General features: G+C 42.1%; 1 protein-coding gene across 1 annotated transcript; it reads left to right on the forward strand.

The window, feature by feature from the left end:
• Positions 1-6,447: 6,447 nt before the first annotated feature.
• Positions 6,448-14,932, forward strand: LOC308608810 (nuclear RNA export factor 3-like; the record flags this gene model as incomplete). Its single annotated transcript, XM_081222143.1, has 16 exons — positions 6,448-6,451; positions 8,750-8,924; positions 9,143-9,296; positions 9,918-10,001; positions 10,109-10,213; positions 10,338-10,418; positions 10,960-11,067; positions 11,232-11,341; positions 12,219-12,255; positions 12,621-12,689; positions 12,775-12,830; positions 12,974-13,081; positions 13,188-13,246; positions 13,355-13,470; positions 13,566-13,608; positions 14,838-14,932. The coding sequence occupies 16 exons, from the start codon at positions 6,448-6,450 to the stop codon at positions 14,930-14,932; spliced, it is 1,404 nt and encodes a 467-aa protein (XP_081078269.1).
• Positions 14,933-63,842: the final 48,910 nt, after the last annotated feature.

Here is a 63,842-nt window from a genome sequence, read left to right on the forward strand (position 1 = left end):
CAAAAACAAACCTTAAATGCATAGAAATAAATTTAATGAGAGCATCTATGCAAGGAAAAATTTTAGACACTCCTGAACGACATAGAAGGAAATTTAAATAAGCACAAAGACATTGGTCAATGTTCTTGGATAGAATAACTCAACATTAAAAAGATGTCGGTTCTCCCTAAACTAATGTATAAATTTAATATAATCTCAAAAATATCAGCGAACGTTTTTATGTTGTAGATCAATGGATAGTAAAATTGATATTTTTTTAAATCATGCAAGAATAGCCAGGATATAAGTGAAAAAGAAAACCTATAAGTGGGGAGTAATGATACCAGGCATTAAAGCACGCTATAAAACCTCGGTAATTATAACACTGTGGTACTGGTACATGAATAGACAAATAGTCCAGTGAAACAGAATAGGAAACCCAGAAAAACAACCATAATATATGGAAATTTCAGTATATGATGAAAGGGCATTTAAAATCACTGAGGCAAAGATGGACGTTCAATAAATGATGCTGGAACAACTGAGACATTTGGGAAAAGAATCAGTGTAGATCCATATCACACACTATACACAAAAATAAACTGTAAACGGGTTAGGAATCTAAACAAATGAAACCATAACAAAATCTTTCAGAAAATATGGCAGGACCTTGCTTTAACCTCAGCATAGGGAAAGACTTTCTAACTGTGACTCAAATTTCCAGAGGCAATGAAAGAAAACAATGATCTGTGTGACTACAAAGGATTTTTTTTAATGTACAGCAAACACATCATAACTAAATCAAAAGGCAATTGACAAATTGAGATAAAGTATTTGCAGCAAGCCTCCCGGACAAATGAATAATAGTCCAAGTATATACAGAACTCTGAAGTACGGAAGGACAAAAGGCTAATATTTCTACAGAAAAATGGGAAAAGATATGAGCAGATAATGCACAAAAAATATATAAAACAGTCCTCAAAATATAGTCAAACTTTCTCATAATTAGACAAATGCATACTAAGACAATGCCGAGATATCATTTCTCACCTACCACATCAACAAAGGTCACAAAAGTAGGGCAACATGTTCTGTTAGTGAGTCTGTGGGGAAACAGTCACAGTAGCTAGTGGGAGTGAAAACCAGTACAAGCCTTCTGGAGAGAAATTTGGAAATACCTAACAGAAATACACATGCACTTCACTTTTGGCCCAACAATACTACTGCTGGGAATAAAACTTGAAGATCCATTTCCACCAACACAAAAGTACTTATGCCTAAGGTTATTCACTGCAGCATTGTTTGTCGTTGCAGAGTGTTGAAAACAAGTTAAATGCCCCTACATATGTCAGCGGAGTCCAATGCAGCTGTAAAAAACACAGACACAAAAACAAAAACAAAAAAGCAATGAAGCCCTCTATGGCATAAAGAGTTTTTTTTATGGAATGCTGCTAACTGAAAAAGGAAAAGTGCAAAGGAGCATTTTAAGGTGCCGTCCTTCATTTAACAAACAAGGGAATATAAGAAAACATATATGGATCAGTTCATTTGTGCAGAGTAAACACAGGAAAGATTAAACCAGAAACTAAAGAGATTGGTTATCTACAGGGGGAGTGTGGGAAATAAGTGGGGAACGGGAAGGGGTTAGAAGGCATGACGAAAGAGTGACACTTGTCTAATAGATGTTTCTGTGCAGCCCTGACTCTTTGAATCACAGTAATATTTCACATACCCCAGAATTAATTAAAAAATCAAAATCAACTAAGATGTGGGGAGGAGGCAAGCTCAAATACAAACACCACAAAATTAACCTAACTATATGACAAGTGAATGTCTTAACCACAGCTGAAGAGGTGAGAAAGAAAATAGCTAAGCTAAGCAATGTGGGGAAATAGTACTTCTTTGATTGCATCCTCTGAGGCCTAAGGCATAAAGAACTGTACACAAACACAAGTTATCAAATCTGTTTCTAACAGGTGTATTGGGTAGCATTTCTGCAAGTACTTCATGTATATATCAGGAATGAACAAGTAAGTAAATATTGAAGATAAGGAGAGCCAGGTCACACAAAGAAGTTACAAACAAGGCTACAATGGATTAACATAAGAAGTATCAGTATGAGCTCCTGGCTTTCAATATCTATACATATAGGTAGAGAAACTGAGAAGTATCTGTAAACATGAGTATATACATACAGTATATTTCCTTCATTTGTGGATGGAGAGGGAGGACTTAGCAGCAATGAAACCGCAATAGCAATGAACACACACTGAGATATTGGTTTCTAAATGTCATTTTCCAAGGAAAGGAAGCTTGGCTCTTTGCAGAAGTGTTTTTTGTTTTTATTTCAGGGCCGTGGTGGGGACAAAAACACAAGATGAACAGGAATACCTTACAGTGTCAGCAAGGAAGTACACAAAAAAGGATCAGGTCTTGCTGAAAGAACACAGACCCCACCAAAAGATGCTTGCAGTCACCAAAGCTGGAACAATTCAAGAAACTAAATAATGATATAATTTGATTATAAGTCACAATGTAACATAGTTATTCATGATTCAATACTGACATAAATAATTTGATTAGTTATTTGATTCAATAATTTGAAATAAAACAATTTTTATAAACAACTTGAAAGTTTATAAATAAATAAATGGGGGAGAAAAGACAGCTCTTCAGAATGCCAATGAACCAATGTAGTAGGAATAAGGAAATAGAAAGTCACCATTAAGTCATAATTGTTGTAGGCAAGATCAACAGATGGATTTTAAAAGTCGTGAATAACAGTCTGAGAAGAAATAGGATATTTTCATAGTCTGAAAGTATTTCCTACACGATATTTATTACTTACAAATAGGAAAACAGTACCATTACAATGGAGGCACACAGTTGTCCCCACCTTAATCAAGTGTTGCAAATGAATAGCATCATTAATACAACATATGGACATCATGTACCCCCACACATGATGCTTGGAGAAGGGAACAGAATCGCTTTTGCAGCGCCGTGGTATAAGACCTAAAATTAAGGCACAGTGACATGTATGCCTTGACATTTGGGGGAAAACCCAGAGGGTCTCAAATGGACTCACCACAAGTTCCCATTCCCCTTTTGTGCCCCCAGGAAGAAGGTCCCCTAGCCAAAGAACCAGCCTTATCAGGGGAACTAGCCACAGTGCCTGCTCGCCCCTGACTATCAGGTTTCAGTTCCCTACCAGCTCACAGAAGTATTCAAACAAGCCAATCACATCCTCCCATGTGAACCAAGGGTCACCTCGTCCTCTTGCTACTACAGACTGTCCCCCACAGCCCCTGCTTGTTCACTCTCTTCCAGAGAATGACTCCTGTGGGGCTCTACCTGGCCAGTAGTGTCCTCCTCCCCAGGCTGTGAGTAAATGTTACTAATAAGCTGCTGTGGGGAGTATCTGTCCAGTGTCAGGTGTCGTGTGTTCAGCCACCCCCATAACACTAGGGTGGAAATTCCTCCATCATCAATGGGATGAAGGGGAGGAGAATAAAACCGGTATTGTTGCCAAAAATTTGTAATTTCAATCAAATCACAAGAATACATCAGAGAAACCCAAGCTGACAGACATTCTATAAAATACCTGACCAGTATCTTCAAAAGCGTCAAGACTGGGAAACACCCAGAAAGCTTAAGGAACTGTCAGCCTGGAGGAGACTAAGAAGTGATGGCCAAATGCAATGTGGTATCCAGAATGGGATGCTGGAATAAAAAATGAGATTACTGGGACAAATGGTGAAATTCAAATAAAGTATGTAAATTAGTTAATCGCACTGCATCAATGTTAATTTCCTAATTTTGATAATTTTTCTATGGCTATATAAGATGTTAACATTAGGGAAAGCTGGGTGAAGGCTTTCTATACTGTTCGCAAAGTTTCTGTGAGCCTAAAATTATTTCAAAATAAAGAACTTTTTAAAAAGTTCAGTGGTTAAAGGAATGGTTATGGTATAAACGACACTGTTTAATAATAGTTTAACTTATTGAAATACGGTTGGGAGGACGGATAAATGCTCGTGCCACATCATCCAGCACAAAACTATTTCAAACTGCTTTAGAGAGCCCATTAAAATAAATGAAAGTGCAGTCATCTCCAAGATGTAGATGAGTATTTATCTGCTCTTCAGAAGATAACCATTTGAAGTATAAACGCAATGAAATACCATATATATATAGATAAGGAGAGACCAGAGAGAGATAGAGGTGGGGGAGGGGGGAGAGAGAGACAAACATTTCAATACTTACAATTTAAAGTCTGAGGTATCAAAACAAACCGCAAACAAAACTGAGGTGCAAAGGAGAAACACAATTTTTTTTTCTTAACAAGCGGGAGGCTGATTGAGGGATTTCAAAGAGAGAGTGCGAAATGATTAGCCACACAACTGAAGCGAATCACAGCTGAGGAAAGAGGAACGCACGGCGCGTGGACAGGACAGTGGACCCAGCAATCCGTTCGACTGCCTTTCTTATTAACCCCCAAACCTTGATCCTGGGTAATTTAATTTAGGTCAATAGAGGCGTAATTTATAGAAAGAATGCTGTTGTAATTTACCTGATTGGAACAAGAGTTGGAAAAAACTTGAGCTGTCCAAGACCCCAGCAGTAGGAGCAGTTTCCTCCCTCTCCGGAAATCACAGCGGACACGCCACAGTGTTGCCCTCCGCCTCAGTGTTGGCGGCACGTGGTGTCTTAATGGCTCCCTCTCAAAGTTAAGCTCACCGGAAAAGGACTTGGATTGGTGCAGCTCAGGTCACGTGACCCCCTATAGCTCAATGTATAAGGTACTGGGAGGCGGGGCCAGATTCCCGACCCCACCCAGAGGGACCGAGGGGAGAGAACCTTATGGGTGAGAGGGTTCTTCTCAAGTGCCAGCCCCACCCTCCTGCATCTCCTTGGCCAAGTGTCTATCCTTGTGGCCTGGGCACCGCCTGGCCAGGGTTTCTGCCAGGCGGCTCTCAGACCTAGAGAAACGACATCCAAATTCATAGGCTACACAACAGAGGGTGTGAACTTAAAAACGAGTGGCGGGCTTCCCTGGTGGCATTTTTAATGTTTTTTAATGATTTTAATGTTTAATATTTTGTGATTAGGCTAATTTATTGAGATGGAACACTTGAAAATATCTAGTAAGCAACTAACAAAAAAAGTTCACATATATTTACCATGTTATCAAAGAGTTCACATGACACTGTTTCATAAAAAATAAAAAATTTCAATTTTAGACTTGACAGTTTATCTGTGTGGTGTGCGCATTTCTGTCTTACACTTCTTTTACCCCCAAATGTTCACACACTTATATGCAGATTTTTCTTCACCTCTCTCAGTGGCTGGACTTTTCTCAGGGCATTGAGATCCAGGAAGGGATTGTAGACATGGTGTGGAAAATTCCAGAAATGTCCAACTAATGCACTGGAGCCCAATCTCCTCTCTCCTTCCCTCTGCCTTGAAACCTCTCTGGTCTGGAACTTTCAGAGCTACAATTCCGGCTCTGACCATAGGGGCATCTATCTACATTGAGGACTTTTTTTTTTTTAAAGGAAAATACATGATTTGTTTTCTTTTACTGTCATTACAGGGACCCACAAAACTCTGACTGCTATTTCGTTTATAGTTTTCAGGTCTGTTCTTTGTTGTTTGGTTTTTGGAAGTGTTTGTTTTTTGGTATTACCTCTCTGAGGTGGGCTGAGGTTAATTCCAGCCATTTGACTATTTTCAGAAAATTCTGTTACTTTGTACAAACTAACTTAAGACAATCTGCCACACTACAGCAATAACTTGGTAAATCTATGCTTGGAGGAGTCATCTTCCATTCCGTGGAGCTCAATTTCAGTCTCTGTTTCTCCAGGTAGCATCTGAATGACCCTAGACAAGCTCCAGCACCTCAGTAAGCCTCAGCAACCTTGGAAAGTTGGTGATTCTGATATCAGAGCCCCTTGTGAGGAATTCATGAAAGAATAGAGGCAATGTAGCAAGTACAGAGCCTGGCGTACAGCTAGCACACAGAGTTCTCTGGGTTTGCCGTACGAAGGAACACAATGTAGTGTAGCTGAACCAGAGTCTGGCATACAGAGCTCCCTGTGTTTGTAGCCAGAAGTACCAAGGTCCCCTAAGCCTCCTGATCCCAGATGCCCTCCTCTGCAAGGGTGGTACAGTTGGAAAGAGTTCCCTGGGTGTTAGGCTGGTAGCAAACTCAGGGGGCAGTAATTACAGGAAGTGAAGTCTCCTCTGGTCCCCAGGGCTGTCCTCCTCTATGCCCTTGGGGAAGGGACTTCCTGTTAGGACTCCATCTTGTTTGTGTGGCTCTGACAAAGTGGTTTGGGGCTTGCACTCTCCTTCTTCGGCAGCCCTTCCTGATATTCTCCAAACCTCCAGCTCCAGACCCACAGATTCTCTTCACGAGCAGCCTGTGAGGAGAGTGGTGACAGATCACTGCCTTCAGGCCACCCCATGGGTGAGTTGGTCAGCATGAGACCTTGTCCTCAGATCCCCACAGGGCAGGAGGGATTCCGGGTTCCCTCCCTAACCTCAACCCACAGGACCCCCAGCAAGCTGACCCCCCTTTAGAGAAGGCAGGCAGAGGGCTCAGGCTCACTATTTCCCACTCTCTTGAGGAAATGGGCCAAGTGGGCTCTGACACACCCATCCTGATTCCATGTGGAAAACCTCCCCTCTTATGGAAATGGCCATGGCTGAGGTGAATTATTTCCCCTGGCTAAGGAAAAGGCAAATGTCATGTGATCTTCTCAGGTCTAGGGTTTGGAGAGTAGGGAGGGTCATCTAGGTGGGGCGTGGGATTGTGTAAACTAATATTCCTTGGATTTATATGAGGTGGGGGAGGGACAGAAAACCCACCATTACCACTGAGTATTACATTAACTAGTCAGGGTAAATTGTATTCGTCCATAGAAGCTTACTGAGGCTTGCTTTGTTGCCCAGTATATGATCTATCCTGGAATGTTCGATGAGTAGTTCTTATGTGCATTGTTCTATGTCAATTAAATACATTTGTTAACTTAAGTAACATTTTGAAACCTTCTCCCTCTAGCTGAGTTTTTGCCTGCCATTTTGTGCATCACTCAGTGAGCTGTGTAAAAATTTCCCACTGTGACTGTGAATTTGTCCATGCTCTATTTCTGTTAGATTTTGCTTTGCATATTTTGGCTCTATTTTAGGACATGCATACAAATTTAGAATTTTATATTAATATCTCCTTATTGCATTGAACCTGTTATCAAAAAGAAATCTCCTTCTTTCTCTAGTGATTCTTTTTTCTTTAAACTGTACCTTTACTTTTACTAATAGGGTTATACCAGCTCTCTGTAGGTTACTGTGGAAAAGGTATACATTTTGCCATTATTTTTTTATTTTAAAATTTCCTAGATGATTAAAATTTGCATGTGTCTCTTTTCAGGAGCATTTGATGGAGGGTTTCTTGTCCAGTCTGATAATAGCTGTCTTTCTATTTGGAATAATAGTCTGAAATTTTTAATGTAAAAGTAGATGTAATTTGGTTTATACATACTATCTTACTGTATATTTATTTTTGTCTCTTCTAAGTTCTTTTTCCTTTCCTTTCCTTTGAAATGATTAACATTTTATAACTATTAAATTGTTACCTCATGTGGCTAGATAAACATTCTTTTGCCATTCTTGTAGTGTTTACCCTTCAGATTACAATGTACATTTTTGCCCTTTCAGTCTAGTGTTAGTTAATTAGTTCTTTAAAACTCCTCAGACAATTAGGGGACCTTGAGACACTTTGATTCCATATACCCTCCAAATTTATTGTCATGCATTTTCATTGTCTATATATTTAAATCCCCAGAAGAAATTACTATCATTGTGTTATATAATCAACACTCATTTAAATTTGCCTACATATTCACAAATGTCATTAGTCTTTCTTTCCTGTATCTATGTGCCTCCACCTGGGAAGATATTTCTTCTGCCCAAGAAAGAGTCTATAATATTTCTTTTAGTTTGAGTCTTCTGGTCACAAATTTTCCGAGTTTTTGTTACAGGATGAAGAAATGAATGCCTTTTTTTAAAGAATGTTTCTCTTTAAAGCTTACTTTTTCTCCTGTTACAATAATACTGTTACACTGAGTTGATATCTTGTTACTTTTGGAAACTTCTCGAGAAAGATCTCTTCAAATACCACTTCTCCACTGTTCCCTCCCCTTCTTTCTGGGACTCCCATTAACCATGTGTTAGCTATGTTCACTGCATCACCTTTAATTATCTCCCCCTCGCTTTTGGTATTCTCCATGCTATGTCTCTCCAGGCTGCATTCTGGATCTTTTCATCGGACTTATCTTTCATATCTCTAATTCTTTCGTCAGGCAGGGAGATCACCTTTGACCCTTGAACCACCACACCAGGCTAGATTTCAGGGTAGGTTTTATTGTGCCCCTAGAGCCGAGCAGAGAAGAGAGAGTTAGAGGTGAAAAGCCACTTGTCCCAGGTCACATAACCTGAACCAAGCAGAGCAGGGACTAACATCACAGACTAAACCCTGGGTCCAGACCCTTTCGTCTGTGCTTGCTTTCTTCTTGGCTGTGAACACTCCCCACCTATCATTTCCTGAGAATTGGAACCACAGTGAAGTCTCTCAGCCTTTTTTTTTCTTCCTAACTATGATAATTTCCTATTTAGATTATAAAGTTGGTGGTATTTCTTCATTAGCTGTGATATTTACCCAGGAATTTTTCTGGTACTGAGACCATTGATGTGATATTCTCAATTTCAGGGTACAATAAGCAAGTAAACTCCTTACAAAGAAGAGCAAGATGCTGTCGTATTTACAGAAGGAGGTATAACAGCTGGTCTGAACAAGTCAGGCCTGGTATTCATCCTTCAGCCCAGCAACAACAAGATGGAGATCAAGCAGAAAGTGATGTTCACAAGGACAATGGAGTAAGATAGTAAGTGACCAGTCAGAATAGCTGAAGTGCACCAGCTAGTGGAACAAAATCATGTAGCTAAATATGTCACTCTTCTCTCTAACCTGGAAGAGTGAGGAATGATGGGATCAGGTTAACGGTTGAGCAATCTTTATTGTAGCTCTGCTATCATTGGGGAAAATGTAGAGAGGACTTCCCAAGACTATACGGACCACTTTCTTCTCTCCACTTCCCCACAGTGCTCCCTATGCCCTTCCATCCTGTCATCGGAGAGGCAATTTTCAGGAACAAGACGAAACCCCTGTTAACAAGGAGACAGAGCAAAAGCCTCCAGAGAGAAGAATGGAGAGAAACAGGCAGGATGAGACCTTGGGGAGCTGGTTCAAGATCAGAGTGAGTGTGCTGGCTAAATGGACCTAACATGTAGAAGAAGATGACAGAGAGGGTCATGTTGGGCGCATGTAGAGATGCTGGGACTTTTCTCTCGTGGCAGTGGAGCTGGTAATCTGTCTTGTTATTACTAGGAGTTAACGTCCTAGATCATGTGAGGGCAGGTTCAGAGAAGCAATATAAAGGGAGCAGACTGACTGCAGGGAGCATGGGAGACGCTGTCTAAAACAAAGGAGGAAACTACTGCCAAGGAGATGGAGCAACTCCACACCAGAAGACGCAGTTTGGCTCAAGCTGAGTGTGGGAGGAGGTTGAGTCTCTGGGATCCTCGTCAGAGGGGCAGGCCAGGTCTGCCTTAGGTAGGATCTCTTAGAACTTTATAAAAGTAAGTACGTGTGAAAGATATGAAGTCGATTATTTCAGGAAAAGTATTTAAATGGAAAGAAAGGGTATATAGGAAGTCCGTGTCTGGTGTAAAAGTTAGCGATAACAGATATTGTCCTATCTTAAGAAATTACCTAAAGCCTGAAAAAAGGTCCTAAAGCAAGACACAGCTGGGTCTTATCTTAACCTTGGATTCCATTGTATCACTTTTCTTTCCCCAATTATTTCTTTGCCTCCTAGGTTCCCTTCGGTATTAAATATGATGAGAAGTGGCTGCTGAATTTGATTCACAAGCAATGCAGTGTCCCCTTCACCCCTGTCGAAGTAAGAGAGGACATTGAGGCTGATGAGAGGAAACGGGGTAGATGGCAGGCCCAGATGAGAAATGGCTCTGGTCTCATATTATGCTTCTCTTGTCACTCTCCCTACAGTTTCACTATGAGAAAATGGAGGCCCAGTTCTTCGTTCAGAATGCCAACATTGCCTCCGCACTGAAGAATGTCAATGGCAAGATTTACAATGAGGCTAATGAAAGGGTGTGTGTCAAGGGCATGAGCAGGGCTAGCTGGGAGCCAGAGGGCAGGGCAGGGGCATGGTCTTGCTTGATCCCAGGGCTCAGATTTCCTGGAGCTTACCCAGCCCCTCTCGTGTTCTCAACAGATATCTATCTTTGTTGATCCCTGTGATGCACCCCACTCTGTGCTGAAGGAGCTGAGGTCAGAAAAGGTGGAGCAGATAAAGGTAATGCAGACTCAACACAACCTGTGCACTCACAGCCAGACCCACCTATTGCCCCCGATCACCACCTCAGACTCAGAGCCCCTGAACCCCATCCCTAACTCAGCAGCTGCCCGTGAAGGAACGATATGATGCCTCCCAGCAATCTCGTGACATCCAGAGAGTCCGCTCCGACCCTGGTACGGCGACAGCAGCAATTGTAGAGCAGGTGAGAGCAGAGCGGTCTAGCTGGGAAGGATACTCAGGAATGGTAACTCGGGGAGGGGTTGGTGCTGGAGCTGTACCAGCCAGGAGCCTCTCAGCCCCCGATTCCCTCCTCCTGGCTTCCTGGAGACTTGATGACCCGTGATACTGGAATGGCGCAAAACCCTAGAAATGGCATGGCTGCCTCCCTGCAGATCCATCCAGGGAATATGCCCAAGATGAGGACCTTAGACCCAATGTTGGGGCTGGTGGTGATGGTGGGAGAGATTACGTAGAAGAGGCAGATTGGTCTCAGGTATCCCCTGCTGGGGTCCTCACTCTAACTCTTTCCTCATCATAGCTTTTGGCCTTGGACCTGAGCGATAAGAAACCCTACCAGCTGCACGGCCTGTCCAACACTATGCCGAATGCTTCCAACACCAAGAACTGGAACCTGTCCAACACTGAGGTGAGGTGTGGTACCCAGATCCGTCTTTGAAGGGAAGGTGGGAAGGCTCATGTGATGGTGACAGAGGAAGGGAAATGGATTTGTAGGAAAAGGAAGGGACTAGGGGTGCACGGCCATCCTGGCTCAGTTTCTCTGGCCCATGTGGTTCCTCCTCATAATCACAGGTGAAGTCTGCAGGGGAGATGGACAAGGGTGAGCGGCTGGAGCCAGAAGGGGTGTGTGCAGAGAGAAACCCCCTGTGCACCACCTTCCCTGATAAGTCAACCAACATAAGGTCAGATGTATCCTCTGTTACCCGCTGGCAGCCTGAGCTACTCCCGAAAGTGCCCGTTTGCAAGGGGCAGCTGATGTGGACCTCAGGGAGGACTATAGACCCTATGCTCTCCTCTCTGCATCACAAAGTGGACAGAGTTTCAACCACAATCCATATGGGCCCCCAGCCCAACGTGTGCATATTTTACATTCTTACCTGCTGTGTCTGAGCCATTCTGGGGCAGGTGAAGAGCTGCAAAAGGGGTGCCATTTCACATTTCCTCTCTCTTCTTCCCTGACCCCCACCACGGGAGAGCTTCTTTCCCTTGCCTTTGTTTTCTCTCTCTCCCTTGTCTCTAGGCCCGTATGTCTCTGTCATCTCACCCCTCGTACCTTCACTCCCTTTCTGTCTTCATCCCCCTCCATCTCCCTCCCTGAGCCCCACCTCACTCACCTCCCTGCCCCAGCATCCTGGGCCACCCATGGGGGGAGTCCAGGTCTTGGTCCAGGTCTTGGCAGAGTGCAGGACCCTAAGTGAGGTGGCAGAGCCTCGGGCACACACCCCAATCCCTCTTCTCCCCACAGCCTTCAGCCGGGCCCTGGAGGAAGGAAGGGAGGGGAAGGAAGCCCTGCAGCATGAGTTTGAAATGCTGGTCATGGTGACACTGGAGAAGGGAGTCCGTGCATTCTGCGGGGAGCTACCCAGGGGAAGGAGAGGAAGGGAGGGAGGGAGGCGGGGAGGGAGGCAGGGCATGCTCTCCCTCTGTGTCAGTCGATGGGGGACGTGTTCAGGGCCCTGGAAGGCTGGGACACTGGGGTGTGGGTGTACTTGCTCCCATGAGGAAGAGGGTCACCTCCACAGTTTCGCTGACTTTTCTGTTTTGTCTTGATTTTGGCAGCTCCATCCTGGAATTGTTCCCCAAGTTACTAACCTTGGTAAGTGTATTCCTTGTTCACAGACTCCTCTAACTGGCACTGACAGCACCCACAAACTACTCTGAACCCCATTAGGTCTTGCCACAGTTACAGTTTTGAAACTGACCCTTAAACGTCCTGGGCGGAGGGGGATGGTACAGCCCCTGTGGGAACCTGACAGAGGCTCTGGATCTTCTTCAGCCATGTTCTTCACAGGCTTTGGGGAACCCACGGTGATGATCCAAACTGTAGTCCTGCCCATGGAATTTCCAGGGCCCTTTCACCCCTGACCTCTGACCCTCACCGTCTCTTGGGCCCATCCTTTTCCCTGATCATCCAACACCACCTCCTGGTCTGCACTGCTGACATCCTCTTCTCTTCCCCAGGATGGCCAGGAGACATCCCCACTGGCTAAGTGTGGTATTGAAGCCTGCAAGCGCTTACCAACCTGCAAGGTGAGGCTGGAGGATCAAGCCGGGTTTTAAGTGGAGCATGAGAAGGGTGTGTCAGCCCTGGTCCTGAGGACTGTTTTGATTCCAGGGAAGCTACTTTGGATCTGATGAGCTGAAGAGCCTAGTCCTGCAATTCCTGAAGCAGTAAGTACCTCTTGGAAGCTGAGCAAGGGGAGGAGGGCTATGAGAGGTGAGGCCACCTAAGCACAGGTCTGCTCAGGGGAGTTTTCAAGTCTCATTTGAGGTCCAGACCACAGAGATAGACTGTCTTCACTGCCCTCCCTTAGGTACTACTTGATCCATGACTACGGAGACCGACAGGTTCTCGCAGGGGCTTATCACGAGGAGGCCTGCTTCTCCCTGACCATTCCCTTCCACCCCGAGGACCCAGCCCCGTGAGTATCACAGCACAGGCTCTGCTCCTAGGCCGTGTGGCTCCCCAGCAGATACAGGCCAGCTCCTGCAAATACGCACCACCCACTGTTGCTCTTTGTCTCCTAGAAGCAGCTTGTGCGAGTACTTCAAGGACAGCAGGAATATGAAGAAGCTCAAGGACCCCCGTGAGTGTGCGATGGGAAGACTGGGTGGGAAAGGGCGGTGAAGGGGTCAATCATAGGGCCCAGGGCGTGGCAGCCCCTGACCTTCGCTCGCTTGCCCTCCCCTCACAGACCTGCGGGTTCAGCTGCTGAAGCACACAAAACGTGTCATTGTGCACACCCTCTGTGGGTTGCCCAAGACTCAGCATGACTTCAGCTCCTTCGTGGTGGACATTTGGTTCCAGATGGTGAGCGCCTGCTTCCTCCCTCGGGCGGTCCCAGGAAGCCATGGGTGGGTAGGAGGTGGAGGTGGTGACTGGGCGCCTGGGCTCTTCCCTTTCAGGAAACGATGCTCTGCTTCTCCGTCAGCGGGTTGTTCGAGGAAGGTAAGTGTGTGTAGACCCCCACCACTGATGTCTCATTGCTGCCTCCCCCTGGCCAGGCTCACTCCCAGAACCACCTAGCTTCCCTGACCCCCTCCCCTCCCCTCCCCCACTATGTTCTCCAGCCCTCAGGCTTCCCACAGACAACCCAGGTCTGAGCTGTGTCCGTGTTTGTCTGCCCTGCACACCCTGGGCGTTGGGGACATAGGCTGTGGAGTTTGGTGCCTCTCATCCCAGATCCTTACTGTGAGAACTTGGGCCGCTATTGAACCTCTCAGTTTCCTCATTTGCACAATGGGGTAGAAGTATCCACCTCTTGGGCGGCTGTGAAGAATGCATCCCGTGAACTTGTGTAGTGGTTGTCAGCGGCCATGTCACTGGGCGCAGACTGCTCCTATAGCTGCCCTCCCCATTCGCGACACCCTGGCCCCCGTTAACAACTGCCCTCTTAGCATGAGTGTCCAGTCACTCCCTGACTGGGGACCGCCGTGTGAGCATGTACAGCACGTGCGGCTCTCAGGGGTACTGTTGTTTGTTTGCTGTTGAAGTGGAAGGAAGTTCTCAGGGCTGTGTGCGTGCCTTCACGCGGACCTTCATCGCTACCCCTGCCAGCTACTGCAGGTGAGAGCCCTGTCGTGGGTGGGAATACCCATCCTCGCCTGGGCTCAGGGGCGTGGGAATGTGGTGGCACAGACCTTAGGTTTACTCGGTATTGTGGAAAGCCAGCAGTGAGATCCCAGGAGCAGTCTAGCCTAGTGGTTAAGAAGAGTATGGGCTCTGGAATCGGCCTATGCATTCACTCCTTCCCCAACACTCACTCGCTGTGTCCTTGGTCAAGTCATATGACCTCTGTGTGGCTCAGTGTCTTCTTCTGAGAATGGGGATCAGAGTGTCCAGCCCTTGGGCTGTGGTAAAGGGTAAATGCGAAATTGCCCGTGGGTTGGGGATAAACCTATAAATCGAGTGAAGGTGGTAGACAGCCTCTCCAAAGGTGGGCTCTGTGGGGAGGGGCAGAGGTACCAGTCAAGGAACCTGGGAGACAGACACAGGAGGGACGTGGAAGGAATCTGGTTGCTGAGTGCCACTGGGAGCAGAGTCAGTATTGGGGGTGAGGGTGTCCATCCATCAGTTGTCTGGGGGTCCATTTTTCCTTCAGTCTGTGCATCCTGAATGACGAGCTGTTTGTGAGGGATGCCAACCCCAGTGAGACCCAGCGGTGTTCTGCCTCCCAGTGCCTACACCCACCTCCAGCTCCATGTATACCATCTCCCAGCTGCAGCAGGACATCATGCAGGCATCCTCCACCCCATCTGAGATGAACCTCTAGTGGTCTCAGAAGTGAGTGCTGAGTTTGCATGGGGATAGGAGGGAGCTGGGAGGAGTAGAGGAGGGATTAATGGGAATTTTCAGGTCATTATTTTAAATCTATTTTTTCTTACAAATGTTTACTTGTGAAAAAGTCCCTAATTTCACACTAATACATTTCCATGTACTATAAAATATAGGTTTCCTATCTTATATACTGTTTTGAAACTTCTTTTATTAGTAGTACCAGCATAGTTTCTTCTCAGTATATGTGAAGCTACATTACTCTTTCTAAGATCAATATATCAAACAATTGAATTCCTGGAAGCCATAAGCTACTATTGATAGCCATTTACCTTTTCAACTCTTTTTCAGCATTACATGCAATGGCATCTGCTCATTCTGGTACATACATGTTGGTAAACTTGAAGGCTTGCTCTTGTAGCATAGATTTAGCAGTGAAGTTGTGTGGTCACGTGTCTCCAGTTTGGTCCTAAGGGAGGTCATCTATCCTCCCGCACTACAGGTGCTTTCAGTACAATGACTAGACTATACCAGAGCTAAACATTTCTTTACTCATCAAAAAGTGAATTCTGAGAATTCAGAGATAAGACGAAATAGACCTCTAGGGTTTCAGGAAGGTGAAGGCGGACAGAAGTCAGGTGCCCTGGGGTTGACACTCACGGCTGCTGGCTCTGCTGACATCCCAATTCTTTGTCTTTACTTTCTTCAGTCCAAGGGCAAAATTCCAGATGAGACCCTCATCCACTGACCTGGGATCTTGAGAACAAAACTCTGCAAATGAGCCTTTAGATGTCATTTTCATCCTCATCATATTTGTTACCTCTCTTCTCTTAACTGAAGCCATATCCATGACTTAGCTTGCAGTCCAGCTAATCACGAAGCCAAAGGTTACCATGTAGGCCTGCCCGTTGCTCTATATTTTTCCCACGCATGATCCTTGTTTATCTTTATATTAAAGAGTAACATTGCACATTATATGTTGTGTGTCTTGGATTGCTTTTCCCCTGACCGAACCATGAGTTAGTGGGGCCAGGACCAAAAGGTCCCATCTCCCGCATCATCCCTGGCAGTCTCTAGCATTTATATCTGACCTACACAGTGCTTGAAAATTATACAGTAACAACTCCATTCCTGGACTACCCTAAAATCCAAGCTTTGCCTCCTGATAACCTTCTCTCCACCACTTCAGTACTCACAAGTTGTGACCGTTCTGATGTTCACTTCTATAAACAAATATAATGGATTTAGCAAGTAAAGTACCATATTTACTCCAATAATTATGGGTTTCTTAATCATTTAACAGGTCTAAAGCTTTGTTAACATTTTTATTAGGTTCTTAGGCTCTGTACCAAAGACTGTATTCCCCACAAATCCTGTGTTGTTTTTTTAACTTTTTAAATTTGAAATAATTATAGATTTACCAAAAGTTGCAAAAAAATGTGTAGAGAGGTCATGTATACCCATCACTCACCTTCTCCTAATGATAACACCTTGTATTACTTTAGTACAGTATCGAAACTAAGAAATGGACATTCGTACATTCCACTGAGTTTACCACAATTTTGCCATTTTACATGCACTCATTTATGTGTTAGAACACTTGTGTATAATACTTATATATATAATTCCATGCACTTTTACCAGCTGTGTAAGTGTTCTAACTATCACCACAAACAAGATAAAAAACTGTTTCATCACCACACGTTTCCCTCATGTTAGCCTTTATAGCCACACCCACGTTCTTCCTGATCCCACATTCCTGAACTCTGTCAAAGAGTAGTATAATTTCCTAAATGTCATAGAAATGGAATCCTATAGTACATTACCTGTAGGAATGGATTTCTTTCACTCAGCATAACTCTCCTGAGATCCATCCAAGTTGTAAGGTGTGTCTATCGTCTGTTCCTTTTTATTGCTGAATAGGATTCCATGGTGTGAATGTACCACAGTTTGTTTAGCCATTCCCCCATTGAAAGCCATCGGGGCTATTTCCCCTTTTTAACTATTGTGAGTAAAACTGTGATGAACTTCATGTAAAGGTTGTTGTGTAAACATAAATTTTCATTTCTCTGGGTAAATTGCCCAGAGTGCAACTGCTGTACCGTATGGTAATTGCATGTTTGGAAAAACCTGCCAAATTGTTTTCCAGACGGCCTGTACCATTTTGCATTCCCTTTGGCAATGTATGAGTGACTCAGTTTATCCAGTGTCGCCTGCATTTGGTTTTGTCACTTTTTTTCAGCCATTTGGATAGGTGGGTTTAACATTTCATTGTGCTTTTAATTTGCATTTGCATGAGGGCTAAAGATGTTGAATAGCTTTTCCTAAGCCTATTTGCCCTCTGTTCATGTCTTTCATCGATTTTATAATTGGATTAAGAGGCAAGAAGTTACCTCTAGAGAGCTGCCCTGGCTCTGGCTAACAGGCAGAGTAAGAGAGTGTGAGGCCCCTCGAGACTCACTTTTCTTGACAGGGAGGGCAGAAGTGGGGCTGAAGCTATTAAATGTTCCTCAAATTAGGACTGAACTTGGATATGGAACAGGATTAAGAGGTGGGGGCATCTCTGGGTCCATCTGTGGAGATCTGGATAGGGCGGGAAAAGAAGGGGGATATGGGGGAGAGGAAGAACAGTGGAAGGAGGGAGATACGGGGGGATGCCTTCTAAATGATGCTGGATTCATCACTCTCAGCCTGCTCAATGGAGTGCACAAAACTAGTCTCCTAGACATGTGGTTTTCAACTCTGGATATCCATTAGGATCCCCTCTAATGCTCAGATTCAACCAACTGAATCCGAGCCTCTAGGGATAAGCCCAGTCATCAGTATCTTCAAGGTTCACCTCCGTTGATTCTAATGAGCTGTCAAAATTGAAAACCTTATCTGATGGTGTATTAGTTTGCTATGGCTGCCATAACAAGATACCACAGGCTGAGTAGCTTAAACAACACAAATTGATTTCTCACATTTTAAAGGATGGAAGTCCAAGATCCAGGTGTCCACAGGTTTGGTTTCTTCTGAGGCCTTTCTCCTTGGCTTGCAAATGGCCTCCTTCTTAGTCCTTCTTCACATGGTTGTCCCTCTGTGCATACACACCCTGGTATCTCTTTATGTGTCCTAAACTCCTCTTATAAGGAAACCAATCATATTGGATTAGTGTCTACACTAACGGGCTCATTTTAATTTAATCACCTCTTTAAAGGCCCTATCTTCAAACACAGCCACATTCTGAGGTACTGGTGGTTAAAGCTTCAACATATGAATTTGAGTAGGACACAGTTCAGTCCACAACAGATGGTATGAGAAATACCTTGGTCTGAGAAATTCGTCTCCCTTTTCGCTACCTTCCTGGAACTACTATACAACACTTCTGCCATCACCTCATTAGGTAGGAGTTGGTCATATGACCATGCTTGCCTGCAAAGCAGGCTATAAATATGTTCTTTTACTGGAAACATTACTGTACCAAATAAATGTGGGATTCTTTTTTTAAGAAAGAAGGAGAATTGGTATAGAACACATGCTACACTTTCATACCCAAGGCAGCTAGAAGCACTACCTCAATTATCATGTCCTTTCTACCCAGTTTTCCAACCACAGATTTCATGGGTTCAAACCAAACTGCTGCTTCAGAGACACCTGAGGTCCCTCTCCCATCCCCCCAAACCCCATGTCCCAGACCATGCCTGAGTCCTCACAACTTAGCGTGCTTAATCTACGTCATTCACTCACTCATTCATTCATTCAAAAAATATTTATTGGTTACCAATGATATGTGAAGCACTGTGATAGGCACTGGAGATAAACCAGAGAACCTGACAGACAGGGTCATTGTTCTCATGGAGCTCACATTCTACAGGGGTTGATTCACTCAAGATTTAAAAGCCATTAAGAAAATAATATGGGAAAATGTGACAGAGAATGACTAGGGTGGGGAAGGCAAGGAAGGATTTTCTGAAGGCGTAACTTAGATTTAATATTCAAATAACAAGAAGTACACAGTCAGCAGTGGGAAGATTTCGGAGCTGAGCCCTCGAGGCAGAGGGAAGAGCAAGACGAACGGCCCTAAGATATGGGCAAGCTTGGCAGTTTTAGGGAACAGCTTGTATGCCAGTGTGTATTGGGAGGACAGCGTTAGAAAATGAGGTGAGAATGGTAGGAGGGGCCCAATAACAGAAGGTCCTGTGGGCCATGGTAAGGACTCTGGCTTTTGATCTTATTATGATGGAGCCATTGGGTGCTTTCTGAAAGGAAGGGAAATTATTTTTATAATGTACTTTATTAAAGCTCATTCTAAATGTTCCTTGGAGGACAGACTGAACTAGAGCAACTGTAAGATCAAGACACAAGATTAGGAGGCTACGACACACATGAGAGTGAGAGGTTACAGTCTCGTAGACCACAGTCGTAGCAATGGAAGGGGTGAGATGGGGTTTGAAATGATATGTATCTTGGAAGTACTGAACTTGTTGATGAAGTCCACGTTTGTGGTAAGGGATAGAGAGGAAGTAAGTGTGTCTCTTGCAATGTGGATTTTGGCAGCTGGGTTAGGGCGGTTTTCTTCGATGGGGAAATGAACGGAGGACCAGCTTCAGTGCAATGCCAGGAAACTGACAGTTCTGTTTTGACCATGTCGTTTGTGGAGCCTATGAAAAATCTGGGTGGGGAGCATGTGGTTGGATGTATAAGTCAGGAGATCCTGAGAATATTTTTGGTTGTGGCAAAAAAAAAAGAAAAACCCAAAACAAAACAAAAAAACAAGCATGCAAGCAAACAAATGAAAAACCCAACTGTACAGTTCAATCTGAAAATACAGGTTGATTTCACATATGAGCATGACGCAGGTCTAGATTCTGGAAGGGATACAACGACATATTAAAAACCAACTTCACTGAGCTATAATTTATGTTCAACATAATGCATCCATCTTTTTTTTTTTTTTTCTGTGCTGCGCGGCTTGAGGGATCTTAGTTCCCAAACCGGGGATTGAACCTGGGCCCAATGCAGTGAGAGTGCCGAGTCGTAACCACTGGACTTAGCTATAAGGCTAAGGCTCTGGCCTGCCAGGGGCTACTAAGTGTCAGAGAAGAAAGATGTATGTCTGGAATATAACTATCATTCACCCACCTATTCATTCATTCATGCACCTAGCGCATGTCAAGCTCTGTGCTAAGAAGGGAAGATAGGACCATGAAGAAATTCAATGTCTCTGTCTTCCTGAAGATTAGGAGGCGAAATAGAGAACTGCAAGTGGCTCTGGTTGCTAAATAGTAAGGGAGGTATTTGGTGAGATAATTGGGCCCCCAAAAGGTCTAACCCCAGTGTACAGATGCAACTCTTCCCCTTCTGCATGTCTCATGGACAATGCTGTGGCATGACCTAGAATATAGAGCTGTTAGAATAGAATGAGCCTGAACATGCTGTGCATAAATGGCTGAGGAAACAGCTTTCCAAACCTTCCACCCAGCAAACAGCCCTGATGATGTGCAGAAGTAGATCTCAATTTCATTTAATTCTCACAGTTGGAGTTGTATGACTAATTATTTTGTCTCTGTGTCTAATTAATAAGCTGAGGTTAAGAAGGGTCAAGTATCTTGGAAGAAAACAGCAGATCTACTGATAATAGGAAAGTGTTAGATTTTAAGCTGTGAGCTCTTAACTAGTGTGGATGACTAGTTCCCATCCTTTAGGTCCAGGCTGAGGTAGTAGCAATGCAAGTTTCCCAGTCAAAGGCCTGGGATTCATTGGCCATTAGAGAATTGTAGGAACTGGAGAAGCTACAGGAAAATGAAAGCCTAACATGCCATCCTCCTGCCTGCTCCGCATCATTGCTCCTGCCTCTGCTCTCTTGTTTTCTATGGTAACGTCATCTTAACATTAGGTTTTGTTATTGACTGAAGTGTGTTCTTCCAAAATTCATATCCTGAAGCCCTAATTACCAGTGCCTCAGAACGTGACTGGATTTGGAGATAGGGCCTTTAAAAGGGGATTAAGTTAATTTAAGGCTGTTAGGGGATACCTTAATCCCATCTGACTGGTGTGCTTATAAGAAGAGGAGTTTAGGACACACAGAGAGACAGCAGAAGTGTGTATACACAGAGGGACAACCACGTGAAAAAGAAGCAAGAAGATGGCCATCTTCAAGCCAAGGAGAGAGGCCTTAGAAGAAATCACCCTGCTCACACCTTGATCTTGTACTTCCAGCCTCCAGAACTGTGAGAAACAAATTTCTGTTGTTAAGCCACTTAGTCTGTGGTATGTTTGTTGTGGCAGTCTGAACAGTCTAATACAGGCATTATGAACGTGTTTCAGTAGGTCATGCAGCAGGTAGAGTAGACTGTCAGAAAGGATGAAAATAAAGTGATGGTAAAAAATACCAATGATCAGTAAAACTGAAAGAGACGTGGTTAATTTGTATTACTATCAGGCAAAATAGACATCAGGCAATTGCAACAAAGAAGGCTACTCTGAAATCATAAAAGAAAATGAATTAAGAAGATTACAAATTCTGAACTTACATTCACCTGATAACGTATCTTCAAAAACAGATATAGCAGTAAGTAACAAAGTTACAAGTAACAGAAAGTAAAATCCACTTTTGTGTATATCATAAGGAAATATACTTGCTTATATAACTGAGAGCCCAGAGGTAGAGGAGACTTTAGGTTAGTTGATCCAGTGGCTCAAAGATATAAAGACTCAGGCCCAATCTTGAACCAATGACTCTGGCTAGGGACATAGGATTATTGCGTGAGATCTAGAGTAACTCTGGTCTCACCCTTGGAACTAGCAGTCCAATTCCCCCCAAACATGTGACTGTATGAGGGAGGAAATGCACTAATGAAAATCTGAGACCAGTTAGGAAGATGAGGAATGTATATTGCGTAGGTAAACAAAAATGTCACCTTCAGGCCCCATTTGAAAGCACAATTATCAATATGAGCATAATACCCACAGTACTCAAACTCAAATGGTTTTCAACTACTATGTCTTTCCAGGTAACAAATACTTCTATTCAGGAAATACCTACATTGAATTAGTGAATGGGTAGTTACAAAGCACTAGAGCTCTCACCCCTGCAGTAAATTTAGGAAGAACCACAAAGGCATCCATGGTAGGGTACTTGAATCTCATTTTCTTTCTCAAATTTTTGGCAAAGCTTTTTCTTTACTATCGTACTTTGATATTACTGTGTCAGGATAGTTTGACTACAAGGGAATGGATTCTTCATAGTTACAATTTTATCAGTATTACCATTCTGTAAACATACAACACAGAGTTCATAAAGATATGAAAGATGAGAAGCAAGAAAATTTTCAACATTTATGATCAGCAACAATTTTCTTTAAAGAGCACCATTAAATTTCAATATGGAATATCTTTAAAAGCTTCAAGCTTTTAGAAGAAATTCAGTCTCATGCAAATGTAATAAAATTAAAGAACATCTTCTGTTAATGTCCATATTTGTAAATATGTTAAAAGGAATATTCCTCTGGGAACACTAGCCCAAGAAACACCACAGCCCTGCCGCCTGGCATACCAGGACCCATCCCATATACCAACAGGCTGGCACCAGCTCTGGGACACATTGGGCCCCTCAACTAACTGCTCCTGGATCTGGCCCCACTCACCAGTGGGATGACGCCAGCTTTGGGACACCCCAGACCCCATACTCAGCCATGTCAGGAACTGGCCCCACACACCAGCAAACCGACACTAGCTTCAGGACTCCAAGGCCCTGCAGCCAGAGACACAGGAACCTGGCTCTGCCCACCAGCGAGCCAGCACTAGCTCCAGGACTCCCTGGGCCACAGCCGCCCCCACCAGCAGGCCAATACCAGTTCCAAGACACCTTGGACCCCTCAGCCAGCTGCCCTAGGATCCAGCCCCACTCAACAGTGGCCCAACACCAGCTTCTGGACACCCCCATACCCGGCAGCCAGCCATGTGGAACTGACCCTGCCCACCAGCAGGCTGACACTAGATACAGGACTTCTAACCCCAACACCACCTTCTGCAGAGCCTAGCACCACCCACCAGTGGGCCAGTGCTAAACCCGGGACTTCCTGGGGCACTGCAGCCAGCAGCCTCATGACCCAGCCTCACTCACCAGTGGCCACAAGCCTCTGCACAAGGCAGGGCCTGACAGCCCACTGGACCAGGGGCCAGCCACACCTACCACACCATCCACAGTAGTGTGCCGGTCACAGCAGAAGGATACACGCAGCCCTAACAGGGACACCCTTAGAGCATATAGCTCTGCTGACCAGAGGGGAGAGCTCGGCTGGGACACACAGGACGTCTCCTACAAAAAGCCACTTCTGTACAGTGGGGAAATGGAACCAACCTAGAGATACAGAGAAATAAGATAGCAAACTGGACAAAATGAGGCAACAGAGGAATCTATTGCAAACAAAGGAACACGATAAAACCCCAGAAGAAGAACAAAGTGAAGTGCAGATAGGAGATCTACCTGATAAAGAGTTCAGGGTAATGAACATAAAGATGTTCAAAGAACTCAGGAGAAGATTGGATGAACAGAGTGAGAAGTTTTTAACAAAGGTTTTGAAAATATGAGGAAGAACCACACAGAGAAGAACACTATCGGAAATGAAAAATGCACTACATGGAATCAACAGTAAATGAAATGATGCAGAGGAATGGACGAGCAAGCTGGAAGATGGAGTAGTAGAAATAACTGAAGCAGAATAGAAAAAAAGAAAAAAGAGAAAAAGAAATAGGGCAGTTTAAGAGACCTCTGGGACAACAGCAAGTGTACTAACATTTGCATTACAGGGGGCTGAGAAGGACAAGAGAAAGAGAAAGAGAAAGGGGCAGAGAACATATGTGAAGACACGATAGCTGAAAACATCCCTAACCTGGGAAAGGAAAGAGATATCCAGGTTTAGTAAGCACAGAGAGTCCCAAACAGGGTCAAGCCAAAGGAGACCACACCAAGACACACTGGAGTTAGAATGGCAAAAATTAAAGATAAAGAGAGAATATTAAAAGCAGCGAGGGAAAAGCAACAAATACCATACAGGGGAACTCCCATAAGGCTATCAGGGCAACTGGAATGAATCCAGCTGGATCACGGTGTATGATCCTGTTTAATGTAGCGTTGGATTCGGTTTGCTAATATGTGGTTGAGGATTTTTGCATCTATATTCTTCACAGACATTGGCCTGTAATTATCTTTCTTGATAGTGTCTTTGTCTGCTTTTGGGAGCAAGGTGATGGTGGCTTCATAGAATGAATTTGGGACTGTTCCCTCCTCTTCAACCTTTTGGGAGAGTTTGAGAAGTATAGGTATAAGTTATATGTATGTTTGGTACAATTCACTGGTAGAGCTGTCTGGTACTGGACTTTTGTTTGCAGGGAGGTTTTTTGTTTTGTTTTAATTACAGATTCTATTTCACTTCTAGTGATTGGTCTGTTCAAATTATCTGTTTCTTCTTGACTCAAATTTGGCAGGCTGTTTATTTCTAGGAACTTGTCCATTTCTTCTTGGTTGTCTAATTTGTTGGCATATAACTGTTCATAGTATTCTCTTATGTGTTTTGGTTTTTCTGAGTTTATTTTTTTTGTATTTTTGTGGTATTAGTTCTTGCTTCTGTTTCATTTCTTATTTTGTTTATTTGGGCCCTTTCTCTTTTCTTCTTGGTGAGCCTGGCTAGAAGTTTGTCGATTTTGTTTGTCTTTTCAAAAATCTAGCCCTTGGTTTCATTGATCTTTTCTATTTTTATCTCTATTTTAATTCTTGCCCTCTGATCTTTCCCAAAGAACTGACTTTGGGAATTTTTTGGTTCTTCTTCTTTGAATTCTTTTTCTCTTTTTGTTTATTTGAGATTTTTCTTGTTCCTTGAGGAAGGCCTGAATCACTATGTACTTCCCTCTGAGAACTGCTTTTGCTGCATCACATAGAGTTTGGAAGGTTGTGTTTTCATTGTCATTTGTCTTGAGGTATTTCCTGATTTCTTCTTTGATTTCATCATTGACCCACTGGTTTTTTGGTAGCATGTTGTTCAGCCTCCATGTATTCGTTCTTTTCCCACTTTTCTTTCTGTGGTTGATTTCTAGTTTTATAATATTGTGGGAATAAATGATGCTTGAAGTCATTTTACCCTCTTAAATGTGTTGAGGTTTGTTTTCTGTCCTAGTATGTGGCCTCTCCTACAGAACGTGCCTTGCACGCTTGAAAAGAATGTGTATTCTGTTTATTTGGGGGATGTAGTGTCCTGTAGATATAAATTAAGTCCAAGTGGTCTATTGTATCATTTAGGGCCTCTGTTGCCGTATTGATTTTCTGTCTGGAAGATGTGTCCATTGATGTCAGTGAGGTGTTAAAGTCTCCTAGTATTAGAGTATCCCTGTTAATTTCTCCCTTTATGTCTGTAACTATTTTCTTTATATATTTAGGTGCTCCTATATTGGGTGTATATACGCTAACAAGTGTAATATCCTCTTCTTTATTGATCCCTTTATCGTTATATAATGTCCTTCTTTGTCTTTATGGACTTTAAGTCTATTTTGTCTGATATGTGTATTGCTAACCCCGCTTTCTTGTTGTTTCCATTTGCATGAAATAGCTTTCCATCTCCTCACTTTCAATCTGTCTGTGTCTTGTGCCCTGAAGTGAGTCTCTTATAGGCAGCATATTGTAGGTTCTTGGGGTTTTTTTTTAATCCATTCAGCCACTCTGTCTTTTGATGGGACCATTTAGTCCACTGATATTTACAGTAATTATTGATAAGTATGAACTTACTGCCATTTTAAACCCTGTTTTCCATTTGACTTTGTAGTTCTCTATATCTTTCACTTTTGCCATTTTAATTATGCTATGTCTTGCTGTCACTCTATTTGGGTTCTTCTTGGGTGGGACCCTCTGTGCTTCCTGTATCTGGATATCAGTTTTCTTCTTTAGGTTTGGGAAGTTTTCAGCCATAATTTCTTCAAATACATTTTCTATCCCCTTGCCTCTCTTCTCTTCTTCTGGTACCCCTATTATGAATATGACTGTGCACATTATGCATATGATTATTTATATTACGCATGCTGTATATTATCCTATAGATGTCATATGTTTTCTTCATTTTTAAAATTTATCTTTCTGTCTGCTGTTCTGATGTGCTGATTTCCATTATTCTATCTTCCAGATCACTTATTTATTCTTCTGCTTTGGTTAGTCTGCTATTTATTGCTTTTAATTTGCTTTTTATCTCAGCAATTGAATTGTCTAGTTTTGATTGATTTCTCTTTATAGCTTCTACTTCTTTGTTGCAGTGATCTGCATTTCTATCAATAATCTTCCTTAATTTCTTTAGCCTTTTTCTTACCTCCTTTCTGAATCTGGGGTCTAGTAGCCTGGTGAGGTCTCTTTCATTATTTGTCCCTTCAGGGGACTTCTCTTGTTCTTTTCATTGGGATGGGTTCCTCTGTTTTTCATTCTACTTAACTTTCTTCATTTCTGAATTTAGGACAGGCATGAATCTACTGTGTTCCTGAAGGGGGTTTTTTTAGGTTGGAGGATCCCGGTGTAGACGGCATGAGTTCAATATTTAAGGTGCAAGGGCTGGTTATGGTGTGGTGCTTGCCACGTATTTCCTTAAAGTGGGCTGGCCCTTGTTCCCTTGATACGGGGTGTGTTTGAATTTGTATTGACCAGAGCCTGCATTGCTTGTTGGTTCGGGCCTCCTCTTTGCTCTATGGCTGTCACAGCCCTGTTGGGGCTGGGGTCTGCTTCCCAGCTGTTGGAGTAGAAGCACTGAGGTCAGGTTCAGTCACGTTCCACTGCCCCTGAGCACAAGCCCTGATGCAAAGGAGGTGATCACTGAAGGTAATGAGGCCCGTGTGGTCACCACAAACCTATGTGCCTCCAGTGCAGGCATCCATGGTTCTGCCCAGAAGCAGCCCAAGGTTGCATCCCTTTCTCTGTTGTGTTCACCCCAGACCTAGTGCTGGGATGTGGTGTGGAGTAGGCTGGTGCTGGGGGCCGTGGCCCTGTGGCTACAGGAATTGAGGTGGTTGTGCCGCTGCCTGGAACCTGGGCTGCCTCTGTGTCAGACCTCTCCCAGGACCTGTCAGCTCCAGATCTGGCACCAAGCTATGGTGTAGAGTGAGCGGGGCCAGTGTGCTCCCACCGTGAAATGAACGGCTCCATACTCCTGTCCAGAGCCCGTCCAACCGAGATGCAGTGCCCAGCTGCTGTGCCCTCCGTGGTGCCATCTGGCGCACGTGTTGGCAAAGTCCACCATGGCCAGACCTGACCCCACTGTGTGCACACTGACAATGGGCACTGTGGCAGGACCTGCCCCCACTATGTGCGGGCTGACAATGGGATCCTTGGTTTTGCCCAGATCATACCCCAGGTCCTCCGGGCTGTCTCCACACATCTAGATCAAGTCCTCTCCCTGGACCTGTCTAGCTAAGATTCAATGCTCAGTTGCTGTGTACATCTGTGGCCCCACCACCTTGTGTGTGCTTTGGATTGGGAAGTGCAGCAAGGCAGCAGCCGCTAGTGCCAGTCTCTCTCTGCCCTGATTGTTAGCAAGCCAGCATGCATGCATTCCTTGTGAGTAGAATTTAGGCTTTTCCAGCCCCTCCATCTATCCCAGTGGCTTTTCCAGCAGGCAAAGGGGCTCCCTGGGGCAATGGTCTGCCAATGTGTACCTTTCCTCCTTTACAGATCTCCCCCAGGGGGGCCAGGACCGTCCTCATGTCTTTAAAATTTTTTTCTGTCCTTCCTGGATATGTAGAGATATTCCTTGCAGCTTTGGTTGTGTAGGAGATCTTCTGCCAGTTTCCAGTTGATTTTCTGTGAGAACTGCCTCACATGTAGGGGTATTTTTAATATGTTTGTGGGGAGAGGTGAGCTCCACATACTTCTACTCCACCATCTTGATCCCCCTCCCTATTTGGGAAACTTTGAATTGCATCAACGTGTCCCATATAAAAACAGAAACACTAGACTAAATTAGAGTTTCAGAATCCAGTGATAGTCAACTGTTGCTAGTGCATGTCAGTTTTTAGAGAGCACAGGATATGCCAGGTTTTTCCAGATTTTGTGGGGAAAAAAAGGTAGAGCATCATGTACATTTTAGATTATCTTTGGACCCAAATGGGCTACATGAAGTAAATAATTAAAACATCATCTGCTGATGTTACGGAAATACAGAGTTCATTGATATAACTTAGTCTTCAAAGCCTGCTTTTATTCTAAAGAAAACTGGCAAATGTCACTCCTTTACATCATATGGGAACATATCCACCAGCAGTAGATGGCAGTGTGATATCATAACAAGAAAACAATGTGGCTGTTTACGTAAAAACCCATCTCACAATACTTTCAAAGACTATAGTTAGAATTATTTGGGGGGTGTGGCAAAAAAACTAGTTACAATGAGTGGATAACCAGAGGCACGCTAGGACCACTTCAATTCTCCCTAATAATTTTTAAAGCCTTGAAACACACTTATTTGATTTTTAAATGGTCTTCACCCGGAAGGGATTTTCAAACTGTGCCAGAGAATCATACCATCACAAATGACATAGTTTATGAGCAAAAAGCATGTAAGGAATCCCTGCCTTCTCGCCCCTTTCCATCCTTTGCCCTCAAAAGAAGTTTTCATTTTTCTGTAATTTTCTGTTTCCACCCTGTGGTAGTCCCCAGGAATGAGCTCATCACCTACAGCTGTGAAAATTTACACTGTGCTGGGGGAAGGGAGCACACTGAGTACTCTGACAGGGAGCATTATCTACAATTCATTCTCTTCTTTCCCATTGCTTGACACGGACAGTAAAGTCACTTCTAGTTAACTAACAAGGTTCTTAAAGGAACAAAGAAAAACATGTTTCGATTACCATTTCTATAAATGTACAGCAATATCTGATAAGTTCTCTCGGATAATGGTACCAGATTAAGTCAATTTTCCTTTCTGAAAGTAAATTCACATAGGACCTCTACTTGAGTTGTACATATTTGTGTTTGAACCAAAAGCATTTGAGTATTTGTGTTTAATTTAGCAGCATCACAAATGTCTGCTCTTCTCCTTTCCCATTTCTCTGTGTTAAACAAAGCCACTAGCACTGACCTCCAAAACGTCCACCCCAAAACAGAAATATAAAAGAAGTAAAAGTTGTTCCCAGTAAACCTTGCCAAACAACATTCAAGAAGAATAGCTTATCAGCCTGCCTCACCTAAACAGACACAGCACCTGATACGTGCAGTGCCTAAGCTGCCTAGCTCACATAAGCTGTGTTCATATAGGGGTTTATCCATAGCCTTAGCGTCCCTTCCCCAATGTATGTAAGGAAGATCTGACAGGCACCCACTGGTGTAACTAAATATATTTTTTAATCCTAAAATAGCTCCTGGTAATCATCGCAGGGCAAGAATAAATGATACGACCATTAGTTCTGACAGGAGAATATCTGACCCTTCCCAAGAAAAGTTATAATTAGAACTCCAGGGTTTGCCTTTTGGTGAAAGAAGTTGACCTCAATCACCATTAGTGGATTTGTCCATCACAGAAGCTACAGTTGGGACAGACATCAGGTCTTGATGGCGGATTCCATCCAGTGATTGTATACAGATGCTTCCTAAATCCATCTTGAGGTTTCATAACAGGCTCCATTGTAAACACGTGGCTACATTTTCATTCCATGCATTTACATGTGTCCCATAAATAATTTACCAAAATTATCTAAGTAACACCAATGTGCCCAAACAGAGTCACTCCCAAAAATCACTACTTCATTCAATAGGCTTAGAACTACAAACAGTCTGTTATCCTTGGTAGTATATTCAAATTTAACCATGGTGCAAAATTTGGTCTGTTGTATTTTCTTCAGGTTATTTATGTAGCCATGCCACGTTGCAGGGTGCCAGCAAAATAATACCACTGCTTGTATAGCATTAAGTTTGCCTAAGCCAGCAAACGGGAAAGATCACATCAAACCTCTTTTGGCTATACACACAGATCTTCCGTTTTCCACACAAATCAGCAAAAGAGGTGTTTGTAAAACTGCAATTAAAAAAACCCCGAAAACTCTATTGTATATTCTCCTTTCCCTTTCTCTGTCCTTTCTAGGAAGATGCAAACAAAATATAAGTGCAGTGATATCTAATTCAGATTCTGCTCACATTTAACTTTTGGAATTCCGTAAAGAGGCATAAAGTCTGCAATATTTCTCTTTGGAGAAAAAGAGCCATAAAGTCTGCAATATTTATCTTTAGAGTGTTTAAAAATAAAAGAAGGAAATGTTTTCAACTAATGTCTAGCATTTTATACCACCTTTTATATACACATGTACTTCACTTATGAAGGATAAGTTTATATTTATACCTTAAAATGAATCCAAGGGCCTTAACTGGCTTCAGCTTTGATTAGTTCTAATTACTGGTAGTACTGGAAATTATTTAAATGGCACTTTAAAGAGGTCCTCTATGACCTCAACTTTTCAGTAACTGCGGATGGATTTCCAGTTCGTCAGAATAAGGAAGACTGATTTATTCTCAATTTTCTTTGGAGACTCTTGTGGGTGATCCAAACACAAAGTCTGGAGCCAGGGTGCCTGGGAGTAAACCCTGGTTTGGCACCTATTGGTTCAGTTACCTCTTAGGCAAGTGACTTAACACATCTGTGCTTCCACTTTCTCATCTGTGAAAACTCGAATAATAATCATAGTACCTAGTTTATAGAATTGCCACTATTAAAGGAGTTGATGTTTTAAAGTGCCTGACACATAGTAATCATTATATACATATTTTTTTCAAATTAACAGCTAAAATTCACTTACTGAGTTTGCTTTAATTTCTCTTAGACTTGCATGAAATTATGGCAACAGAGCTTACCTGTACTCACCACTTAGGTTTTTGAAGTAGTCCCTAAAATATGGCAATTGTTATGGATTTAGGGAGGACCTAGTCCATTGCTATGTGTTAATTTATGTGTTAAATTTCACGTGTTATTAGGAAAAAAAATTAGCACACGAACGAAGCACATTAGCACATTAAAAGGGGTTGGGGCAGGTGAAGCCAGCTTGTGTTGTGAGGAAGATCATCCGGAGGCACCACCATCAATGGGGAAGCCCAGGAATGTGGGCAATCTCAGATCTCCAGCTCTCGTGAAGAGAACAGCCTCCTGAAACACGCAGCCGGGAGAACCCTACTGTCACTATGCTACACTCAGGAGGCTGACGCAGCTTTTGAGCACCGTGGGCTCCTATGGCTATGTTCACGTGGATGCGGCCATCAAGTGCCAGGCCCAGACAGTTATGTGGCAGGCCCAGACCTACTGGCCATGTCAGCACCATGAGCCCTTAAACCCTGAGCTCGTGTAGTCTCTCTGGACCTATTGCCACTATGATCATGTGGTGGATCCAGCTTTTCAAGGCGCTAGAGCATGGCAGACTCCTAAACCCTGCCCATCATGTGGATTCATCCTGTCATGTGGCCCTCAGGAGCTAGTGGCATGTGGAAGCCTCAGCCCTCCAAGTCACAAAGGTGACCTGCTTCTGAGAGTTGTATGGATGCTGTGGTCGATCACATATCCCCCTTGGTCACACATCAGGCTCAGCGATCTCTAATCTCCTGAAGATTGCTGGCTACCAGGATCTTCAGATCCCTGAGTCAACATGGATGTGGCCGCTACCATCACATGGCAGGCAAAGCACCTGCCGTCATGTGAACACCGCACCTTCCCTTCGGCTGTTGTTCGTGCATATTCTTCGGTCATGGGACATGCTGTGATCTTCTGAGGCTCAGTTCTCTCGGTCACAGTTCACAACTGAGGGCTCCTGAATCCTGATGTCACACGCATCCTTCTACTCTGTGGCCTCCGCCAGCCAAGCCCCTGGAAGTCAGGTAGGGCCCCACAGTGGCGCGTTACGTTACGTAGATCCCGCAGTCACGTGACGCTGTAAGGTCGCGATCGACGGGGGGCGCCCTTTCAGCGTGCAGGAGAGCCTGCCGAACGGTGGGTAGCTCGGCTTAGCCTTCTGAGGAGTCAGACCGAGAGGTGAAGAAGACCTTTAGAATTAAGGTACTTGTCCTGGCTGAGGGGGAACTTTGATGAGGCTCTGGCTCCAATGCCAAGCTTTCCACCGACTTTCATATTCTGCCACGGTAGGCGGTGGGCGGTTGTCGGGTAGGAGGGTCGCCCGCAGGTACTAGAGGTTCACTCAGAATTGGCGGGACAGCGGGCGGCAGGCGTTCATGGGCTGCTCTCGGCAGCTAGGCTCGGGAAAACTGGGTGGACCCCTCCCTTCCCCCTTCCTTCCCAACCCCCACATTAAAGCCCTACTCTTGCTTATCTCTGTTTCGTATCCGTATTCACTACCTGCCATGTGATGGCGTCCTCTGCGCTCCTCTGACCACGTTTGTTATTAGGAACAGCAGAGAACTCCTAGATGCCAGTTCCTATTGATGATTTCAAATCTGATCTGAATTTCTGTCTCTTAATTTGTTCTGCAGAGAGAGGCAAGGAGAGAGACTTTTTTTAATTTGATATTTTTTCAGTAAAAGTGTGAAAGTAGCCAGCACGTTAAGGTTCAGAATTTGTTTTCTGTATTTGCTTTGCCGATTAGTAGTTTTTCAAAGTGTGTGTGCGGTGGGATGCCATAATCTTTTTCTGCTTGGACTCTCTAAACGGCTTAAATTAGTCCAGCCAGACACTATTGGCTTCTGATTTTCCTCCTGATTTTCTAACCATTCCTTGTTACATTCCTTGAAAACTCTCCCCTTTCCTTCAGGTGGGAAAAAACAGTGAATTTATTTAAGAAAACCATATTAAGTAAAATTATAGATGATACATTTCATAAAAATCACGTAGATGGTACTTAATGAGTAAAATGTAGCAAGTAAAATAAGGTGTTCACATTTGTGAGGGATTTAAATATTGTTTGAGAGACGGTTAAAGGGGTGATATATTTATTAAATTATATAATAGCCATTTCTTTCCTCTCATTTCAGCACTTTCTGGTTTGTTCTATAAGACAGTATGAGAGACAGCAACAACAAAAATGTTTTTATCCATTGAAGAAATATGGGACATACAAAAATGAAGGTAAAAAGAATTTCTGTATTGTCATATTTTTTAGATAATATGCCACTTGAATCTCAAAGAGAAGGGTAGTGTCTTAGCTTGTTCAGGCTGCTGTAGTAGAACACCATGGACCGGGTGGCTTATAAATTACAAAAATTTATTTTTCATGGTTCTGGAGTCTGTGAAGTCCAAAATCAAGGCACCAGCAGCTTCAGTGTCTGGTGAGAGCCTGCTTCCTGGTTCCTAAAGGCCTGTCTTCACGCTGTATCCTCACATGGCAGAAAGGGCAAGGGAGCTCTCTGGGTCCTCTTTTATAAAGGCACTAATCCCATACATCACAGCACCTCCCTCATGACCTAATCACCTACCAAAGACTCGACCTGCAAATACTGTCACCTTGGAGCCTAGGTTGGTACATAAATATTCAGTCTGTAGCAGGTAGTTTCCTCAAGCTATATGGGAATGGAACATTTTCCCACAGTCCACTGGAAGTACTAGTGTTCCTCAGAAAACATTTTGGGAAAGCCTGTTCAAACTAACTCTCTTCTGCCACATTAATACCTTGTACCTTTGTTTACTAAGTAGAATGTATGCTTACTAATAATTATAATCTGTTCTTCTCATTAAGAAACTACTTATTGCCAACTCATTTTATCTTATGCCATTAGTCATTCTCTCTTTTGCTTAATCTTTCCACTTTTTCATTCTTTTATATATAACCTCAATTTATGTTTCTGTTATCATGATGGCAAGAAATAAGTGCATAAGTGCTAGTCATCAGGAAGTCTTAAAAATCAAATAAAATGCCCCACTCTTGAAACGATGATACAACTTACTGTAATGATGAGTGGATGAAATAGCTCTCATTTTATACCAATTTTCCACACTTTTTCAAAACTAGTTTGTTATTATTATTTAATCATTATAGCTGCCATTTTTTGACTTCCTGTTATACATCAAGGACTGTGGAAACCTTGTCATACCATTTTTCTCATTTAATCCTCAGAAAAATCCTGAGAGGATGTTATTTTAATTTACAGATAAGATACAAGAATCAAGATAGGCTAGATTATGCTGTGGTAATAGACAGTCCCCGTATCTCAGGGGCTTATTCCTCACTTTGACTACATGTCCATGGCAGGTGCATGCCCCTCACAGGATGGTGGACTTTGGGGGTCTGAGCCATTCTTACTGGAATGACTTGGAGACCCAAACTGACAGAGCAGCCATCATCTAGGAAATTGTCAGTCCCTGTGCCTGAGGAGAAGAGGACCCTGCAAGGTCTCAATCCAACAACCATATGTTCTGGCCCAGAAATAGCACATGTCACTCACAACGCATTAGCCAGAACCAGTCACATACACAGCCCTGCCCAAACCAAGGAGGTCAAGAACTACAGCTCTTCCAGGTCCCCGGAACAGGGACAAATGGAAACACATGGCAAACAGCACTACCGCATGATGGAACTGAGGCTCAGAGAGGTAAAATACTCGCCTAAAATCACATACGCAGTAAGGGACAGTGCACATTCTGGATATATGATTTCAAAGTCCGTGTTCTTTCTGTTCCTACTCCTTTCTATATTGTATGCTGTCCTCTTCAGTGAAGTTCATATGTACTTATCATAGAAGTTCCTTTGCTTCAATGCTGCAGTTCCATCTCCCTTAATCATCTGATATTCCAACAATGGATTTAGTTAAGCCCCCCTCATCGGTAAGCCACAGGTCTTTTCCAAGTAATGAAATGTACTGGATATTTGGATATCCATGCTATTCGAGGACAGCAATTATAAAAGAAAACGTGATGGTAGATGAAAAGACTGTGGATTTGTCACATACTTGATAAAAATCATCTCATACATTTCCATATTGGCAAGAAAAAAATAATAAAAATAAGAGCAAAAATTAATGAAATTGATAACAGACATGGAAGAGTTGAATAAAAATGCTAGATGTTAGTGCTTTGAAAATATAAAAAAATAAGGAAACCTTTGGCAATATGGGTCAAGAGAATTAGAAGGCACAGATAAGCCACTTTTGAAGAAGGTGTCTTGCTTGTATTTACGGTAAAGATTTAAAAGGTAATATTATGAAAAAGATATGCTGATAATTTGAAAATTAATACTAAATGGGTAAGTTTTAGAAAAAAGAACATTATATTGGGGAAACAAAATATTCAGCTTATTCTTGACATTGCATGCATGAGAAGGCAAAATTACTGGTCAATCTTAATTAGTTATAAAAATGCAAAAACTACAAATAAGATAAAGGCAAACTTAATCCAGCAATGGCTAAAACAGATAATACAGCAGGGCAAAGTTGTGTTTATACCAAACTTGCAATGTTGGTTTAACATTAGGAGATTCATAATGTAGTTCAACACATTAATAGTATAAAGGAGCAAGAAAAGGATGATTGTCACAAAGATTCCAGAAAAACATGCATGCAATAAAATTCAACAACCAATCAAGTTTAAACAACAACAAAAATAACTCTTAGCTAATTGGGAATAGAAAGATATTTCTTGAAAATGATAATGTGTGCTTTAAGAAATCTATAACAAACACTGTACGTAATAATGAGACATTAAATCATTCCATTCTAAATCAGAAGAGGCAAAGATGATTCATATAATCACTTCTGTTCAACATCTTACTGAGTCTCCTAGGCATTGCAGTAAGCCAAATTACATACATACATTAATTAATACATGTGCAAAAGTGAAAAGGAACAAAACTGTGAGTATAATTGTCTTCATATAAAACTCAAGAGGATCTATGGAAAATTATAATAATAGTGATTAACCAGTTTACTGGATGAAAGACTAATATACACAAAATAATTGCACAAAATAGAAAATAATATTTTCAAAGTGAATATACCATTTACGATAGCAAAAAAATTAGTCCTGTGGAATATACCTCAAGTTGGCTCAGCTGGCAAGTATTCCAACACTCATAAACACTCTTACATGTTTTCTTGTACTGTAGAGAACTGGAAAGCTAAAAACAAGAATGGAGCCCTACATTAGTATGTGTGTGTTTGTGTGTGTGTGTGTGTGTGTTTCCTAGACCCCCTTTTGTCTGGGGTCCCAAAGAAGACCTCTGTGTATCAAGCCTATGCACCATAGTGAATCTTGGAGGTAGAACTGAGTAATGTGGGAGCCACAAGCAGGATCAGCTACATATGATGGGAGAGATCTCTGATTTTTATGGGCAGCCACAGCAGAGTGCCTGGAATTCAGTCTCTGTCATACATGTTGGTTAGCTCATAGGCAGCAGGGGTGTTTCAGCTATACCAGTCCCACGGCGTGAGGGGGCTTCCCCTGGCTGTGCAGCATCCAAGCCCACTTTTCTGGCCCTCACAGAATTTTTGTAAGCTGTGTGATATGTTTTATTAAAGATGTCTTATTTTTATAAAATAACCAGAATGAATATCTGGCATAAGGAAGTGGGGACTTTGATTAATAGAGTACTTGACACCAAAATTGTTTGCAAGCAAAGGGCCCTGAAGGCAGTGGGGATCGGGGATAGGTTATCCGGTCTAGGTGGATCTGAAGATAGTAAGGACCCAGTTGGTAACAGAGGATGAATCATAGTGTTCCATGGCACACAATGGTGAAAGAGTTGCAGTTGCGAGACTGGACAGAAGTTGGGTCCACTCGCCTGCTGCACAGCAAAGCCAATCTACTGACGCTGGGTTGTCGGTGAAGGAAAGTACAGTGTTTGTTTTCTGGGTGCCAAGCAAGGAGAACTGGCTGCTTGTGTTCAGAAGACTCTAACCCCCTGCTGACTTTCAGGGAAGTGCATGACTTTCCACTGATTGTTTGTTGGTGAGGAAACAGGGTGCTGTTTCAGGGATCTTAATCATCAGCATTCTGGTTCTAACCTGTCTGGGTTCAGTGTGCTGTGGTCAGCATGCAGTCACCATCCTCCACCTGGGAAGGGGATCTTAGTTTCTGCGTAACAGCTCAAAGATATGTATGAAGTTGTTATCCCTTGCAGAGAAACTAGGACTCTGCTTTATCACTGCACTATTGTTTCTTGACTACTTTTCTTTCTTTCTTTTCTTTTAACATCATTATTGGAGTATAATTGCTTTACAATGGTGTGTTAGTTTCTGCTTTCTAACAAAGTGAATCAGTTATACATACACATATGTCCCCATATCTCTTCCCTCTTGCATCTTACTCCCTCCCACCCTCCCTATCCCACCCCTGTAGGTGGTCACCAGGAACTGAGCTGATCTCCCTGTGGTATGCAGATGCTTCCCACTAGCTATCTATTTTATGTTTGGTAGTGTATACATGTCCATGCCACTCTCTCACTTCATCCCAGCTTACCCTTCCCCGTCCCCGTATCCTCAAGTCCATTCTCTAGTAGGTCGGTGTCTTTATTCCCGTCTTGCCCCTCGGTCCTTCATGACCAATTTTTTTTAGATTCCCTATATATGTGTTAGCATACAGTATTTCTTTTTCTCTTTCTGACTTACTTCATGCTGTATGACAGACTCTAGGTCCATCCACCTCTCTACAAATAGCTCAATTTTGTTTCTTTGACTGCTTTTCCTTTGTTTCTGCATTTCCTCACTTCCCTAACTAGTAAGTGCTTGAGTCTGTTCTTTGGAACTCAGGGAAGGCCTAGGGGGCCAAAGCCTTTTTCTACAGACAAGAAACAAGGCACACAGTGGGGCTTTTGTACCCAGGAGGGCCCTGAAGGGTTCTGTTCAGTGTCAGTTCCCCATTTTCTTTGATAGTCCTCAATCCTGAGGGGATCACGAGGGGGACAAGAGAGGGAATCAAGTTTGGGATAGAGAAGTTAATCAGAAACTTGGCAAGGGAACTCGGTTTTAGGGGGACTCAGTTTCAAGCGTTACCAGCTGTACCCCTGGTCACTTGAATTGAAATGCCTTTGAAGTCAATGTGTTGGTGGGACAGGCAGCTGCTGTTTGGAACCCAGAGGACACTCCTTTCCCCCACAGCACTGAGAAACACATTAGTGCGGAGGGCATCTTCATCTTTGAAGTGTTCTGAAGTGGCTGACTTGTGTAGGCCACAGATGAGATGGGAGATTCTGCCACTGACATGGTCACCCTCATTTGAGTGGGGATGTTGGGGTTCTGGAGTTGCAGGCCCAGTAGGAGCACTTAATCTCCTGCCTCAAGGTGAGTGCTGTTTACCTAATAAACAGCAAGGATGGAAGGGTAGTCACACTGGTTTGACCTGTAGCAACCTCTGAAGGTGGCTAATTGATCAACAGATCCCTTGGATCTGAAATATCTGAACATACTCCAAAGTTGCATTTGATCAGTGTAAAAATAAATAAAATATAAACAAATATTTGTAATAAAATATAAGAACATAAAAATAAATAAATCAAGCTCTAGATCTGGTGACTTGACCTCTCTTGATGGCAAATGGTAGTCCCGTACTCAATTCCCACACTTGACCCAGAACACCATGAATGAGTGGACTACTGAGGAAGGACCCTACGGTGGAGTCGCAAGTTACTGCAGTAAATCTTCTTCCCAGGCTTAGCCAAAGGGACCATCAGCCATTTACCACAGTTACTGTGCATTTGCTCTACGGACCCTTGCTCTAAGCCAGAGCTCAACAGACTCCATGGAAAGGGCCAGGTGACAAATATTTGAGGCTTTGTGGGCCATTTTGTCTCTTTCGTAACTACTCAGCTCTGCTGTTGTAGAGCAGAAGCCTCCACAGACAAGTATGGCTGTGTTCCACTAAAACTCTGCGTATGGACATTGGTGTGTGGATTTCAAATAATTTTCACATGTCAAGAAATATTATTGTTTTAACCATTGAAATATGTAAAAACCATTCTTACCTTGCAGGCCCTAGAGAAACAGGCCCCAGGCCAGGTTTGGCCCATGGGCTGTAGTCTGCCAGTCTCTAATTTAAGCTAATGGAATCACTAGGTCCCTAAAACAACAGAGTGGAAAGCCAGCAAAATGAGGTGGCATCCATTGCTACGGTCTCTGGCAAGCATAAACCAAAAGCTGATACTTTAATACAGTAGCTTTCAACAGTGGTTGCACACTGCAGTCACGTGGAGAATTTAGAAAATGTGGGTGTCTGGGTCTCAACCCAATTCTACTTTAATTATTGTCGATATAGCTTGGAGCCGGTGATATTCTCAAACTCCCCAAGTGGCTCTACTGTGTAAGCAAGGTGGAGAACTACAACCCGCACTGTGGGATATTACTCAGAAGTAAAAAAGGCAGGAACATAAAAGGATTTCAAAAACATGATGCTGACTTTAAGAAGTCACACACAAAAGTGTGCAGCATGTATGATTCCATTTACAAGAAATTCTACAGCAGGCAAAACGAATATATGGGAACTGTGACCAGATCAAGGTTTGTATGGAGCAGGGAGGTGGAAAGATTAACCAGGAACCATTTGGAGTGTGGTATACGCTTTATATCTTTTTTTGGAGTATAATTGCTTCACAATGGTGTGTTAGTTTCTGTTTCTAACAAAGTGAATCACTTATACATATACATCTGTTCCCATATCCCTTCCCTCTTGCGTCTCCGTCGCTCCCACCCTCCCTATCCCACACCTCCAGGCGGTCACAAAGCACCGAGCTGGTCTCCCTGTGCTATGCGGCTGCTTCCCACTAGCTATCTACCTTACGTTTGGTAGTGTATATATGTCCATGCCTCTCTCTTGCTTTGTCACAGCTTACCCTTCCCCCTCCCCATATCCTCAAGTCCATTCTCAAGTAGGTCTGTGTCTTTATTCCTGATTTACCCCTAGGTTCTTCATGACATTTTTTTCTTAAATTCCATATATACGTGTTAGCATACGGTATTTGTCTTTCTCTTTCTGACTTACTTCACTCTGTATGACAAACTCTAGGTCTATCCACCTCATTACAAATAGCTCAATTTCGTTTCTTTTTATGGCTATATGGTTTATATCTTGATTGAGGTGGTGGTTAGCTCTAATCCCTGCTTGGGGTGTGGGGTTGTCCATCTGTCCAGTTGTCTGAGTGCCCATATTTCCTCCAGGCTATGCACTGTGAATGACGAACTGTTTGTGAGGGACGCCAGCCCCAGTGAGACTCAGAGTGCGTTCTCCATCCCAATGCCTACACCCTCCTCCCTCTCCCAGGAGCAGCAGGAAATGGTGCAGGCTTTCTCCACCCTGTCTGGGATGAAACTCGAGTGGTCTCAGAAGTGAGTGCTTGCTGTGCATGGGAATGAGGTTGGGTTGGAACGGCGGGGGAGTGAATCATGGAAACTTGAAAGCAATTTGGAAAAATAGCTTTTTGAATATTTTGCTTCCAAAAAATAAAAGTGAGCCCATGAGAAAGTTATCATACTAATATATGTGTAAAGGGTTTTCAAGATAGTATAATGCTCAGTGACATTATCTTGTATATGGAAAATCGAGGACAATCCACACACGCACCAACCAACAAAAAAACAAAACACCCTACTAGAACTGATAACCAAGTTAACCAAACTTGCAGGATACAAGACCGATATACAAAACTTTTTTGTATTTCCGTGTACTTGCAATGAACAACCCAAAAATGAAATTATGAAAGCAAGCCCAGCTACCATGGCATCAAAATAGTACAACGCTTTGAAACAAATGTAACAAAAGAAGTGCAAATGTCATACTCCAGAGTCTGTAAAACGCTGTTGAAAAAAATAAAGAAGACCTAAATAAATGGAAAGACACTCCATTTTCATGGGTTGGAAGGCAATATTATTATGATGGCAGTACTACCCAGAGCAAACTAGATTCAATGCAGTCCCTATCAGAATCCTTCTTTGCAACAGTTGACAGGGTTATCCTAAACTTCGTATGGAAGTGCACCAAAACAATCTCGAAAGAGAAGAACAAAGTTAGAAGACTCACACGTCCCAATTTCAAAACTTGCTACGAAGCCACAGTAATAAAGACTACGTGGTACTGGCCTGTGGACAGTGTATGAATCAGTGGAATAGAACTGAGAGTCCACAGATAAACCCTCACATTTATGGTCAACTGATGATCAACCAGACAGAGTGCTGAAAAAATCTGATGGGAAAATAATATTGTTTTCAAAAAATGGTGCTGGGACAAGTGGGTATCCGCGTGCAAACCAAAGAATTTTGACCCCTGACTCCCACACCATGTACAAACCTAGCCTGAAAATGAATCAAAAATCTAAAAGTAAGAGCTAAGACTATAAAAATCTGGGAAGGAAACATAGGTGTAAGTCTTCACGAATTAGGCAATCATTTCTTACATATGACACAAAAAGCACAAGCGACCAAAGAAAAAAAGTAGATAAATTGTTGACTTCGTCAAAATTAAAACCTCTTGAGCATCAAAGCACAGCATCCAAAAGGTGAAAAGCCCACCAACAGAATGGGAGAAAATATTTGCATATCACATATCTGGCAAGAATATGTGAAGAACCCTTGCAACTCAACAATAAAAAGGCAAACACCCCAAATTTTTTTAACTGGGGAAAGGCTCTGAATGGACATTTCTCCAAAGAAGACATATAAATGGCCAAGAAGGAAATGAGAAACTTCTCAACATCGTTAGTCATCAAGGAAATGCAAATTGAAACCACAGTGAGTTACCAGGTCACACCCACTAAGATGGCTTTAATTAGTGTAACGAATGATGACAAGTGTTGGTGAGGATGTGGAGACATTGGAATTCTCATGTGTTACGATGGGAATCTAAAAGGGAGCAGTGGTTTGGGCAAACATTTTGGCACTTCCCCAAAATGTTAAACACGGAGTTACCATAAGACCCAGTAATCCCACTCCTAAGTATCCTACCAGGAGAAATGAAAACATGTATACACTCTAAAACTTGTTCAGGAACGTTCATAGCAGCATTATTGATAATAGACAAAAAGTGGAAACAACCCAAATGTCCTGTAGCTGATGAATGGATGAATAAATCTTGGTACATCCATATAGTAGAATATTATTCAGTCATAAAAAAGAATACTGTTCTGATACACGTCATGACATGGATGACCCTTGAAAACAGGATGCTAGGTGAAAGAAGCCAGTCACAAAAAGTCAAATATTGTATGAAATGTCCAGAATTGGCAAATTCACAGGGACCAAAAGCAGATTAGTGGTTGCCAGGGTCTGGGGGAAGGGGAGGAATAGGGAGTGATCACTAATGGTTAAGGAGCTTCTTTTTGAGGTGGTAAAATTACTCTGGAATTAGATAGTTATGGTGGTTGCACAATCATGTGAATGTACGAAAAAGCACTGATTTGTATACTTTAAAGTGGTGTGTGCATTATATCTCAATAAAAGATGGTTGGAGACTTGTACTTTAGAATTTTTCATTTGCTATTTCCTTGAACATCTTTCTTGATCAGTATATATTGAATTCCCTTGTTCTTTTGCCCAGCTCTCCTTTTCTGTTTTGAATTCTAGTGGATATGAATGCTAGTGATACATGGTTTGCTTTTCACTGGGTCTTTCTTCGTCATTACACATAGTGTTCATACTGGTACATGTGTCCCAGCCAGAAAGTGGCATACATATAGCGGTGGCATTGCATGGTCAGCGTGACTGTACTGTGGTACTAATGGAGATCACCTGTTGTTCTCCCACTGCAGGTGCCTTCAGGACAACGAATGGAACTACACCAGAGCTTGTCAGGTCTGCAGTATGCTCAAGGTGAGGTGTGGGAATCAAGTGGGGTAAAGATGAACATTTCTGGGCCTTCAGGGAGGCCAAGAAGGTGGAGGCCAGTGTCCTGGGAATGGAACTCGGGGAGCGGGCTCTTCTCACATTCCGACTCCTTCTCTCCAGACCGAGGACAAGATCCCAGAGGAGGCCTTCAAAGAAATCCCCTAAAAGGAGCCCTTGGATGCCATCCTTGTCTTCATCCACATCATCTTTTATCTCCAGCCTCAGGCCACGCCCATGCCTGGGGTTGGAGGCCTGGCTGACCAAGAATCCCAAGTTACGTTGTAGGCCAGGTAACATAGCCACCTGAAGGGTCAGCTGTTCTGTGTCTTTTCCCCACTCACGATTGCTGTTTGTTTTCATAATAAAGAGTGCTGTTGCAAGTTGTATGTCATGTGTCCTCCATTGCTATTCCCTTCCCCAATCACGAGCCAGTAGGTCCAGGCCTGAACGTCCCTGCCTTCCTCCCCGAGGACGAGGCACCTTCTAACACAAATAAGTGGGGTTTTTATACACTTTTTTTCCATTTATAAAACATGAAGATTCTACACAAAAATGGGATAGCAATGGGATTTAAAGTGCATGCGTCAAAACTCCTTTATGTCCCAGCTAGATGGGTTTACATATATCATGCATCAAGTAGGGAACTTTAAAAATACATTTAGACAATTGAAAATGGAAACACCGCATACCAAAACTTGTGTGACAGAGCAAAAGCAATGATCAGAGGAAAATCTGTTGGTCGTTAAGTAAACGCAAATCAAAGCCACAATAGGATGCCACTTCACACCTACTACATTGCCTGTAGCTTTTTTTTAAAAGGAACATAACAAGATGAACTTTGGTGAGGATGTGGAGAAATTGGAACTTCTGTACATTGTTGGTGGGGATAAAAATGGTTTTGCTGCTGTGGAGAACAGTTTGTTGGTTCCTCACAAAATTAAACACAGAAGTACCACATGACCCAGCTACTGCACTCCTAGCTGTATACCGGAAAGAAATGAAAGAGGTGCCAAAACAAATTATTGTACGTGAATGCTCACAGCAGCATTACTCATTATATTCAAAAGGTTGAAACAACCCATCTGTCCATCAAGGGATGAGTGGATAAACAAATTGTAGTATATACACACCTTGGAACATGCATTTTTGCAAAGATTGAAATCCTTGTCATATATGGTCATGGGAGTTGTCCTTCTATTTCGTCAGTGGTCAGATAGTGACTTGACAGAGATTTCCTGAAGGGCCTGGAGCCAAAAAGGAAAGGAAAACAATATTGTCTAGTCGTTGCAGATTGGCTTCTGATCTGGGACACTCCACTAATGCTTAGCCAGGCTGCCTCCAACTCTGACTTAGCCTTCACCTCTGGCTTTTGAGGAGCCCAAAGGTCAGCCACATGTGCAAGCTTGGCTTCCTGTCAGACCTTTGCTGAGCCTGTGTCCTACCCTGTACATATGCATTGCACTCTGGAATCTCTGCGATGCCTTTCAAAACTCTTATTCCCCCAAGAACTTTCCTCATCACCCTCACCCTTCCCAGGCTTTGGGGGTTCTCTGCTGCTTGCCTTTTCTTTACCTTGCCCCAGGCAGCTATGGGTATGATACGTTTTTAGATGTTTTTGAGAGACACAACCGAGAAAGCCACTCCATGCCTGGGAGAGGCCATGGGAAACAAAACTCATCCTCTGTGCCATACCTTCAGGGGTCCTCCATAGAGGTCAGAAGGCACAATCACAATTTGGGGGGAGAACAAGATCCATATTATGACCCCTGGGACCAGCAAGAAGCACCATGAATGTGGCTGCCAGTCTCATGGGAGATGCAAGAGGGAAGAGATATGGGAACATATGTATATGTATAACTGACTCACATTGTTATAAAGCAGAAACTAACACACCATTGTAAAGCAAGCAATTATACTCCATTAAAGATATTAAAAAAAAGGAAACAGATTGGGTTTAAGTGGTAGTTTGCAAAATGCAAGACAGAATATTCCTGACACCACATGACACAATGTGAAAAAAAAAAAAAAACTCAGGGTATAAAACTATATTAGAGTATGGATCCTCAGAAGAAAATATTAATGAATGTTAATGATTTTGTGGTTCCTCAGAAGAAGATATTAATGAATGCTTCTGGTTTTTTTGGTTTTATTTTTTTGTGGTACGCGAGCCTCCCACTGTTGTGGCCTCTCCCGTTGCGGAGCACAGGCTCCGGACACACAGGCTCATCGTCCATGGCTCACGGGCCCAGCCGCTCCGTGGCATGTGGGATCTTCCCAGACAGGGGCACGAACCCGTGTCACCTGCATCGGCAGGCGGAGTCTCAACCACTGCACCACCAGGGAAGTCCTAGGTTTTTATGTGTAATTATAAACATTAAGAAGTCAAGGCAAAGGAACGCGTGAGAGTGTCAACTGTGTTTATAAATGGGTGATTGGAATGCAAAATAGTTATTCATTCAGATCTATGGTTTGCTTGTATAAAAGGATGTTTGTGTCTGGGTCAGCGTCTTCCCAGTTGCTTAGGTTGAAGCACTATACCTGTTGGCTCCTTGCGCAGCATAACAAGGACAAGTTATCATTGATAAGCAGATATGAGTATCTCCTCGCTGATTAATAAGCTGCAACACTTTACATGACTCACCCAACATTTCCTGATGCCCGGTTACTTACATGTAAAAATCAAGGGTTAGGGTTAACCACCAGCTTAATCAATATATAGAGCACATACCACACTCCCTAAAGGCTCCCAGTTAATCTCCTCTTCTTCCTCTGGCCCCATGCAAACTTTGATCTGCTTTCCATTTCCATATATTAGCTTTTCCTGCTCTAGAATTTCGTATAAATGGAATCACTCATCCTGTACTCCTTTGTGTCTGGCTTCTTTAACCTAGCATAATTTTTTTTCTTCAGATCCACCCGTGTTCTTGCCTTTTTATTGCTAGGTAATATACCATTGTATTGATAAGTTTACCTTTCATGTTGTTTTAATGAAGTTTCAGGAGGAAGTGAAACTCCACCCTTGTGTTCAATCAGCCATCTTCCTGGTCAGTGTTCTCTTCTTACACAATGGATATAATTTCAAACTTTACCACTCCTTTATCTCTCTAGGGAAATACTCTCTTTAGGTCTTTTCCAGGCTTTTCTCTTTTTCCTTTTTCCCTCAGTGCCAATCACTCCATGTGTTGTGTTTGCTCTGTCCCTTCCACGCTTACCCTGGGTTGTGACCGTCTCCTGAAGAGAAGACTTCACTGTCGAGTCAGCCCTGGGCTCCTGGGTGCTTGGCTTTAACCCATACCTGGCTCTGGGCTCGTCAGTGGTTTAGCCTTCCTCCCTGACCCTACCACTGGTGGCCCCTGCCTTACCACTGTGCTTTCTCATTCCCTCCCTCCCTCGCTCGCTCGCTCCCTCCCTCCCTCGCTCCTTCCCTTCCTTCTTTCCTTCCTTGAAGAAGAGCATTCTCCGTTTATTACATGGGAATTCTTATTTCATACTTTCGAACACGGTTATGTATTTATTATGATTGGAATATTCTATGTATTCATTATTGGAATATTATTATTCCAAAACCACAACTATAAGATTTTTAAACTAAATATTGTAAAATACTTGCACTCTCATCATTTAAATTGTTTAGTCAGTTCTCAACCTTGTTTACACACTAGAGTCACTTGGGAAGATTGAAAAAATCACTAGCGCCAGCCTACACCCATAACAATTAAAACAGATTTGGGGGCAGACCCAAGCAATCACATTTTTAAAAGTCTTCATGTGATTGCAGTGTGCAACCAAGGTTGAAAACCACTATGTTAAAAGGCATCAGCTTTGGGGTTATGCTTGGCAGAAGACCTTAGGAATGCCTGCCACCTCACTTTGCTGACTTTCCACTCAGTGTTCTTTTTGGGGACCTAGTGATTCCATTAGCTTACACTGGGGGTTGGGGAACTATAGTCCAGGAGCCTGTTTCTGTATGACCTGCAAGCTAAGAATGTTTTTACATAGTCGAATGGTTAAAATAATCCAAAGAAGAATCATATTTCCTGGCATGTGAAAATTATTTGAAATTCACATGTCCCTGTCCGTATATAAAGTTTTATTGGAAGACAGCCATGCTGTGTCAGTGGCAGCTTTTGCTCTACAATGCAGATCTGAGTAGCTCCATCAGAAACTGAAAGGCCTGCAAAGCCTCAAATATTTGTCATCTGGCCCTTTCCAGGAAAAGTTTGTTGAGCTCTGGCTTAGAGCAAGTGTCCTTAAAGCAAATGCACAGTAATAGCGGTAAATGGCTGACGGTCCCTTTGGCTAAGCCTGGGAAGAAGATTTACTGCAGTAACTTGCAACTTAACCTTAGGGTCCTTCCTCAGTAGTCCACTCATGCATCGTGTTCTGGGTCAAGTGTGGGAATTGAGTAAGGGCCTACCATTCACCATCACGAGAGCTCAAGTCACCAGATCTAGAGCTTGATTTATTTATTTTTATGTTCTTATATTTTATTATACATCAACACTTATTTATATTTTATTTATTTTTACACTGATCAAATGCAACTTTGGAATATGTTCAGATATTTCAAGATCCAAGGGATCTGTTGATCAATTAGCCACATTCAAAGATTGCTGTAGGTCAAACCAATGTGACTACCCTTCCAGCCTTGCTGCTTATTAAGGTAAACAGCACTCACCTTGAGGCAGGAGGTTAAGTGCTCCTACTAGGCCTGCAACTCCAGGACCACAACATCCCCAGTGAAATGAGGGGATCTCCCATCTCATCTGTGACCTACACAAGTCAGCCACTTCAGAACACTTCGAAGATGAAGATGCCCTCCGCACTAATGTGTTTCTCTGTGCTGTGGGGAAGGGAGCCTCCTCTGAGTCCCTAACAGCATCTGTTTGGTCCACGGACACATTGACTTCAAAGGCATTTCATTCAAGTGACCACAGGCGACAACTCCTGCAACTCTTTCACCATTGTGTGCCATGGGACACCAATATTTCATCCTCTAACGTCAGTTGGATCCTTACCGTCTTCAGAGGCACCTAAGCCAAATACTTCTCTCAGATTCCCACTTCCTCCAGGGCTCTTGGCTTGAACCAATTTTGGTGTCAAGGACTCTATCAATCAAAGTTCCCACTTGCCTATGCCAGCTATTCATTCTATAGCTATTTCATAAAAATAAGATGTTGTTAATAAAATATATTACATAGCTGACAAAAGCTCTGTGAGGGCCAGAAAAGCCGGCTTGGATGCTATGCAGCCAGGGGAAGTCCACTCACGCTTTGGGACTGCTATAGCTGAAACACCACTGCTGCCTGTGTGCTAACTGACATGTATGCATTCCAGGCACTCTGCTGTGACTTCTCCATAAGAACCAGAGACCCCTCCCATCATACACAGTTGACCATGTCACTGAGCCATACGTGGCTCCCTTGTCATTCAGTTATGCCTCCAAGTCTCAGGATGGTGCCTATGCTTGATACAACAGAAATCCCATTTAGTACCCGAGCTGTAAGGGGTTCTGGTTAATGTGTACACACACATACACACACACACACACATGCACACACACACACTGGTTTCATGTTTTTTGCTCTTTGGTCACTAAAGAACAGGAAAGCATAGGAGTGTTCATGTATGGCAGAAGAGTTGACAGTGGAATCCGATTCGTAGTTGATTTTATAGAACGTTATAATTTTTCCCTCTCTCAATGGTATATTCAGAATGAAAACGGGACTTTGTATTTGTTACAATTATTTTGTGCATATTAGTCTTATACTCAACAAACTTATTAATCTCTATCATTAATTTAATTTCCTTAGCCTCTCTTGAATTTACATGAAGGTAACTGTGTTATCTTGACAGCTTTATTTTCCCTTGTACACATTTATTAATTCACATGTGTATAGATGCCTATATACATTCTGGCTCACTGTACTGCCTAGGAGATGTAGTATGATGCTAAAACGAAGTGGTCATGTAAGTCATCTTTGTCTCTCTTCTGTTTTTAAAGGGAATGCTTCCAACGTTTCGCTCTTAAGTATGATGTTTGATGTAGTTTACACTTTTTTTAATATATGTTGTCATTCTAAAGAAACATCTTTCTATTTATGAATTGCTGAGAATTCCTGTTATTGTCAGTTTTACTGCTGATTGGTTGTTCCAATTTTTGTAGGCCTTTGTTTACTGAATATTTTGTGATAATCCTCCTTTCCTCCTTCCTTTATTTCACTAATGGGCTAAATTAAGGTCACAGATCTCCTAATGTTAAACCAACGTGGCGTGCTTGGGGTTAAACACGACTTTGTCATACTGTTTCCTGTCTGAGCTGTGGCAGGATTTAGCTTGCTATTCATTTATGTATACTTTTTGCATTTGTGTAACTATCTGAGGTTGGCTAATAATTTTGCCTTCTCGTGTATGCTTTGTCAAGAATGCTTTTAATAACATTAAAATTTTCTGTTTCTTTAGCATGGAAAATCATGTTTTTCTCTGGGATTAGTCTGTTTTCTCTAAATTTTAAATTTATCAGCATATCTTTTCCATTACACCATTGTATCTTTTGAATCTTTGCTGAAACTGAAAGTGTGACAGCTTTTCTCATTTCAGAGTGGCTTCTCCGTGCCTTATCTCTAATTTTCTTTTTTTTTTTTTTTTTCTTTTTGCGGTATGCGGGCCTCTCACTGTTGTGGCCTCTCCCGTTGCGGAGCACAGGCTCCGGATGCGCAGGCCCAGCGGCCATGGCTCACGGGCCCAGCCACTCCGCGGCATATGGGATCCTCCCAGACCGGGGCACGAACCCGTATCCCATGCATCGGCAGGCGGACTCTCAACCACTGCGCCACCAGGGAGGCCCTCTCTAATTTTCTTGACCCTTGTTTCCAGATGTATCCTTCTTTTCTTCTCTCTCTAAAATGTTTGCAGCTAGCATTTTGTTGTTGTTGTTGAACTCTGTCATATCTGTTATCCGTTGCATTAATTTCTGTTCTTATTTTTATTATTTTTCCTTGACAAGAGTGGAAAGACATGAGATTAATTTTTATAAAGTAAATGATCCATGAACACGCTTTCCATCTACCACCAAGTTTTATTTTCTAATTTTTATGTTTGAATATAATGAACACACAAATATCCAATCCATTCATCTGTTTGGAGGAGCCCCAAAGCTTTGCAGTGCTGCCACTGCCACCACGTGTATTCAGTTCCACTCTTGGCACATCAGATGATTAAGGAAGAGGGAACTGGAGCACTGAAGTAATAGGATCTCTACTATAAGTACAGCTGACCCTGGAACAACAGGGTTTGAACTGCGTGGGTCTTCTTATACATGCATTTTTTTTCAACAAATGTATAAAAAATACATGTGTAGAACACCGTGTACAAGACAGGTATTGAAGTGGATAGCCTATCCTTACACAGGCAGAAGATGTGTGATATTTAATAAAAAATTAATGATGTGTTAGTTTTCTTACTATTTTACAACTTTGCTTTCAAGGACTTACATACCCGTACCAGTACAGTACGTCTTTCTCTCTCTCTGTCTCTCTCTGTCTCTGTCTCTCTCATAATCGGAGAAACTGCACATCAGACTATCATCACCACAGGTATGTGTTTTTTTTAGTATAACAATGTTTCCAATGCTGTATTATGAATATGACTCTGATACTGTATGCCATAAAAGTTTTATAATGATTCATTCATTAGTATATGGTCTAGGCTACCATGAAGCAATGGTATCCATCACACTAGACAACCATAAAGCAATCATATGGCTGCTTCTTCGTTATCAATGCACAAATCCCTATACCTGTTAAAAATATGAATTTCTTTTTCACACAATCTTTCTACTTTCGGTGTCTAGTGTTAGTAGTACATATAACATCTACCATGCTTTGTATCATATAAGACAGTATTGATGTAGGTACTGACGGACAGATGATTCATTTTGTAAGCAGATGATGCAAACTTTCGGTATCAATAAATACAGTACAGTACTGGAAATGTATTTTCTCTTCCTTATGATTTTCTTAATAACATTTTCTTTCCTCTGGCTTACTTTATTGCAAGAATACACTATATAACACATATAACACACAGAATATGTGTTAATCCACTGTTTGTGTTATTGGGAAGGCTTCCAGTCAAGAGTAGGCTATTAGTAGTTATGTTTTGGGGGGACTCAAAAGTTATCTGAACAGTTTTGACTGTGCAGGGGGTCGGCGTCCCCAACTCCCGCATTGTTCAGGGGTCAAGAATATATATGTATTTCATTTAAGAGAATAGCATACAATATAGAAAAGAGTATGTAAACAACCTCGACTTTGAAAACATACCTGTCTGGATTCAAATCCTGCTCTGTCCCTTACTGCCCATGTGACTTTACACAAGTACTCAATCTCTCTGCATTTCAGTTGTATCATGCAGCAGTCAGTGGTCCTATTTGCCAAGTGTTTCCATTTCTCCCCTGTTCCAGGCCCCTGGCAGAACTGCACTTCTTGCTTTATCCCCTTTGTTTGGGCGGGGCCATAAATGTGACTAGCTCTGGCTAATGGGTTTGAGTGATATGTGAAATAATTCTGGGCCACAACATATGGTTGTTGGTGTGAGACCTCCCTCCAGGCACAGGGCCCTCTTTCCCTCAGGCACAGCGATCAACAACGTTCTACATGGTGGCTGCTCTGTCGGGTTCAGTCTCCACATCATTCCAGTAAGAAGAGATCAGATCTCTGACATCCACCATCCTGTGATGGACGTGCACCTGCCATGGACATGTAGTGAGAGTGAGGAATAAGCCAGTGAGATTTGGGGATTGTCTATGACCTAGCATAGCTCAGCGTCTGCTGACTCACGTATCTCGTCTGCCAACTGAAATAACACCCTCTCAGGATTTTTCTGAGGGTGAAATGACTTAACTTACATGATGAGGTTATCACAGTGCTTGACACATAATAGGGACTCAAAACATGACAGTTTTAATTATTACATCATAATAAAACTGTTTTGGAGAAGTGTGTGATATTTGTATAAAATGAGAGGTATTGTGTCTGCTCATCCTGACAGGTAAGTTGTACTTTGCTTTCCAGAGTACGGCACTATGTTTGTTGCTATAGATAAGACTGCTTAATGAATTGCACTTATGCCCTTGTCTTTGCCACCACGCTATCCGACATATGTATAGAAATTGAAGTTACCTCTGAAGATTAAAAAGTGAATAGATTTAAGCAGGAGAGAGCCTGGCTGATGAGATAAGATAAAATGCATTTCAGCGCAATAAGTAATTTCTTAAAGAGAAGAATAATAGATTATAATAATTATAAGCATACATTCTCTTGCTCTTAGTACGCAAAGGCACAAGCTTTTAAAGTGGTAGGAGATTTAGTGTGGACAGGTCCAAACAGAATATTTTCTGGGAATACTCGTTTCTCAGATGCTCTGTGGAAAAATGTATCATCCCCACATAAGTTGGGAAAACGATCCCTCTCTTTGACATTCATATTGTATATTAGCATATTATCTAAAAAACATCCTACGGTATGGAAATTCATTTACCTCTAGTCCTGTATGTTCCACACGTCTCTGAAGTAGAGTCCAATTTCGCTGTTGCTGTTTTTTTGTGGCCTTAGTGTTTTGCAGAACAAGCTTGGAAATGCTGAAGTGAGAGAAAAATAAAGTGGATTATTTAAGCATCATGTAATATAAATTATCACAAGTGACAATATTCTTGAGCCATGTATCAAGAAGTATTTCTCCCCCTTAAATGTATACACAATGTCGCTATCTGCTCAACTTGACTCATTCAATACCATTTTCATGACGGACCAGGACCCAGCTGATGAGAGATGACATCCAAGTCCATGAATCCCAGCCACCCCGTCCACGGCCACCCCACCCACCCAGGCCAGGCCATCCTCCTTCTCCACTTCACTCTCTACCAGCAGCTTCTCCCGTAAGTCCAGGTTCAGGTCGCATACACCCAGAGGCTTTCTCTGCCAGCTCTACAACAGTTAGGCCGTAGCCAGAAGCCCCCTCACGCCCCCCACCTCCGTCCAACCTCTCTCTCAGGCCCTCGGCTCTTTGCCGGACTTCGGTCTGACGTTGCTTGGGTGCCTCTAAAAGCCCAGTTCCCTGAGTAAACTTCTACCACTGGCGGGGGCACCTCCTTCCTGAGTACCACCCACCGCAGCAGGATATAAAGGTTGGTGGAAAGGTTGGGATGTGAGCCAGAGTCCCCTCAAAGTCCCCCCTCAGCCAGAGCACCCACCAGAGGTCTAAAGGTCTTCTGCACCTATGGGACTGACACTTCTGGAGGTTAAGCCGAACTGCAGTTCAATAGACCCTCCCCACTCTTAAAGGCCAGACCCTCTTGCACGACTGTAGGTGATCACATGACTTCCGGGACCACCTGAACCACCGAACTGAGGAGCCCTCAATCTTCACGTGACTGAGGGGGCTGAGTCTCACATGATCACATGCTGGCACATGACCATAAGGTCCACTTGACCAACAGTGGTCCAGAAGCTTCAGAGCCCACATGAGTGGAAGAACCTTAGGTGCCACGTGTGGTAGGAGCCACACTGTTGCCCATACATGGATCTACAGCGTGTAGTAGCCCACAACCTTCACATGATGGAGATTGCTGAATGTGACATGTACCATACTGGGAAGGGTACCAGACCATAGCATCCACATAACCCTAAGCAGTAGGTCACATCAAGGGCTGAGGCTACCACATGCTGGTAGCTAGTCAGGGTCACATGAGAGAAGGAGCCACGTGACACACAGGGTTTAGGAGTCCACCATTCTCTAGTGACTTGTAGGGCTGGATCTACCACAGGGTCATGGTGACAACAGAGCCAAAGAGACCATATACCCTTTGGGTTTAAGAGCCCAGGATTCTGACCGGACAAGAAGGGCTGGGCCTCTCAGGTAAATATTGTCCACAGGATGGCAGCATCTACATGACCCTCACCCTTAGCAACCCACAGAGCTCATGTGCCTGGGAGGGTTGAGTCAGATTTCTGACAGTAGAGTCCAATGACATTAAGGTTCTACTTGATCTGCATGTTTCAGAGGAACATTACCTTCGGGAGAACAGGAGATCTGAGATTGCCCACATTCCTCATCTCCTCCATGATGTTGGTGCCTCCAAGTGACACTCTAAGTGCACAAGCTTGAGATTTACCTACACCCACCCCTCTCTAATGTATTAATTTTATGTGCTTCACCCCCCCCCCGATAGCACATGAAATTTAACACATAACTAATTAACACATAAGGATGAAATAAGTCTTCCCCCAAAACCACAGTCCTGGGCATGCTATAGAAACTACTGTTAAGAGCCTAAGCAGTGGGTACAGGAGAGCGCTGTTGACTTAAGTTTCATGCAGGTCTAAAGGGAATTAAAGCAAATCTAATGAGTTGTAGTTTTTAATTTCGGAGGAAAAGTGTATAGTGATGAATTCGGGCCACACACTTGAGAAGGATAACTCATTTAAGAGAGGTAACTCTATGGATTACGTACTGTTACAGAACTTTACAGATGTGAACACTGAAGGCCAGAGGTATTAAATCAATCACTTAAGAGGTCACGGATATTGCAGGTGGCACACCAAGAGTGGCCCACAGGCCGTCTGGCTCCAGACTCTGTGTTCTGCTCACCCACCAGGTTCCTCACTGGAAGGTAACATTGGGTTCAGCCTTACTAATTCAAAAAATCTGGGAAATCAGCCCCAGTTACTGAAAAGTTGAGATCATGAGAGATCTCTTTGGAATGCCACACTAATTAGACCCAGTCAAATTTGAGTCTATTTCATGGTCTCTATTTAAGGTTTGTGTATAAATATAAATGTATCTCTAATATGTGAAATATGTGTATATGAGTGGTTTATGAATTGCTTGATGATAGCTGAAAACATTTCCTTCTTTTAAATAAACACTGAGAAGAAGGTATCTTAGTCACCATACTCCCTGTGCCTGAATTACAACTATTACAAATGAGTGGAATCTGAATTCATTAGATTTTACAGTGTATATTCTGTCTGTGTCTCCCCAGAAAGAACAGAGAAAGGAGTAGTTGAATATATATTGTAGGGGTTTTTTTATTGCAAATCCAGAAACACCTATTTTGCTGATTTGTGTGGGAAACTGCAGGATCATCAGTATGTCCAAAATAAGTGTGATCTGATCTTTCTGGTTTGTTGGCTTCGGTAAACCATGTTATACGTTGTTCGGATTATTTTACTAGGTTCCTGCAGTGAGGCATGGCTGCATACATGAGCTGAAGAAAATGCAACAGATCAAATTTTCCCCTGTGATTAAACTTGAGGTATTTAGAAAAGGCAAGAGACTCTGTGGTTCTAGGCCTACTGAAAAATGTCCTAGTTTGGGGTAAAGAATTGTAAGAGAAGACAGTTATTCGTGCAGGTCACTGTGTCTCATGTAACTGTGGAGAATTATTTGTGGGACACATAAATTCAGGAGACAAAAAAGGAGGCATATCTTTATTTAAAATAGAGCCTATTATGAACCTTTAGGCTGGATTTAGGAAACATCTCCATGTAGTCATAGGATGGAATCTGACACCAAGACCTGATATAGTTGTTATAATTAGATACAGATGAGCAGATCAACAGTGCAAGCTGCAGAACAATTTTATCGAGCCTAACTATGGTCACCTGATGGTGATTGGGGTCAACTTTTTTCACCAAAAGACCAATTCTGGCCACCTCATTAACCCTCTTAAGTCAGATTTTGCTCCTGTCAGACCTGATAACTCAAATCAATCATTCTTTCTCTGAGATGACGATCAGGAGTTCCTCAGGACCTTCTAAAAACATTTAGTTACATCAGTGGGGCCCTGTCACCACCCTCTACTATATATCGTGGGGGCAGGGAAGAAACTCTATGGTTAAAGATCTGTGTATCTGGGGCCCAGTTTAGGCATTACATTTATCAGGCACTGTGTTTAGGCAGCATGATAAACCATTTCTCATGCATGTGATTTGGCAGGATTTCACGGGAACAAATTTTCCTTCTTTTATCATTTTGCTTTGAGGTGGCCACTTTGGAAGTTGGTGCCAGAGGTTTTAGGAGGAGGATTGGCTTTATCTAACACAGAGAAGTGGGAAAGGGGAGAAAGAGAACAGTTGTGATGTTGTTTCCCTAAAGGTAAATACTCAAATTCTTCTGGTTCTAACATACATATGTACAACTGAACTAGATGTCCCATGTGACTTTACTTTCAGAAAGCAAAGTTGACTTACCTAGCAACAGTACACCGGAGATAGCATCAGATGGGGCTGTATCATTATGGAAGTTGCATTCAGTACCTGTTTCACTTTGTTCCTCTGTGAAATTCGTTAAGATATATGGAAGTAAGTTTATTGTCACTGTTTTTTTTTCTTTTTTTTAACATCTTCTTTGGAGCACAGTTGCTTTACAATGGTGTGCCAGCCTCTTCCCTACAACAAAGTGAACCAGACACACATACACACACGTTCCCATATCTCCTCCCTCTTTTGTCTCCCTCCCTCCCACTCTCCCTATCCCACCCCTCCAGCTGGTCACAAACACCGAGCTGATCTCCCTGTGCTATGTGCCTGCTTCCCACTAGCTATCTATTTTACGTTTGGTAGTGTATATATGTCCATGCCACTCTCTCACTTTTTCACAGCATACCCTTCCCCCTCCCCATATCTTCAAGTCCATTCTCTGGTAGGTTTGTGTCTTTATTCCTGTCTTACCCTTAGGTTCTTCATGACCTTTTCATTTTTTCCTTAGATTCCATATATATTTTTTAGCATGTGGTATTTGCTTTCCTCTTTCTGACTTACTTCACTCTGTATGACAGACTCTGGGTCCATCCACCTCGAAAGAAGAGAAACAGTTGCAGTTACTGTCCTGGGGCGTAGAGTTGAGTATCCCTACCCACCAACCATCACAATGTAAAACTCAACAGCCCTAGGTTGAATATAATAGGGCGAATAAGAGGCTCATCCTGTGAGGATTACCATAGCATGGAAATAGGAGATTACATCCACAATTAAAATTTCTTCCAGGCAGAAGATGGAGAGAAGTGAGAAGATAGGGAATCTGTACAGGGTTTTTATTCGTGATCTGTGTCGTTTGTCATGATATGCCTCTCCAGTACCATTTGGAAACCCCTTCCATGTGAAAACCATTGAAAATAAAATTGTGGTTCATAGACTTTCATAGTACTAGTCGAGAAGGAACTTTTTCCTGGGCTGCTTCGTTTTATCCACTCAAATATTTTTCCATTCAAAACATAGTTCTAGAGTGTGATGTCAGGAAGTTGGCATAACAGGAGTCTCCAAATAAATATTTTGCCTAATCAGCCATGGGCGAGAGTGTTTTTGTGGGAGCCCCAGTATCCAGTGATGAAGCCCCAACACCCTGATCCATTAGAAAAAAAAAATCCAAGAACAGACACGTTGAAGAGAGTAGGAAGAATAGCTTCACGCTACCAATATCAAACTTCCCCCAAGGCTACACATATCAATGCCTAGATAGATGCACTAGGCCTGCAATTCCTCCCATGGGGGAAAGTGAGAGTGTGGTGAGCACCTGAATACCCAGTGGTGCTAGACACTGCCCAGGAATACCACTTCTTTCTTGCCCAAACCCAGAACTCAGAGGTAATGAGCATGGCTGAATAGTCTTGGGATAGCAAGGAGAAGGGGAAAGGACAAGGGCTCACAGCAAACAGGGCACCAAGCTCAACAAATGGCTGCAGTTCTACTAACTGCCTCACAGACTGTACCTTACAAACCTCATAAGGACATCACCTACAGAAGCCTCAATTTGCCCATGAGCACATCCAGCACTCCATGTTCCTGTCCCCCTCAGAACCGACATTCCATGGACACCCCTGCAGAAGGTGCACTCATGCCTCCACAGATCATGCACATGTGCATAAAGAGGACACGCACCACTCTGCTGGATGGTGAGAACAGACATACCTTAAACACTTCAGGGTACCGAAATGGTGAAAATAAACAGGAGGCTGTCAGCATGTGTCCTGCTTTGTGCAATTGAGAAAAGGCGTGTATCATCCAAACACTTCCTTCCCAAGATGAAACAAGAGGGGCAGAGCAGGTGAATCCACAGAAGAGGCCTCAGAGACCCCCCAGTATCCTTAGCTTGGCTCAGTGGTGCAGGAGTTTCTCTCCTGAAAAAGTTCAGTAAAGACTGATGGAGGAGATTGCTTCCTTAAATGTGAAGACACCAACACGAGATTTTCAGGGGCAGGAAAAATCTAGGAAGCCCAACACCCCACCAATGAAACAAGATAAGTTCCCAGTAACTGACCCCATAGAAATGGAGGTCCATGAATTGCCTGACAAGGAATTCAACACGATTGTTTCAAAGATGCCCAGCCAGCTGCAAGGCAACTCAATGAAATCAGAAAAGCAATACCTGTACAGAATGAAAAAGTCAACAAGGAGATAGAAATCATATAAAGGAGCCAAAGAGAAATGATGGAGCTGAAGAATACAATGGATGAATTTAGAAATATAATAGAGAGCTATAACAACAGACTTCATCAAGCAGAAGAAAGAACTTATGAACTCAAAAAGAAGTAATTTGAATTTACCTAATCAGAGGAGAAGAAAAAAGAATGAAAACGAGTGGGGGAAATCTATGGGATTTTTAAAACACCATTAAATGGACTCATATACGGATGATGGGAGACCCTGGAGGAGGAGGAGTGGAGAGAGATAGAGAGAAAGAGAGAGAGAGAGAGAGAAAGAGAGAGAGTGAGAGAGAGAGAGAGAGAGAGAGTGAGAGAGAGAGAGGCGGGGGGTGGGGATTATATTTATAGAAATAATGGCTGAAAACCACCCAAATTGTGGGAGCAACATGGACCCCTAAGTTCACGAAACTCAAAAGTCCTCGAACAGTATCAACTCATAGGAGGTTATATGAAGACACATTAGAATAAAAATACCAAAAGTCAAAGACAAGGAAATAATTGTTTTTCTTCTCTTAACTCTCTTTATATTTTACTTATTTATTTTGAATACTTACAACAATCTAGAATTTTTGTCAACTCTATTAAAAATTAATTTTATTGGAGTATACTTGCTTTGCAATGTGGTGTTAGTTTCTGCTCTACAGCAAAGTGAATCAGCTATATACATATATATATATATATATATATATATATATATATATATATATATATATATATCCCCTCTCTTGTGGATGTCCTTCCCGTTTGGTTCACCACAGAGCATTGATTAGAGTTCCCTGCGCTATACAGTAGGTTCACATTCGTTATCTATTTTATATATAGTAGTGTATATATGTCAACCCCAATCTCCCAATTCAACCCACCCCCCCTTCCCGCCCTGGTATCCATATGTCTGTCATCTACATCCGTGTCTCTAATTCTGCTTTGCAAATAAGTTCATCTGTATCATTTTTCTGGATTCCACATATAAGGTATATGATATGATATTTTTCTCTTTCTGAATTACTTCACTCTGTATGACAGTCTCTAGGTCCATCCACGTCTGTGCAAATGGCACAGTTTCCTTCCTTTTTATGTCTGAGTAATGTTCCATTGTATATGTGTACCACACCTTCTTTATCCATTCCTCTGTTGATGGATATTTAGGTTGCTTCCATGTCCTGGCTATACAATGAACATTGGGGTGCATGTATTTTTTTGAATTATGGTTTTCTCAGTGTATATGCCCAGGTGTGGGGTTGCTGGGTCATATAGTAGTTCTATTTTTAGTTTTTTAAGGAACCTCCATACTTTTCTCCATAGTGGCTGTATCAAATTAAATTCCCACCAACAGTGTAAGAGGGTTCCCTTTGCAAGGAAAGAATTGTTAAGTCTGTGAGAGAAATGCCACTTGTCATATACAAGGGAACAGCATAAGGCTATCAGGAGATTTCTGAAAAGAAACCTTGCAGTCCAGGAGAGAGTGGGATGATATATTCAAAGTGCTGAAAGAAAACAACCAACAACCAAGAATACTCTATTCACAAAAGCCGTCCTCCAGAAATGAAAGATAGATGATGACATTCCCAGACAAACAAAAGCTGAGGGAGTTATTCACCACTCGACCTGCCTTACAAAAAATGCTAAAGGGAGTTCTTTGAGTGGAAACAAAAAATTAACAACATGAAAACCTATGAAAGCATATAACTCATACGTAAAAGTAAGCATATAGTCAAATTCAAACACTCCAACATTGTAATGGTGGTGGGTAAAACACTTTTAACTTTAGTATAAAAATGGAAAGACCAAAGCATTAATAATAAATACAGTTGCAGTAATTCATTAGTGCTCACAATATAAAAGATACAAACTGGGACATCAATAACATGTAATGAGGTGGGAAGAGGTACAAGTATACAGATTTTGCATATGATCAAAGTTAAGCTGTTATCATCTTAAAGCAGACTGGCATAACTAAAGATGTTTTATGTAAGCATGGTGCTAACCACCATGGTTAATTAATTTTAGTTTTCTTTTTTTTTTGGTAAGTCTTTGAAATGCAGTGCATTTTCTCGATATGTAAGCAATATGAACAGATTATTAAATAATTTTGCATCCTTTCTCTTCTTTTAATTGAAATATAGTTGATTTACAAAATTATATTAGTTTAGGTGTACAGCAGAGTGATCCAGCATTTTTACAGATCATACTCCACTACAAGTTATTATCAGATAATGCCTATAATTCCCTGTACTATACAGTACCTCATTGCTGCTTTCCCATTTTATACATAGTAGTTGTATCTCTTAATCCCATGCCCCTGATTTGTCCCTCCTACCTTCCCTCTCCCTTTTGGTAACCAAAAATTTGTTTTCTGTATCTGTGAGTCTGTTTCCATCGTGCATATGCGCTCATTTGTATTATTTTTTAGATTCCACATATAAGTGGTATCATACAGTATTTGTCTTTCTATATCTGATATTTCACTAAGCATATTATTGTCTAGGTCCATCCATGTTGCAGCAAATAGCAGAATTTCATTCTTTTTATGGCTGAGTAATATTCCATTGTGTGTGTATATATGCCACATTTTTCTATCAGTTCGTCTGTTGATGGCCACTTGGGTTGCTTCCATATCTTTGTTATTGTAAATAGTGCTGCTATGAACCTTGGGGTGCGTGTATCTTTTCAAATCAATGCTTTTGTTATTTTTCTGTATATGTATCCAGGAGTGGAATTGCTGGATCATATGGTAGTTTTATTTTTAGTTTTTGAGGGAGCTCCATATTGTTTTCTATAGTGGCTGCACCAATTTACATTCCCACCAACAGCATACAAGGATTCCCTTTTCTCCACATCCTCTCCAATATTTGTTATTTGTAGACTTTTTGATGATACCCATTCTGACAGGTGCGAGATGATATGTGATTGTTGTTGTGATTTGCATTTCTCTAAATATTAGCGATGCTGAGCATCTTTTCATGTGCCTGTTGGCCGTGTGTACATCTTCTTTGGAAAAATGTCTATTCAGGTCTTCTGCCCATTTATCATTGGGGTGTTTGTTGTTTTGATATTCAGTTCTATGAGCTGTTTATATATTTTGCATATTAACCCCTTGTCAGTCACATCATTTGCAAATATTTTATCCCAATACTTAGGTTTTATTTTCATTTTTCTTGATGGTTTCCTTTCCTGTGCAAAAGCTTTTAAGTTTAATGAGGTCTCGTTAGATTATTTTTGTTTTTATTCCTTTCGCTTTAGGAGATTTATCCAAAGGAATATTGGTGTGACTTTTGTCAAAGAGTGTTCTGCTTATGTTCTCTTCTAGGACTTTTATGTTTTGAGGTCTTGCATTTAGGTCTTTAAACCATTTTATTTTTGTATATGGTGTGAGGGAATTTTCTAATCTTTTACATGTAGATGACCAGTTTTCCCAACACCACTGATTGAGGAAACTGCCTTTTCTCCATTGTATATTCTTGCCTCCTTTTCTGTAGATTAATTTACCATGCGTGCATGGGTTTATTTCTTGACTGTCTATTCTATTCCATTGACTGATGTGTCTGTTTTTGTGCCAGGCCCATGCTGTTTTGATTAGCTTTGTTGCATAGTCCGAAGTCTGGGAGGGATATACCTCCAACTTCATTCCTTTTTTTCCTCAAGATTGCTTTGGCAATTTGGGGTCTTTTGTGGTTCCATATGAATTTTTGGATTCTTGGTTCTAGTTCTGTGAAAAATAGCATAGGTATATGATAGAGATTGCATTGAATCTGTAGATTACTCTGGGAAGTATGGACATTTTAACAATATTAATTCTTCCAATCCAACAGCATGGGATATCTTTCCATTTCTTTGTTCATCTTCAGTTTCCTGCATCAGTGTTTCATAGTTTTCAGATAGGGCTTTCACCTCCCTGGTTAGGTTTACTCCTAGGTGTATTATTCTTTTCAATGTGATTTTAAATGGAGTTTTAAAAAAACACTTTCTTTTTGTGATATTTCATTATTAGTTTATAGAAATTCAACGGATTTCTGTATGTTAATCTTGGAATCTAAAGGTTTGCTGAATTTATTCATTAATTCTAATAGTTTTTGGGTGGAGGCTTTAGAACTTTCTATACAAAGTATCATGTCTTCCGCAAAGAGTAATGGTTTTACCTTTTCCCTTCCAGTGGGGGTAACTTTTATTTCTTTTTCTGTCTGATTGCTGTGGTTAGAACTTCCAATACTATGTTAAATGTAAGTGGTGACAGTGGGCATCCTTACCTTGTTCCTGAATTTAGTGGAAAGTCTTTCAGCTTTTCGCCATTCACTATGGTGTTGGCTGTGGGTTTGTCGCAAATGCCCTTATCATGTTGAGACATGTTCCCTCTATACACACTTTGTTGAGAGTTGTTGTCATGAATGGATGTTCAATTGTGTCAAAAGCTTTTTCTGCGTCTATTGAGATAATCATGTGATTTTTATCTTTCATTTTGTTGATGTGGTGTCTCACACTGATTGATTTGCAAATGTTGAATCATCCTTGTGACCCTGGAATAAATCCTAAGTGATTTATGGTGTATGGTCCTTTTGATATATTGTTGGATTTGTTTTGCTAATATTTTCTCCAGGACCTTTTCATTTGCATTCATCAAAGATATTGCCCTCTCATTTCCTTTTTCTGTAGTGTCTTTGTCTGGCTTTGGTGTCAGGGTATTGGTGGCCTTGTTGCATTCTTATTTTATCATGTCTTTGAAATGCCATGTGTTATCATTTCAACAAAGCAACAACATATACAATTCATTTAACATGTTCGTGTCTCTAAGTCAGAAATGCACTAGCAAAATGGAGGTAAGAACAAGTTATTAACTATTTTTATTATTAATTAAGTTTTACATTATTTTGTTTCTGAAATGCAGTTTATCACTTCAACATGTAAGCAATAAGAAAAAATTGTAAAAAATTTTTTACTGAGTCTTTAAAATGTGTGTTATCATTTCAACAAGGAAACAATGTAAACATCATTCATTACTTTTACATTCTTGTTTCTTACTAAGTCTTTAAACTGCAATCTGTTTTCATTTCAACCAGGAAACACTATACACAAAATACTAATTATTTTTCCATTCTTTTCCGTTATCAGATCGTTGACATTTTCTGTTACCATTTCAACATATAAACAGTAGGAACAACCTATTAATTAACTTTATTTTCTCTCAATTAGTCTTTGGAATGCAATGTTTTATCACGTTGACGTGTAAACCTATACACAGGTAATTATTATAACATTTTTCTTACTAAGTCTTTAAAATACAATGCTATCATTTTAACACGTAAGGATATAAAGAATTTAATTTACATTATTTTATCTTTACTGTCTTTGATATGCAGTATGTTATCATTTCAACATGTAAACAATACACGTAAATTAGCAGTTAGTTATTCTGCATCCTTAGTTTCTTGCTAACTCTTGGATACACAGTGTGCATTCAACACCTAGGGTACATCACATTTGAGAGTAGCCAGATTTCTAGAATTCAGAAGCCACTTATGGTTAGTGTGCACCATACTGAGCAGTGCAACTCTAGTGGAAGAGCTGAGGGAGCAAATACACATGCAACAATGTGTACCATGAAGGAAATATACATGATACCTTAAGAAAAAGCAGCTGAAGAATAAATCTACTTAAATGGGGAAGCAAGAGAAAACCTATCTGAGGAGGTAACATATAAGC

This window comes from Mesoplodon bidens (genome assembly GCF_964165515.1).
Source record: "Mesoplodon bidens genome assembly, chromosome: X".
In the NCBI taxonomy this organism is placed as follows: domain Eukaryota; kingdom Metazoa; phylum Chordata; class Mammalia; order Artiodactyla; family Ziphiidae; genus Mesoplodon; species Mesoplodon bidens.